General features: G+C 35.9%; 1 protein-coding gene and 1 pseudogene across 6 annotated transcripts; both read left to right on the top strand.

Annotated features, from left to right (window-relative positions):
- Positions 1-26372: 26372 nt before the first annotated feature.
- Positions 26373-33808, top strand: LOC113707885 (cell division control protein 2 homolog C-like). Of its 6 annotated transcripts, XM_072064197.1 has the most exons (7): positions 26373-26519; positions 28326-28385; positions 31021-31604; positions 31689-31782; positions 31927-31996; positions 32721-32859; positions 33319-33682. In XM_072064197.1, exons 3-7 carry the CDS (start codon positions 31062-31064, stop codon positions 33409-33411), a joined length of 939 nt encoding a protein of 312 aa, XP_071920298.1. In that variant the 5' UTR covers positions 26373-26519; positions 28326-28385; positions 31021-31061; the 3' UTR covers positions 33412-33682. The 6 variants fall into 6 exon arrangements, with proteins under 6 accessions (XP_071920298.1, XP_071920299.1, XP_027086072.1 ...); XM_072064198.1 differs by lacking the exons at positions 26373-26519; positions 28326-28385 and adding an exon at positions 29931-30193 and having other exon boundaries at positions 33322-33808; XM_027230271.2 differs by lacking the exons at positions 26373-26519; positions 28326-28385 and adding an exon at positions 29940-30193 and having other exon boundaries at positions 31061-31604; positions 33319-33808.
- Positions 33809-34621: 813 nt separating this feature from the next.
- Positions 34622-36113, top strand: LOC113708382 (ADP-glucose phosphorylase-like; annotated as a pseudogene).
- Positions 36114-72089: the final 35976 nt, after the last annotated feature.

Genomic DNA, 72089 nt, shown 5'->3' with positions numbered 1-72089 from the left:
TGTCCAAAACAAGTAAATGAAGAACAAGTGGACTCTTTAGCTTTTCTGCTACTTAAACCTCTCGATGCCTAGTTGAACAACTATATGAAGACAAAGACTAGAAAAAATTCTTTAATACCCAACTTCAGCCACTAGAATACCACTTAGGCCGGCTAATCGCATGAAAAACTAGTTAAAAATTTTTGAAAATTTGATTTATCTCGAAGCATTTCAAAATAATCTGGGAATAGAGCTTTTATAAAAATATCAGCCAATTGATCATTTGCACACACATATTCGATGCAAATGTGACATATATATATAGAACTTGTAATAAGATAGTTAAATTTGAGACACTTAATAGCATATATAAACAACTATCATTACAACCAATTTTTCTTTCACTAGTACTAGACATATGTGTAAATAGGTAAAGAAAGCACTTTCCAAATATTGAGATTATAGAATAGTCATCAAAGCAATATCTTATCGAAGATATAGTTCTTTATCTATTTGAGAAAATTGTTACCTCTATAGTCTGTCATTTTCACTTTTCATTCCTTTATCCTTTTTCGAACCTTCAAGTTCTTTGAACTTGACTCCAACTGATATTTTGAACCATCTTTCAAGTTTTGTTTGGATCAATTTTTTCTAAGATACCTATACAAGAGAAATCATTTTTGGCACCCATTTCTTTTTGGGTTCGTAGGGGTTAGTTGTATCCTTTAATAACTAAATGACTTTCGTTCCTAACATAACATTTCTTTTTACATAGCATTCACTTTTCATATGGTGATATTGATAACAATAATTATATATAACCTGTGAATTTTTTACATAGGAAGACTTAATAAAGCATAGCCCATCTTTCCTACACTGACAAAATTTTTCTTAACAATGGTGTTCCTAACCTTTTTCTTTCCCAAAACACATTGTTTCTGCTTTTGAAGAAAATTGCTAAGATCATCCATTCTTTTTCTCAACAAAATTTTTAATCTTTTCATAAAACTTTATTTTCTCATTCAACTTTTTCAAACCATCGTTTTTACCGGCAAAGTCAACTTTAATTTTCTTGAAATAATCATTTTCTTTTCTCAATCTCTTATTTTCTTGAAAATTTTTGGAGCTTTCTTTCAACAAAACATTTTTTTTAATTTTCAATTCCTTGTTCTTAATATAAGATTCTTTCAAAATTTCATGCAATTTCATCACAAATGCCTCAATATCCTCATTTTCATCATGAAATGGGTAGTTAGAAAATATCTCATTATCTCTAATGGTCATGAATGCTACTTGAGCCATCTCAACCTCTTCAATTTCACAATCTAAATTGCAATCATTCTAAGTAATTTGGAAGTTGTTGAATTTTTGTCTTCTATCCTTTTGTTTCTTTCTTCTTCTTCAATAGGCACTAATTCATACAATGCCTCAATCGATCACATTTATAGAATTTATCTCCTTGCTTCTTGTTGTTGCTTGATTTTCCTCTTCAAAATCTTCTCTTATTGATAATGTATCTTTTGACTCCTTTAATGATAAGGGTTAGGACATTTTCATCCATCTCTTCATCTTCAACATTAAAGGAGAATGGATCCTCTTTTTCTTGATAAACCTAAGTGTAACACTCTTTTTGGCTCTAACTTCTTCCTCTTCTTGTGCTTTTGACTTAAGTTTTAACTCATAAGAAGTTAATAAATTTACAAGAGTTTCAATAGGTATAGAATTCAAGTATTTTGCTTCTTCTATGGTTGTGGCCTTAGTTTCCCAATATTTAGATAAGGCATTGAAGATCTTTCTATCCTTTTCACCCAAAGAATAGTCTTTATTGAGCATTTCAAGATCTTTAATGATATCATTGAATCTACAATATATCTTATTAATATTTTCAAGACGTTTCATTTTGAAAGATTCATACTTGGTGACAAGTAAAGGTGTCTTTTTGGCCAATTTACACCTATTTAATTTTGTGGATTCATTTGTATCCAAAGCAGTGTATAAAACATTCATAACCTTGACATTTAAGGTGAGACTGGTTTTATCTTAAACACTTAATTTATTTCTAGTTTTAGGTCTAAGTCTACCAAAATCATTGAATCTACAATATATCTTATTAATATTTTCAAGACGTTTCATTTTGAAAGATTCATACTTTGTGACAAGTAAAGGTGTCTTTTAGGCCAATTTACACCTATTTAATTTTGTGGATTCATTTGTATCCAAAGCAGTGTATAAAACATTCATAACCTTGACATTTAAGGTGAGACTGGTTTTATCTTAAACACTTAATTTATTTCTAGTTTTAGGTCTAAGTCTACCAAAATCCCCATTTAAAATAGTATATATTGACCCTTAGTTACAATATACTATAATTCTATGTTAATAGATTGCAAAAATATTCCATAAGTTCTGTTCAAAGAACATAATTCACACCGTTAAACATAGGTGATCTAATAATTGATTGACCCTCTAAAAACAAAGCATTGATAATTACCATCTTTACTCTTAAGTTAGTTGAACTTAGGGTGTGTTTGATAAAACTAAAGTTTAAAATCTGAAATCTGAAGTCTGAATCCATTAAGTTATTAAATTGTTAAATATTAAATCTAATACATTTGAGTGCATATCACATTCAGTGATAAGTGAATAGCTTATTATTTAATTTTGGAAGCAAGTTTAATCTAGAGAATTCAATGCCACTTAATTAATTCAGATGTTCAATTTTTGGTGTATCAAACGGTCTAAATATGTTAAGATCTGATTTCATTAAGTTTAAGTACTGAATTGGGTTATCAAACATGGTCTTAATCTCTAGGAGACTAAACTCTAATACCAATTGTAAGGCCTAAAATAATCTAAGAGAGGTGAATTACGTTGACTAAAATTCAAAGCAAATAGTGGCAAATTTTCACCCAATTTTTGTTAGCAAAATTAACCTAAATGATCACACACTTAAGCAAATGAAAAACAATAAAGATAAAGCAAGTAATTCACATAATAGATAAAATAGAAGGGAAGGCAAAACTAATTTACAGTGGTTAGGTACCCTCTTTGGTAAATACGCCCATCCCAAAATTTCTCCTTGTTTGGAATACAATTCCCTAAGAGTTTCTTGCAATGTTGATGAAGCAAATCAACTTATACAAAGAAGGGTTCATCCTTTGCTCATATTAAATTTTCTTATTGTAATTGAGTCAAAGGATTTTACAACTTTCCTTATTTAACCCTCTCTAAACTATAATTGAATGTCCATCCAACCAATGAAGAACTCTTACACTTTTCAACCTCACAAAGAGTGCAAATACACTTACAAAAAGTATTTTCCCTCAAAATCACTCTTACAAAGCTTGTAGTCTATGTAGCTAATGGTCCTTAACCATTGCAGACTTTATGGCTTTTATAAGTACTGAAAAATTGGTCCAGAAAGCTCTCTAACGGCTTTGCATTAATTGAAGAAAAAACTAGCCATTAGATAATTTAGCTGGACTAAGTTTCTGGTGGGTGACTGAAGTGGCATTTTAACTTTGATTTCTTATGTTAACTAACATCACTTGGGACGGCTGAGGTTTTCATGCGGTGACCGAAGCTATGACCGAAGAGAATTCAGTAGCTTGTGCATTTTGTCACTCTTTGGATGGCTGAAGGTATATCCCAACAGGTGGCCAAATGTTCAAGGCTAATTTCTTGTGAGCCTAATCTTTTCCCGAAGGAGCCGAAGGTGCTCAAAGTGGTGCCAAAGATGTTCAGCCCATCGATGATTGTCCTTAGGCATCCAAACAAGTTAATTCATTTGCATTCTCCCAACTTTTGCGATAGCTTCATTTCACTGTTTTGTAAACCCACTTTGCATCTAGTTTAAGTCACCTTAACTCATTTCAAACACTTAGAACATTTGCATGGTACTTCATGAACAGCATTAGATTGCAATCATTGGTTTGTTATCATCAAAACCAAGGAACCAAGTTGTACGTAACAAATAGAAGTTAAATTCTCAAGTGTAAACTTATTTGAATTGGGTACCTACCACCACCAAAACACTCAACTATAAAAGCACTATAAATTAGCCATAAAGACACCTGAAGTACACTAGAATAAAACTATGCAACCCAAGTTTGGGTAATCATACGTAATGGATTTCTAATACATGTAGTTCGTGTAAAGTTTGAATGAGAGAACACTCTCAACTACTGCACACATAAAAGGATGTTCATAAAGTTTGAATGAAACTTTGGCATTTTCATGAGTGATTCAAATTGATGAAGGAAGGCCTTTGGAAATTCTTAAGAGAATTTAGCATTAGGTTTATGTATATGGATTCTATTCCAGTGTAAAGATAAATTTGTTTTCGCAAAATAACTTTTTATGTTAGAGGATCTTAAGATAGCAAACACTTAAATATCACATATTAGTTGTATTAGAAAAGATCTCTTCTTTGCAAAAGAGTTGATCAAATCAAAACTTAAGACCAATGCATACTTAAACTTTTGTAACATGATGCCTTAAAAGGACTTACAAACTTATGTAATAGGGACCAAGATAACTAACCAATATTTGTCTCATAAAGAAACTAGAAGGTACAAAATGCCACTTAATTCTCTAGACTAGTTTTGGCTCACAATATATTTAGTATCTAAGAAAGAATATTACTACTTAAGGTTATAGAACCATTATAAATTCTTCAAAACTTTCCTACTTATACTTTCCACACTCAATCATTCTCTAGTAAAGTATAAACAAGATTTTTATTGTAAAAAGAATAGAACAACAAGAGTGGCATAAATTATGGTTTTGTTCACAGTGCATAAGGATTGTTGTCACCTCAATTTTAAGTTAGACGTCTCAATATGTTTTTGTAACATGGTTACTCTATATGGAATTCAAAAACCAAGGAAAGGTTTGGTACAATTACAATACTGAATCCTTAAAGAACTTTAAGATAAAAATATTGATGAAGATCACAAATGTAACCAAGAAACTAAATAGTCACCTAGTTCTCTAGAACAGTTTGGATCAAATGATAATAAGCCTTGAAGAAAAGAGAGTCAAACATTTACGATCATAGAACCATAGCATATTTTTCAAGATTTTTTTAATATAACCATGTCACAGTCCTTCACGAATAACTTCGATCACAATATTTATTCTCTAAGAAAATAAAACATAAGGTGATAGAACCATAACATATTTTTCAGGATTTTTTGACTATGACCATAATATATTTCTTCAAGTTTCTTTAACATAGATACCTAATCTATAGAGAAAATCATTTTTAGGAAGGTGATCAGTGATATCATATTAACTATTGCAAAGATCAATTATATTATTCAAAGTGGCATGTTTAGATAATATTCCATAACAATTTGAACCCAATAATTTGTGGTTTTGAATCACAATACCTAAAATTTCAGCAAGGCAACTTTAGACTTCAAGTTGAAAAAATTCATGCTTAAATACAAATAAAGCTCAAAATACTATTTATTTAAGGTTGTGCAACCGTAACATATTCTTTCAAATTCTTCTAGATAAATACCTATCTTCAAAAAAAATTTTAGAAAAGTAATCAACATTCTAAAACAATTGGACCTAATAGTTTGTACCTCATACTACTTAAAATTTCTCTAGATTAATCTCGAACATTAAGTTAAAACTTTTCATGCTTGCAAACAAGGATGGCACAAAACTTTCTTAAACTCTTAGCTTAAAAAATTATATACATAACTATCATGTTCTTCAAGATTCTCCCGCTTAAATACCAATCTTTTGAGCAAATTATTACTAATAAAGTAAAAATAAAACAGTTAATTGTCGAAAAGACGCATAATATAGAATAGTCTAGAAGCTTAAGAATTGATAAAATACTTTGCAACAATTGAACCAAATAATCCATTGATGTGCATCAAAATGCTTAGGCACTGTATCCTCAACATTCAAGCTAAATGTATCAAGCCTAGGTATAAAAAAAGATTTCATTATTCTATTACACTGTATAACAATTGAACCCAATAATTTGTGACTCTGAATCATAATGCTTGAGGACTCTACAATCTGACCTTGAATATCAAGTTGAAGCAATTCATACTTCAATATAAATAAAGATTCAACAAAACTTACCTAAAGTCTTATCGAAGAAAGTTTTTATAGCTTTCTACTAGAAGAAACTGATCCAAAAGCACATCTGTAAAACTATAGAAAATACGGGACCTCATCATTGCTTAGTCATAAATGGCAACATATTTTGAAAACAAAGAGATTAAGTGTAACATCTCAAGCTTTTCCTCCGAGAAGTATTGAACTTGAAGTCAACTAAGCAAAATTGCATATGAAGCAAATCCAAAATGTAATAGCACAACAATGGTGGTTATATATAAACCACAATATAGCCTTGCTCTAAATATCAATTGGTGCCTTAAATAAATGTGCAAAGAAGAAAAAGAATTGCAACCTATATATTTTGCTATGTGCAACAACTGCCTAAAGGTGGCAAAAGTTTGCAATGTTCATACCCCAGACTTGGTATTAAGATAGAATGCAACTCCAGCTTTGGAATGGGCCAAATGTGATAGAAAAGAAGAGAAATGCGCCAAATGTGATAAAATAATGCCTTGGCTAAAATTGACAAAAGATTTAAAATAATATGGTTTTAAAAGTTTAGGGGAAAAAGACACTTAATAGTTTAATATTAAACTATAGAAACCTAAAAGTTTTAGGGCCATTTCAACCTTTTGCCTAGAAGCATCAATGTCATCCTCTAAATCTATAACTTTGTAGAGGAATCCAGTTGTAGTAAAACCAAAGCTAAAGAAGATAAAGGAATCCAAATTCAAAATAGAAAAGGCACCAAGAAGGGGAAGAAGAAAACAACCATCGAATGACCACCTAGATAGCCTCAGGGACTTACCAGCTGAATCTCTTATTCACATCCTATCTTTCTTTACCTTTGACTAAGTTACAGCAAGCAGTTCGATTTCAAGAAGATGGTAATACCTCTAGAAATCAGTGCCACCAAAAATTAAAGTACTATAATTCTAAATACCCGTAGGAAGAGAAAGAAAAATCTGCAGATTGGTTCACTTGTATGCTGCTTAAGGACTTAAAGCTTAAGTGCTTAAGTGCTAACAAGAATGTCAAAAGCCCTACAATAGCCTTAAAATTATGATGATCAGGAATTGAACCAATATGTTGATCACTGGCTGAAGTTTACCTTGGAAAACAATGTTGCAATTTTTTTATTTATATTTAAACATCAACAACCCATTCCTTGAAGTTATTTATATGTTGCCAAGCCATCTATTCATTGATTCAAGTTTGGAAAATTTGAGATTAGGATGAAAATGCCATGTGCTAATAGTGTGATTATTAGAAATTGTTCAAGAGTTTATCACTAAAATATGTATGATTGGACAGGATTGCAACTCAAAAGACATTATCTACTTGTACTGCATTGGAATACTTGGAGATTGATTGAATTCTTGGAGTCAAACTCAAAAGTTTGATTATAAACTCAACCAGCTTAATCAATTTAGTGATTGGATTCCGCAATAAGATCAATGTATGAAAATTATGGCTCTAGTCTCTAGTCATAGGATATTTGTGATTAGCATATATTTTACATATTTTTGGTGAAGTTTAATATTTGTTTTTGGTGTATTTTTAAGTTAAAACGGAAGAATTGAGTTTTTTATAGTTACTTTTCATGTAAGTAGGGTTTTATGACAAAATATGAAAAAAATATAGATTAATGTGCAAATTTGCAATGTTGTTGTAGGTTTTGACATTTCATGGATTAACAGAAGATCATTATAATTGATTTGTGATAATTTGAAGTGATTTAAAGTGAATATAAAGTGTAATAAGTTCAAAAGATGAAATACAATCAAGTTCAAAAGATAACCATTGAACTTTGGCTTAGTGGCCAACATACAGGAAATAAATCCCTCTTTAGACTGTAGGTCAAGAGCTTGAACCCTATCTATAGTGAAAAAAATTCAAAAGAGGTGACAGAGCACCCTTTTGATTTAGTCACGTTTGTATATTTGCTAACCCCTTACATAGTTTTTTTAGATTCCCCCTCCCTATAGAATATGATAGAATAGGTTATAGAAATGTTATCGTTGCCGAAAAAATCAAGTTCAAAAGAAAAAAGGTTGACAGTTTTGACATCTTCTGGTACTTTTTTTTTTGGTGTAAGCAGGAGGACTCAAACTCGAGACCTCTTGCTTACACTTCCTCCCCCCGTACCACCCAACCCATCCCTCCCCCGACATCTTTTGGTACTTCAGTTATTCCTCAAGGTACAAATATTAGATTGAGATGATTCTTAAACCATTTTTAAATTAGTACACAGGCTACATTTCTTATGAGACATTAAAATTCAGTTCATGAGTTTTCATGGTCAAAATGTTGATTTACAGTCGGGCATTTTTGCTATTGAAAGTTGAAATATGGGATTGATTAGTTAAGGGTATTTTATTTATTTTTCATTCTACAGACATCCAAATAAAAAAGATTATTGATCCATTGGAAAGATAACCCAAAGGTCTACAGCTTTCATGTTTTGTGCAAAAGCTAAATTGGGTTCCATCATCAAGAAATTTGTAGTTGAAATTGATGCGAAAACAAAGCAATGATGAAAATTGATCAAAAAGTGTAAAAACTACAAAAAGGCAGGAACTACAAATTGAACCACAAGGTGTAGGTCATGGATCTTCCTTGTAGAGCTCTGATTTTATATTGCAACTTGCTTTGCAACTTGTACTTTGTTCACACAACTTTTTTGACTAATTTCCTTGATCAAATTTCGGTGGAAACTGCCCCAAAAACCTGCAAAACATATTTGGCAACTCTAATAAAGCAAGTTTGTGGGTTCAAGAAAAATCTTTATCACGATTTACACTTTGTCTTTTGCCTCAAAATCCCTCTATAAATAGAGGAGCTCTTCACAAGACAAAGGAGAGGAGGAAAAACAAGAGCTTAACTTAGTATAGTCTTAGTAGTAGTTGTTAGTTTAGTTTAGTGAGAGAGCTTAAAAAAGAAAGAGAAAGTTAAGAGACATTCTTGTACTTTGCTTACTTGAGAGATCATGATGAGCAACTCTAGGGGAAGACCCTCCTAGAACCTCCCAACCTTATAATTATCAAAGTTGGATATTTTCTCCCAACAAAAATTGAATTCGATTGTTCTCATGAACTCAAGACCTCTGACACACAAACGTAATCAGCAACCTTAAGCAAATAAGTATGGATGAAGCGACACCACGATTAGGGAACAAACTAATCGATAAAGTCTTATTTGAATCCTAAGCTATAAACTCAAGAATTTAAGAGTAAGTTCGATTAAGAACTTGAAGGAAAATTCCTCACGATTTCTAGTTGTAATAATCTGTCCTTTCGCTCATACAATAGGTGCCTTTTATAGGCTAAAACTAGGGCAAATCCGGCCCACATAAACCTGGAATAGGAATTCGGTCCGCATAAAGAGCCAACTCTTTAAGGCTTCCCGATAAGGCCCAATAAGTAATAAAATAGCCAACTCTTTAAGACTTCCCGATAAGGCCTAATAAGTAATAAAATACTCAACGACTAACAACTATTACACTAGGCAGTTTTAGGACAACTACCAACTAAGCTAACAAGTATGAGATCATTCTTTCACTTCAAATATACAAGTGAATAAGGTAACTTCATGGTCCATCAAATCTTCAAACTTAGCTTGCTCCTTGCTTGTATGGTGAATGATCAAAACTCGTAAAGCTTTCTTCACCTTCTTGGATCTTGATCTTGTCATCGGACCACCAATGTTGACCAAAAGATCCTTGACCCAAGATTGAAGTTGTTGCACACCCGTATCCACATCATTCCCTCTCTCCTCGAAAGGATTCGTTCTCGAATCTTCAAAGTCTATATCAAAGTCAAAAGAGGATAGGTCAGCCACATTAAAAGATGCGCTTATGCCATACTCACTGGGAAGTTTCAATTTGTAAGCATTGTCGTTTATCCTCTCTAGTACATGAAAAGGTCCATCTCCTCTTGGATGTAACTTGGTCCGTCGAGATGCTGGAAACCTTTCCTTCCTCATGTGCACCCAAGCCCAATCACCGGGTTCGAATACAATATGTTTTCTACCCTTATTCGCATGTTGTGCATATTGTGCATTTTTCTTTTCAATTTGAGCTCGAACTCTCTCATGCAAGGTCCGAACAGCCTTTGCCTTTTTGACACCATCTGCGCTTAAACACTCATTAACAGGAATAAGTGATAAATCTAGAGGGGTTAGCGGCTGAAACATATAAACAATTTCAAAAGCAGAATGATTAGTAGTAGAATGAGTGGTTCGGTTATATGCAAACTCGGCAATAGGCAAACATTCTTCCCACTTCTTCAAGTTCTTTTGAACAATGGCTCGAAATAAAGCACCAAGGGTTCAATTGGTTACCTCAGTCTGACCATCCGTTTGGGGATGACTAGAAGTAGAAAACAGTAACTTGGCTCCCAACTTTCCCCAAAGTGATTTCCAGAAATAGCTTAAGAATTTCACATCCCTATTACTTACAATAGTACGCGGTACTCCATGCAATCTAACCACATCCTTGAAGAATAAATCAGCAACATGGCGCGCATCATTTGTTTTCCTACAAGGGATAAAATGGGCCATTTTAGAAAATCTATCCACTACAACAAAGATACTATCCATACCTCTAGAAGATCTTGGTAAACCAAGCACAAAATCTATGGATAAATCTATCCAAGGAGCATGAGGTACGGGTAGAGGAGTATACAATCCATGAGGGTTACTTCTTGACTTTGCCTGCTTACACTTTAAACACTTATCACAAATGTTAGCAATGTCACGCCTCATTTTAGACCAATAAAAGTGTTCATGCAAAATGTCAAGAGTTTTATTAATACCGAAATGTCCCATCAACCCTCCGCCATGGGCTTCTCTAACAAGTAATTCCCTAAGTGAACAGTTGGGAATACATAGCCGATTTTCTTTGAACAAGAAGCCTTCATGCATATAGAACTTTTGAAATGCAACATGTTCACAAGCTTGAAACATATTAGAAAAATCGTCATCATGTGCATACAAGTCTTTAATGTGCTCAAAACCAAGTAACTTTGTGCTCATGTTAGTGATCAAAATATACCTTCTAGACAATGCATCCGCAACGACATTATTTTTCCCCTTCTTATACTTAAAGATATATGGAAAGGAATCAATAAATGCAATCCATTTCGCATGTCTTTTATGCAACTTACCCTGCCCCTTAAGGAATTTAATTGATTCATGATCAGTATGTATCACAAATTCCTTACGCATAAGATAATGCTGCCACACTTCAAGAGCACGCACAATAGCATACAATTCTTTATCATAAGTAGGGTAATTAAGAGCTCCCCCACTCAACTTCTCACTGAAAAATGCCAACGATCTATTATTTTGATGTAAGACAGCCCCTATGTTAATCCCACTAGCATCACATTCAACTTCAAATGTCAGATCAAAATTAGGCAAAGTAAGAATAGGTGCTGAAATTAACAAATTCTTAAGCTTATTAAACGACTCTTCTTGCTCTTTTCCCCATTGAAACCCCACATTCTTTTTAATTATCTCATTCAAAGGTGCTGCAATAGTACTAAAGTCTTTAACAAATCTCCTATAGAAACTTGCAAGACCATGAAAAGACCTTACCTGAGATACATTGGTTAGAGTCGGCCACTCCATGATGGTCTTTACCTTGGCGGGATCAACACTTATGCCATTTGCACCAACAATATATCCAAGAAAGTTAACTTCAGGAGTGCAAAAGACACATTTTTTCATGTTAGCAAATAGCCTATTTTCACGCAAGACACTTAAAACAAGTCGCAAATGCTCAACATGCTCATCTAAAGACTTGCTAAAGATCAATATATCATCAAAATAAACAACAACAAACTTCCCAAGAAAATGTCTTAAAACATGGTTCATTAATCTCATGAAAGTACTTCGAACGTTTGTTAAGCCAAAGCATCACAAACCACTCATAAAGACCATACTTTATTTTAAAAGCAGTTTTCCATTCGTCTCCTTTCTTTATCCTTATTTGATGATAACCAGATCTTAAATCAATTTTAGTGAAAATGATTGTTCCATGCAATTCTTTTAACATATCATATAACCTAGGAGTAGGATGACGATACTTAATAGTAATTTTGTTAATTGCATGATAATCTATACACATTCTCCAAATCCCTTCTTTCTTAGGCACTAAGATAACTGGAATTGCACAAGGACTAAGAGATTCACGAACCTGTTCTTTTTCAAGGAGGGAGTCAACTTACCTTTGAATTTCCTTTGTTTCCTCCGGATTTGCTCTATAGGCTGGTCGATTTGGTAGAATTGCTCCAGGAACAAAGTCGATTTGATGTTCAATGCCTCGAATTGGAGGTAATCCTTTCGGTAGTTCCTCAGGAAACACATCCTTGAATTCCTGCAAAAGAGAGTAGATTGCACTAGGAAGAGAATCGGTTAGACCTAGTGTGTAAAAAGAAGAATAATCAGCTTCCCTGTACAGAAATACTATGAGAAGACTTTGTGCATTCAAAACCCTATCTACCTCACGCACACTTGCATAGAAACTCATTTTTTTCACTTTCAAGCTCTCGGCCTCACTGAATTTTTTTCCACTCGAATTTTCTTTTTCACTCAACTGGGTCTTTACTTTCTTTTTCCCCTCATTCTCTCTCTCATTCGACTTTTTCTTTACCTCTTTCGATTGCCTTTTCTCTCTCTCTTTTCTTAAATGTAATTGTTCTTCATACACTTGTGTAGGTGTCAAGGGTGAAAGAGTGATTTTGAGGTTGTCCATAATGAACTTATACTTATTGGTAATGTGACGACCCCACCTCCCCCTGAGGCGTACCAAAGGGTTTGGCGGACCGCCTGCCCAGCTCTCGCCAGGACTCACTCACTCGTATCACGTGCATTCATTCAGGGACCATAAATAACATTCACATTTCAAGCTTAGAATTTACATTGAAGAAAATCAAAGTACAAAACCTCAATATACCCAAACTGGTTCACAACGGATACAATCCAAATACAAAACATTCTATTCGAGGAATAGCGCGAGTACAAGTCAAAAGTCAAAACAACTAGTCTACGCTAGTCTTTACATATCTCACGCCTCGCTCGTACCCCCTGTAAGGAAAACAAATAGCGTGGTATGAGCTAAAAGCCCAGTGAGGTTCCAAATAGCAAATTGATCATTATTTATAGGTACAAGTTTTCGATATAGCAAAGTAACGAGCATGAAGAGTTCATAAAAGCGAACAATAACACTTCAAGTAGCAATCTCAAAATGAGCGAGTGTAAAAGTTTTTCAAACTCAACAATAATCCAATAAGCAATAATCAATCCAAAGCATAAGGATACGGATGGCTCTCATGAGCCAACTTCCATTCATCATCAGGAGCTTGATCACGTAGTAGTTGACACTCCGTCAACTTTCAAGTAAAGGAACCAATCCAGTAGAGCACCACTTACACGACTCTCCGTCCACCGTTCACACCCCCTACTGGGCCCAAAATCCTCAATAAACACGGGTGGTAATACTCGAGTATACCGATTAGCCGAGGAGGTATCACTCCACTCGACAAAACAAGAGACCCAGGGTTCGTTACCCAATCGACCAAGCCCTTGCCGGCTCGACTAGAGTAACTCGCCACAGGGTTTCTGGAATTCCAGGAAGTACGCACATCAAGTATATCAAGTCAATTGCAATCAATAAACAAGTATATCACGTAAGGGCAAGTGCGATAAAGTACACTCTTGCCCTATCAATTCACGTATATAACATGTACTCATATTGGTCACGTATCAAGTTCAAGCATCTAGTGCAATTCGGTATTTGAAAGCACTCACCACAAGATATAGTGCCTTTACTGGTCACTTTCAGGTTATACTCCGGGTTCGGAGTCCAAATCTGCGATAAAACTCAGTTTGAGAACTTTGAACATGACTAGAATTCGAAACTTAGGCGTTTCGTCAATAAAGATCAAGAAATTGAAATTCACTTGGAGAGTAGTCGTGAAACACTTGCTCGCTTTTTAAACGATAAAACTTTGTAACATTTATACTTGAAAATGTCATGTGAGTCCAAAGTACAAGGAAAACATATTTCGAGCAATCATTATTTCATTTCTCAAGGGTACCAGTTCGGCCAAGTACTAATGTATAACCCTCGATAAACAAAGTAGCAAAGGTCACCGCTAGTTCAAGTGATAATCACTTAACCTTTACTCAAGTCGCTAGTATAGTTTTCTAGTCCTCGAGTAAAAATTCGGACAGCATGCCCTTTGTGTTTACCTAATTTTCCAGCCATTTAGGCTTCATTGTTTCTCTCAAACACAACCCAACATCATTCATATCAGCAATTTATGTCAAGAGCCGTTCCATAGGCTCACAATATCATAATAACAAGAATCGCATTAAGTACAAGTGCAGAAATTCAATTCAATACAAGACAGATTTGACGTACAAATGCGGAAATAACATATCCGAGGCTACGCTTATCGGATTAAGAAAAAACCTGTGCCGATACGAAGCTAAGACACAGAGCTACAATGTTCATGAAGGTCACTTAGTCCATTTCCTAATGTATCTTAGTCAAATTCTCAAATTACTAAACCAGAAACCAATTCGTCGGCTGTTTAGACGCAGAACACTGTAATGGACATAACTCAGTGTACACAGATCCGAATCAGGTTTTCTTAGAGGCATTTTAAAGCTACTTCAGAACACTACAACTTTCATGTTTTGGCCCAGAGCTAAATCAGAATGGATCCTGGTCAAAAATCATGATAAACTGGACTGCTGGGAAATACTTAGAACAGTAGGGGTATTTTGGACTTTTCACATTCTGCGTTGCTCCGATTGAGCTGAAATTTGTAGGCACCTATAAAATGCCATTATCTACAACTTTTATTCTTTGACCTAAGGCCAAAACAGCCTCTAACATATAGATAAAAATTCGGACAGAATGTTAGGACCATTTTCCAGATTTTGGAAATTTTGAGTTTCTAGTGAATCTTTCCTTAATTTCTTGGTCCAATCACTACCAAAACACCATATAACACCTCAATTGCAACATATAAACATCATACAATCATTTGGGCAGAATTTCCATAAGCCCTAGTTCATCAAATAAATTGGAGAAAACTACTAAAACATGCTAATCATCCATAATCTCACCATAATATCAAGTTACTAGGCTTAATTTAACAAGATTAGAAGTGAAACTTGGAGAGATAAACTCTCTTACCTTGAATAAAAGTCACCAAGAGTAGCACAAGCTCTCCCCCTCAAGAATCACACCACAACTCACTAGCTAGTCACTCGATAACAAGTTTAATCGGTTTACTTTGCTCGATTCCTCACTTATTTGTTGGATTTGGAGATGAAATGAAAGATTTTCCCTTGGAGTTTCTCTCCTTGTTGTTCTCGGCCAGCACCAGCAGAAATGAGGAAGAAATTGCTAAGTGTTGGATTTAAATGGTTAATAATGGTCTTGGTTAAGAAGCCATGAGGTGGTGAGTTTCTCTCCTTGTTGTTCTCGGCCAGCACCCTTTCTTTTTCTCTTTCTTTCTTGCCTTTCTTGGCCACTAATTTCGGTCAAGGCTGCTACAATATAAGAAGATATTATGTACAAAAGTCAACAAACTTGTTGGGTAAGAAAAATGGTGGTCAAGTGGTGCGTTCAATCGGTAATGCGCGGGACCCGCCGGTTCGCGCCGTTTTTCTTAAAAACTCACGTACTAGGTTTTTCACTTCCCATTCACTAACCTTATACCATTGCCACTAGTCACATACTATTCCTCACTTAAAAGTCACTTTTAATCCCCAAATTAATTCTTACTCTGTACCGAAAATTCATCCGGCGAAAAATCGCGAAAACCCTAATTTGCTCCAATCTTGAAAACGAAAAGTGAAACCCTACTTTCTAGGTTTATTTACACTTATTGTGGAATGATTGAGTAGTAGGGCTTTAATAAATAATGAATTTCCAAATAAAAGGAACTTTTTAAGAAAAACGTGAGGAATTTTCCAATTCCAGTAATTAAAATTAGGGTTTCAATTAAAATATGAGAGATTTAGGAAAACTGGTTAGTCACAAGTAAACTAGGATTTTTAGCTACAATTTTAGGATTTCTAGTCTTTTTAAAACAAAATTAGGTTTTAATCAAACCCAAAGAAATACACTTTAATATTTTCTTCACAACAACCTCCTAATATTCGGGATGTTACAGGTAAGTCCAATATGATCAGCCTGTCTATCATACTCCCAAGGACGCCTCAACAAGACATGACTAGCATGCATAGGAATTACATCACATAAAACTTGGTCCTTGTATCGACCAATAGAAAAAGCAATTAAGGCCTATTTGGTCATCTTGACTTCCCCCCCATCATTTAACCAAGACAATCTATATGGTTTAAGGTGATAAGTCCATGGAATGTGGTTTTGCTCCATAAAATCAACGGCTACAAAATTAGTACAAGAGCCACTATCAATAATCATAAGACATACCTCATCTCCAATTTTGCATCTTGTATGAAAGATGTTGGTTCATTGGAGATCATCTTCTTGAGTTTGTACATTAAGCACTCTCATAGTCACCATAGTTCGTGCTACGGGGTCCTCCTCTATCTCAACCATGTCATCATCCTTCCCTTCTTCTTCAAACGGTGGCATGTTCGTATATTCCACCTCTCCTTCGCTTTGCCACACTCCCTCTTTATTCATGTACATAATGCTTCGGTTAGGGCATTGAGCCATGAGGTGGTCAATTCCTTTGCATTTGAAACATGCCTTTGGCTGGTTGGTAGATGTATTTGCCCCTAGAAGAGTTGGTCGCGGGGTTGGTTTAGAAGAAGTTGCACTCGGATGGGACGGTTGTTCCATCCGCTTGTTTTCTCTCTCTCTATTACCTTGCCTTGGCCAAGCATTGGATGTTGGCAATTGATTTCTTTTCCAAGGAGTGGAAGAGGATGTAGTGGTTCGACAACTAGGTGTCTTTAGAGGTAAAGCTTGTTCTTCCACTTTTTCTGCATAAAACACCATTTGTTAAACTTCAAAGTGGTCTTGAAGCTCAACCTTCTTCCTAATTTCAGGATTTAATCCATTAAGGAACCTCGCCATGGTTGCTTCTGGATCCTCTTGTACATTGGCCCTTATCATCGCTATCTCCATTTGTTTGTGGTACTCATCAACCGAATTAGAACCTTGAGTGAGTCGTTGGAGCCGATTGTACAAGTCTGTGGTATAATGGAAGGGTACAAATCGTTTCTTCATCACTTGTTTCATTTCAGTCCAAGTGTCAATCGATTGTTCCCTATTTCTCCTTCTTGTAGCACATACTTGCTCCCACCAAATAGATGCATAATCTTGAAATTCAATTGCTGCAAGTTTCACCTTTTTCTCTTCAGAGTAATTGTGGACTTCAAATACTTGCTCAACTCGCCTAACCCATCCAAGTAAGATTCGGGATTATTTTTCCCATGAAAGGTAGGCATCTTGGTCTTGATGGAACCAAGATTGTCATCAGTTCTCCTAGGTCGGTCTCGACCTTCCCTTGCTCCCCTTTGGCTTTTTCTTGATCGAAAGGAGGTGTTAGAATGATATCCCTCATCATCCGCATCATGATCAGCACTCTGAACACTCGAAACCCTATGATTTGTATCTCCGGTACCTCGCATCTCAATGGCAGCCAACCTATCGGATATTTGTGTCATCACAAATTCATGTTTCTCCGCTTGTTTTCGAAGAGTTTGGAGTACCAGTTTGAACGACACGTCGGTCTCAGATGGCTCAAGCATGTTCCCCTCTTGAGACATATTGTCCAACCTGCAAAACAAATGTATCATAATCTACCTTGCAAGCACTCGTGTATCATTCAAGGAAACACACTCACTCTCAATTTTCCTTCTCGAAGTTCTTAAAACAACTCAAATTCTAAAAAAATTTTAGAATTAATGACTTTATAAGCAAGTAACAAGACACAAAGTAGAATTTTACAAATCCTAGAAAAACTCTACTCGAAGCTGAAACTTTTTTTTTTGAGCTGTTATTTTGCTGAGTTTCTGGTCAGTACTTTGGAGGGTAAATGGTGCTTCTGGAGTGCTCAAATAATGTATGAATCAGTCCTCAAATTTCAGGGAAATCGGCTTGCAAAGACTAGCTCAACCGATTTTAGAAATCCAAGAATTTAAAGGCGGTTTGGCTAAGATATTTGTGGCGGTTTAGGTTTGGTTTTGAAAACTGATTTGGGGGTGTTTGGGGACTGGTTAGGTCGCTTGGGGTTGTTGGAATTCAATTAAGATTGAGAACTCAAGAATTGGAAACCAATCAAGATTTGGCGACTCAAGTTTTGGGAAACCAATCAAGATTTGGAGACTAATTAAGAATTGAAAACCAATCAAGAATTGGAAACTCAAGATGTGGGATCTTGATTTCCTTTGTGTGAGATCCGATTCCTTCTCTTCTTCATTTTTTTTTCGTTCTCTTTTTTTTTTCCTTCGGCTCTTCAAGGAACAAAAATTCAGGTTACACCAACAAGTCCAAGAAAACGGATGAAAGATTATGCAAATTCCAAGAAGACCTTAGTTCTTGATTTATTGTTCAAGAACGTTCAAAACAAGACTTCGTGGTCCAAGAACTTCAAGAATTTGTTCAAGAAGCTCAAGAACTTTTCCAAATTACATTGTGGTGTTTAGGGTTTGCAAGAACAACAACCAATACTCAAGAAATAGGCAAAAGAAAATTCCAGCAATACTCTAGCAACTTGGACACTAAAACAATATCAGGTACGTGACTCTTTTTTTTTTTTTTTTTTGTCTTTAAACCCTAACAACCCAAACACAAGTATAACAAACCTAAGAACTTGGACAGAAACACAAAAAGACAACACCCAAACAGATTTTTTTTTACTCGAGTGAACAGTAACGTGAACAGTACATTACAGTACGATGAACAGTATTTCAGTACAAGTAACGATGAACAGTAATCGCTATAGTAATTTTTTTTTTGACTAAAGACACAAACTAACAAGATATGAAGAACTTCAATTAAAAGAGAATTAACCTGATGCTTTGATTACCAACTGATGAGCAACCCTAGGGGAAGACCCTCCTAGAACCTCCCAACCTTGTAATTATCAGAGTTGGATATTTTCTCCCAACAGAAATTGAACTTGATTGTTCTCATGAACTCAAGACCTCTGACGCACAAACATAATCAGCAACCTTAAGCAAATAAGGATGGATGAAACGACACCACGATTAGGGAACAAACTAATCGATAAAGTCTGATTTGAATCCTAAGCTATAAACTCAAGAATTCAAGAGTAAGTTCGATTAAGAACTTGAAGGAAAATTTCTCACGATTTCTAGTTGTAATAATCTGTCCTTTCGCTCATACAATAGGTGCCTTTTATAGGCTAAAACTAGGGTAAATCCGACCCACATAAATCTGGAATAGGAATTCGGTCCGCATAAATAATCAGCTCTTTAAGGCTTCCCGATAAGGTCCAATAAGTAATAAAATACTCAACGACTAACAACTACTAAACTAGGCAGTCTTAAGACAACTACCAACTTAGCTAATAAGTATGAGATCATTCTTTCACTTCAAACGTACAAGTGAACAAGGTAACTTCATGGTCCATCAAATTTTCAAACTTAGCTTGCTCCTTGCTTGTATGATGAATGATCAAGGCTCGTAAAGCTTCCTTCACCTTCTTGGATCTTGATCTTGTCATCGGACCACCAATATTGACCAAAGGATCCTTGACCCAAGATTGAAGTTGTTGCACACCCGTATCCGCATCAGATCAATTTGTAAAAGAGTTCAAGGGTTCAACTTCAAGAAACTGAATAAGAATTCTTCTTCCTATACTTTTTTTCTCTTTGTATTTATTTTCAATGTTTAGTTACAAGTGTTATTCACACTTGGATCTACTTAACATAATATTTAGCTAAACTTTTCATATCCTAGGGTAAAGATGAACTTGTTGTTGTTTTGATATGAAATAGTTAGGAATGATTATACTATTTCATGATTTGGCTAGTCTAAGAACTTGTACTTGCTATTTATGGTAGTTTGGCTACCAACTACATGATTGTATGAACAAGGAAAGTTGTCTACATATAGTTCTTGGTTCTTAGACAGTAGTTTTATTCTCATGAAAATAGGGAATAAAGTTGGGTGAATTTTCATGCAATAACTGTATTAAATTTATTAAACTTGTGTCTAAACTTTTCTCTATGAGAGTAGGTTAAGGAAGGGTATAAATAGTTGAGAAATTGGCAAAAGCAATTTACAACAACATTATGTTCATTGGCAAAAGTAAGGGCATACATTAGGAAGTTATTTCCTTAGCAAATTATGAAAGCCATAGCTTAGTCATCCTAACTAGTTCCTATGTTTGGTACAACAAGGGATTCTTAACCCTAGGAAGTCTCTTTACTTTTACTTTAAGCAATCTTATTTTTATTGATCTTACTTAATTTGTGGTTTACTTTTTAATTTATTTAGTTGTTTGTCTAGATAACAAGGTGAGTGAACAAAACTCTAGTGCTTTCCTTAGTTCCTGTAGGATCGATCCTAATACCATATACTTATTGAACTGTATACTTGTAAAGGGTAGTTAGGTAAAGTTTTGAATTCTATCTAACGACCAAGTTTTTGGTGCTACTATTGGGAATTAGGAACAACATTAAGGTTAAAACGAGCTTCATTAATCCTCGGTTATTTAATTTTTATTTGCTATTTTTATATATATATTATCTTTTGTTTTTACTAATTTGTTGTTACTTTGGCCATTTGTTAGGACACTAATTTTTTCACCAAAGTGATATTTGTCCTAAAAAACAAACACGGCTAGAAGGGGAAGAAGACATTCCCAACAAGAGCAAATTGAGGTGAAGAGTGTTGAAAATACTCCCATTGAGCAACAAGAAGTAAACCAAATGGCAGATCAAAGGTAAAGGTGTATGAGAGACTATGCTTAGCTAGATGAATCTAGACCACAAACAAGGATAGCAAGGCCGGTCATAAATGCAAACAACTTTAAAATCAAGCCCACTCTCGTTCGGGTCCAATAAATCCAATTTTGAGGAAATGCAACGAAAGATCCAAACACTCATCTAGCCAATTTCATGGATCTTTATGGTACAATTAAAATAAATGGAGTAAATGATGATGTAATTAAACTTAGGTTATTCCATTTTCACTTGTGACAAGGCAAAGGTATAGCTAAATTCATATCCTTCAAATACTTTTACTACATGAAATGAATTATTTGAAGCATTCTTAAAGTCAATTTAATGTTGCATGGATAGAACGATGTTGATGAAAGTTTGGCAAACTTTCATAGGTGATTCAAATTGACTACAGAAGGCCTATGGAGACTTCAGAGTATGGGTGATTAACGTAAATAATTCTGATTTAATTGAAACTGGTAGATTTTTTCCTAATGACTATATTGAAACTAGAGATTCTCTCAATGAGTGTGACGATCCCACCTCCCTCTAGGGCGTATCTTAGGGTTTAGTGGACCACTTGCCCAGTTCTTGCTAGGACTCACTCATGCACTTAAAGAAAACAACTTACAACCATAGAAAGGAAATAAAACAACAATTTCCATGCTTAAAATATACATTAATATTTAAATCCAGCTCCAACGCTCATACATGCCCAAATATGTCAAAATTTTTCAAAATTCAAATACATCCAACCTTAGTCAAGCACTAGCGCAAGTACAATCGCAAAACTTCAAAAACTATACTTTGTTAGCCTGTATCAGTCCCCACGCCCTTGCTCGTATCCTTTGTAAGGAAAACAAATCTCATAGAATGAGCTAAAACTCAGTGAGGCTCCAAAACTTCATGCAGACCCAAATAGCAAGTTGACCATGATTTAAAATCACATGTATCAAAATAGCGAGCACATGAAGTCAAGAAAATGAGTAATAAAGTTTTGTAAAGCCAAGCACTGGTTATTTAACATGTCAAGTGAAAGGATACCGCCGCTATTTCAAAATAGCTCCTCCATAGCTTGATCAAGTAGTAGTTGACTCTTTGTCAACTTTCAAATAGAGTAACCCATCCAGTAGAGCCTTGCTTGATGCCAACCCGTCCACCATTCAACCCCCTTACCGGACTCGAACACCACGAGAAACACACGTGGTAATACTCGAGTATACCGATTAGTCGAGGAGGTATCACTCCACTCGATAAAACAAGAGACCTAGGGTTCGTTACCTAATCGACCAGACCCTTGCCGGCTCGACTCGATTAACTAGCCTCAGGGTTTCTAGAATTTCAGAGAGTGCTCACGCATAAACAAGTACATTAGACAAGAATATTAAGTCAAGTGCTAGTAAGGCATAGCAACAAGTCACATTTAGGACAAGTGCGACAAAGTACACCCTTGTCTGTCCAAACAAATCAAATATTATCCAAGCACATTAATAAAAACATGTAAAAACAAGTATCAAATACAAACATACACTTGGAAGCACTCAACAAAGGTCTAGTGCTTTTCAAGGTCATGCTCAGGTGTAACCCCTCGGATGGAGTCCAAATCTGCGATAAAATATTATTCAAGAGTTTAAAATCAACTAGGGTTCAAAACATAGGAGTTTCGCTTCAAGAAGATCAAGTAAATGAAACTAGTTTAAATAGTATTCAAGTTACTTATCAAACTCTAGAAAATTCATCCTCGCTCGTTTAGTTTTGACAAGAAAGTGGTTTATACTTTTGAAATCTCACTTGGTATAAAAGATCGAGAAAAATCGTATTTTTAAAGGGTCACCACTTTCACTTTTTTAAGGGTACGAGTTTCGATAACATTTCAGCTTATATACCTCTACTAAAGAAAACTCGAATACCATAGATGATCCAAGTCCGATTCTACCTCAAATCGTTGCTCAAGTTGCGAGTACATATGTCTAACTCTCGAGTGAAAATTTGAGCAGCATGCCCTTTGTATTTAGCTATTTTCCAGCCACCTAGGGCTTTATTTCTTCCTTCAAATCAGCCCAAATTCAAACACATAAGAAAGCTTAACAATATAACTCCTCAACTAGGCTAATTAACATCCAAAGACAACTCAATTATAGCAATGAAACCATCAAAATCAAAGCTAGAAACCAGTTTAAAGAAGAAACTATAAGTGGCAGGTTTGTCATCCTTTGGTTTTTTGGTCATAACTGTAGGTAGGTATATCGGATTGAGGTGAATTTTATGGTGTTTCAAAACTAAGACATAGACCTACATTTCCTATGAAGGCATCAACACCCAGTTCTTGCCATTTCAGGGTCAAAAAATTGAAATTTCAGAGAAAATAGAAAGCTCTCGGTTAAACAGGGCACTTGGTCATTCAGGGGTATTTTAGTCATTTTATAAGTTACAGTGCTCCAATTGAGCTAAACTTTTCTGGGTAAAAAGCTAACTCAACTCCCTACAACTTTCATGTTTTGAGCAAGAACTGATTTGGCCTTTATCATAGACGAATATGCAGTTCCAGTTGGATCTAAAAACAGGGCAGAATCACTACCAAATGCTGGAATTCAACTTTTACTCTAACATGTCACAACCAAGCCATTAATCACTTCACCAAATCCATATCCTAGCTCAATAATATCATTTACTAGGTAAACAACAATGATCAAGACTGAAAAATGCAAACCCTAGCTAAACATTCCACTACATCATCAAATACTAGAGAATCATCCATCATATGCCAAGATTACAAGCTTCTATAGCATGTTTAGCAAGATTAAGGTGGAAACAAGAAGCGGAGGAACTTATACCTTACCAAACCTTCTTGAAAGTGAGAAACCAAGTTATTTCTTCCTAAGCTTTCACCACACCAAGCTTCCTAAGCACCAAAGTGAAGGTTTAATCGGTTTAGTTTCGTGGTTTCAAATCAAACAAGGAAGAATCAAGTTTGAAATTGGAGGTTTCTCTCCTCTCTTCTCCTCTCCTATTTTTGGCCAACACAAGCAAGAAATGAAGAAAAATGAGCCAAGAAGAAAGATAAGAAGAAAGGAAATTTGCTTGGTCAAAGTTGGTTGGGTTTCCGCCAAGTGTCGCTTCATGGTTTAATCTCAAAATTTTTCTTTTCTCTCTTTTCTTTTGGTCAAGAATTTTGGCCACTTTAAGGATATTTTAGGGTTGATTTTTCTGAAATAAAAGCAAGGAGATTAAGGTAATAAAGTAGTGTTCAAGTGGTGTACTCAATCGGTAGCAAACGGTGCACATCGGTTCAAGCCGATTTTCCTTAACTCTCGAGTACTTGTGTTTTAACTTATGATTCACCAACTTATTAATAGCACCTCTAATCACACACTTCCTCTTATATAAAACTCACTCTTAACCACCAAATTTAGTACACACACCTCCACAATTAATCACACTACTAGAATACGCGAAAACCCTAATTTACCCTAACTATAAAACTAAAGGCAAAACTCTTAATTATATCATTCATTACAACTATTGAGGGAGTAAATGAACAGTAAAGATATTATAAAGTAATTTAATCAAAATAAGAGGAAATTTTAAGAAAATATGAGCGAATTTTCGAGTCATCACAATGAGGTACTTAAATTGTTGTACCAACCAAAAAAAGGAGAGACAGAGACAGAGACAGAGAGATCAAACAACATAATTATCTTCTCATGTTCTGTATAAAAAAAAAATAACAACAGGCAATTAGAGATGGAAAAGCCTTTGACAGTTAATGCTTTCATCTTACTCATTACTAGTGAATTACGTTAGTCTAAAAACACAATACTAAAGGTTCATGTCTTGACATTAGATGGACATTAAAAGATATACATCCATGTTCTCTAACATACATAATCATTGCCTATAGGCTAAGAATAGTCCTCAAGGTACTAGATTTCAAAATAATAATATTTGGATAGAATGTACTAATAAGGAGAATAAGTCCTAACACTACATAGATTCAACAATAGAACAACTCCAGAGAAATTGTTATTACTCTAATCACATCCAACTAATACTTTGGATATAAATGCACCGCATCCAAGAAATCAAGTAAAGAAATATTGCATTTTGCTCTTAATTAACCCTCTATTCACAGAGGGAATATCATAGCAACATACATTTGTTCACTATATTGATCTCTTTGCTCCCTTCCTGTTTCCTTCTTGGACAAAGATATACATGGAAAGATATCTAATCAAAGTAAACCTCAATGTGGAGTCAGTAATTCCACATTTTTGGTAATAGTGTTGTAGTCTCATATAGCAATTTCAATTGCCAAAAATCAATCAATTAGACAAAAAAAAAAAAAAGACAACACCATTGTGACGAGTGGAAAATTTGCTCATATTTTCTTAAAATTTCCTCTTATTTAGATTAAGTTATTTTATAATATCTTTACTACTCATTCACCTCCCAAATAGTTACAATTAATCATAGAACCAAGGGTTTCCCCTTTACTTTCATCGTTAAGATAAACTAGGGTTTTTACGTTCTTCGGTACGGAGTGTGTACTAAATTTGGTGGTTAAAAGTGAGTTTTAGATAAGAAAAAGTGTGTGATTAGAAGTAATAATAATAACTTAGTGAATTATAAGTGAAAAATCCTAGTACGTGCAAATTAAGGAAAAACAGTGAGAACCCGACATTTTTCTTATTTTCTAACCCTTATTTTAATTTTGTGCATACATTTTCTATACTTTCCTTTATTATATTAATTTTTTAACTATTTTTATAAGGGAATTAAGTTTTCAAGATATTTTTCTGTTATAAGTTAGTTCATGTGACATGATTAGCGTATATTGGACGTGGGACCCGCTAGTACGGTAAGTGCGATAAATTTTGACGATTATGTGAAATTTTGCATAACTGGATATTACTTATAAGGTGTTAGAGATTGATAAGACAATTTAGTGATTGGAAGATAACAAGACGAGGATTAATATTGGCTAAACATTTGTCACCAAACTCTTGGACTTTTGACCTTGATCAAAGACTTTCTTACCTTTGAATGAAAACAAATTTTGATCAAAATTCTTCCATTTCCTCCAAGCTTTGGCCGGCCATATGGAGAGGAAATATCAGCCATCATCTTCTTATCCTTGGCCAAAATGTTTGACTAAGCAAGAGACAAGAAGGAAAAAAAAAACAAAAGCAAGGAAGAAAGGTTGGAATAGGCTACCATTGACCACGATTAGTTTAGTCTTTATCTTAGAAGCAAATTTGACCACAACATTTCATTCTTTTCTTATCTCCTGGGCAAACCATATGGAGCACAAAACCTCTTCATTCTTTTCTTGAAGCTGGCCGAACCTCAAGAGGAGCAAAACCAAGCAAGCTAAGTCCATGTTTTCCTTTGATTTCCTTCACCAAATCTTGAGAGACTCTTTCAATTATCAAAATTTACTTCGATTAAATTTGCATCTAAGGTGATAGCAAGCTAAGGGTGGAGTGTTTTGAGAAGGAAAGGGGTTTACTTTGCTTGTTTTCAAGGTGTTGGAAGATATAATCATTAAAAGCTCCTTTTGTTCTTTAATCTTGTGATTAAGTTGTTGGATAACTTTATTTTGATTGATTTTATAGAGATTCTTGCAATTTTAGGGTTGGGATGATAAATTTCAGTTTTATTGATAATTTTCCTGCTTTTATATAAGTCATTTCATCTTTGATTTGGCATGTATATGATTTGTAGAAGCTAGTTTAGTGTTAAGGTGGAATTTCCAGTTTTAAAGATTGAACTGCCCTGCTTCTAACCAGCTTCATTTGTCCATGTTAGAGGCTGAATTAGGCTTAGATCAAAACATAAAAGTTGTAGGAAATGATTTTATATAACTGCCTGTAAATTTTTAGCTCAATCGGAGTATTGTAGTATGTGAAATGACCGAAATACCCCTGACTGCCAAATGCCTCATTTCGCGGACAGTTTTGAGATTTCACATTTTTGGTTTCATTTTTCACCTTGATCCGTATCAAATCAGCCTTTGGCTAAAACACAAAACTTTTAGCCCTATGTTTCAACTAGGACTGCAAACGAATCGAGTCGCTCGCGAGCGGCTCGAGTCGAGCTCGAGCCGGCTCGAGTCAAACTCAAGCTCGAGCTCGAGCTTAGAATATTAAACTCGTTAACTCGCGAGCCGGCTCGCGAGCTTGGGTATATATATATATTTTTTATTTTTATTTTATTTAATAATAAAATTATGTATATTATATATATATTTTTTTATTTTTTATTTTCATAGTAAAATTACGTATATATCCTTAATATTTTATTATTTATTAAGAAAAAAATATTATTTTTTTTTTATTTTTTTTAAAATAAAATAATTATTTTTTATTTTTTTTCGAGATCGAGCTCAAGCTCGAGCTCGGCTCGACTTGATTCGAGTCGAGCTCGAGCTCGGTAAAATTTAGTTGAGGCTCGGTTCGATTAGCTCAAAACTCGACTCGACTCGACTCGTTTGCAGCCCTAGTTTCAGCTTTCCAATGCATCTGAAAATGCCTCAATCGGAATTTTGTAGTTTGAGTTATTGTCATTTAAATCCAGTGCTGATAACCGGACTGACAATGAAATTCTGGTTCGGTAACCTGCAAATTCGACCTGGATCAACTATGAACTGAGTTGAGTTATCTTCATGAAAGTTGTAACCCTTTGGCTTAGTTTCGAAACAGTATAAAGTTCATCCCAATCCAATAAATGTAGCTCCGGTTGTGACCAAAATGCTATAAGATGTCAAATCTATTGTTTAGCCTTTTGACTTCAAAACTGCTTTTTGATTGTTTTATTATACTTGTATTGTAACTGGATGATTTTGGAACCTAATTGAAGGGCTATGTTGATAACATTGCTTGTGTGTGATTGTGGGGCAGAATTAAGAAAAATAATGAAGCCATAAATGGCTGAAAAATAGGTAAACACAAAGGGTGTGCTGCCTAAATTTTCACTCGAAGGTTAGGTAAAGGTACCCGCGACTTGAGTAAGGATTCGGGAACGAATCTCACTTGAATCGTCTAGGGTATTCAAGTCTTCTTTCATAGAGGTATATAAGCTAAAATTCGGTCGAAACTTGTATCCTTGGAAAAATGAAAGTAACGACTAATAGAAATAAATTTTTCTCGTCACTTCGACTCAAACAGAGATTTCAAAGGTTAATCACTTTAAAATTTCAATGTTTTAAGAGCGAGCATGAGTTTACAAATATTCTCCAAACAAGTTTCAATTATGTGATTCTCGTTAAATGAAACGTTTAAGTTTCGAACCTTGGTCGATTTTCAAAACTCTTAAACGATGTTTTATCGCAGATTTGGACTCCAAACCAGGAGTACTACCTGAGCGTGATCTGTAAAAGCACTACATCTTTGGTGAGTACTTCCAAATACCTGATTGAACTTGACACTTATTTTCAATACTTGACAATGTGATCGAATGATATGTGATTGGTTTGGTCGAGTAAGGGTGTACTTTATCGCACTTGCCCTAATGTGATATGTACTCGTTTATTGTTGCAATTGACTTGATATACTTGTACTTGACTTGTAAGTGCTGAGCGGCAGTATGTACCACACTCTATCCGAGTGGGAGGTGTCTCTCATTCCCGTCTCCGTACTTTTATCTTGATTCAGTCGATTGGAGATGTTATCTCATCGATTTCTTGGGGACCCAAACCCCACTGGCTAGTTAATCGAGTCGAGCCAGTAAGGGTTTGGTCGATTAGATAACGAATCATGGGTAGTTAGTGTTGTTGAATAGTGTTATCTCCTCGACTAAATCGGTATACTCGAGTATTACTACCAGTGTTTATCTTAGAGTTAGGGCCCGGTAAGGGGTTTGGTTAGTAGATGAAGATTGGAGTAAAGTGATGTACTACTGGACTAGTTACCTAACTTGAAAGTTGATGGAGTGTCAACTATTAATTGATCAAGCGATGGTGGACTTGGTTTACAAAAGGGATTGTATCCTTTTACGTGAAATACTGAATATGAAATGTTGGCTGTACAAGTTTATTGCTCATTTTCTTGACTTGTTATACTCGCTATTTTACTACAATGATATATTCACTATTAATTAATGGTCAATTTGCTATTTGGAACATCACTGAGCTTTAGCTCACTCCGTTAGTTTTGTTTTTCTTACAGGGGGTACGAGCGAGACGCGAGACTTGTAAAGACTAGCGTAGTCAAGTTGTTTTGACTTTTGATATTGTACTCGCGCTAGCACCCGATTAGAGTTGATTGTCCTTGATTTGTAAACACTTTAAAGTATTTGGTGTGTAGAAGCCTTGTATCTGGGTTTAAGCATCAGTGTATATATCAAGTTTGAATTTGTTATGTTAATTAGTTGCTATGGATGTAAGTTATTTTCTCGAGTTACGAGTGAGTGAGTCCTGACGAGAGTTGGGTTGACGATTCGCTAAATCCTAGGGTATGCCCTAGGGAAGGTGGGGTTGTTACAACCATGGGCCATAAGTAAAATGAATAGATACCTAAAGGGATGAGAAAAACCGATAGAAGCCTAAATAGTCTAGAATAAAAAATTTCTAGAAGTCCTTGCCATTCCATGCCTATCTCAATTTTCTAAATCAAGGTCTGGCTTACCATAAAAAGTAAGACAAGAAAAGGGCAAATTTAGAATGAAATTATATTTAATCTCCTAAAATGAATAATTTAATATTATATTTTAAAATGGATTATAAATGATAGTACAAAATACCTAAAGTAAATGAGGCTAGTGAAATTTTTAAAATTCGAAAAGTGTTAAGTGAATCTGTCAGAAATCTCGTATCTAAAATTATTCCTAACAATATATGTAACAAGTCTTGCTTTGGTTCTCAAATTTTACTCTCTTCTTCTTCTTTTCTTGTGAGTTCCGGACTCTTTTCTTGTGGTTACTTCCTCGGGCTATTAACCAACGAAAGGGGATCTCGCACGTGAGAGTATTTGAGGTAAACACTCACGTCTGGGAATGACACGTAAAGGCTATAATCAAAATTCAAAATTGTGAGGAGGGAAATACGTGCAAATGGAGAGCCGTTGGAGCCTACGAGTGGCAAATTAGGGATTTTGGGAGACATTTATCGTCTCCGTCTTTCTTCTTCTTCCTTTCATTCAACTTAGAATTCATTCTTGCAAAAATAGAAACCTCTTCTTCGTAGTCTCCAATCCTCGAACTGGTAAGGATCTCTGGACTCTCACAAAGAAGTTTTCCGTTATGTTTTTGATCTTTCGATCTTGGGTTTTGCTTGCGTAGAGAAAGGGGTCATTCTAGTTCGCACAAGATATTATATTACGTTGATTGTAATGATCCTGTTATCTCTGAAACTGTTCATTCTTGTGTGTCTTTCATAATTTCTTTTATGGATTTTCTCATGCTAAGTTAACCACATTTCGTTTGTGTTTTCTTGTTCTCTTTGTCGTCTTTTCTTTTGCCGTCGGCGTTGTTGTTTTCCCCCTTTCTGTGGATGATATGGGATGCCTTCAATGTGTTTGTTTAAGTGCTCAGTCCTTACTTTGAATGCCTTCTTTGCAAAATGTTCAATCTCGATTCTAGCTGGCCTATGTGTTGAAGAAGGTAATTTGCCATTCTGGGTTGGATTTTCTTTCCATGATATATTGGGATTTCGCAATTACGAGTTCAAGAAATACTAGCATGTAGGACACATCAGTGTGATGTTTGCTCGTAGTGGAGACGTTGTAGGAGCAAGAGAAAGGAAGCATGATCTATTCTGTAGTAGTAGAAGAATTAATGATTAGTTTTAAAGACTCCACAAATTTGGTTGAAAATATTTAATAACTGACTAGAATTTGTGTACTAAGCACAATCTTTATGAATTAAACATAGCTTCGGATGACATCGGATCGTGGATCCAACAATTTAAGTTTCTGAATAATTTGTCATTTTCTTGGAATTCCCTGTATGATGCAAAATGAATGTTCTGCTGAAGTGTTGCTTTTATGACTCCCATTCCGTTTGTCATTAGAATCATTGTTGAATTATCAGTAAAAAAGAATTGAAAGGCATCACTTTCTGGAAGATTTAGTATGGAAAAGTACGAGAAGCTTGAGAAGGTAGGGGAAGGGACTTATGGGAAGGTGTACAAAGCCAAGGACAAGACGACTGGACAGTTGGTAGCCCTCAAGAAAACACGCTTGGAAATGGATGAGGAAGGTGTTCCCCCTACTGCTCTCCGTGAGGTGTCCCTCCTCCAGATGCTCTCCCAGTCCCTCTATGTGGTCCGCCTGCTGTGTGTTGAGCATATTGTTGATGGCAACAAAAAGAATGGTGGCAGTGGCAATGGCAAGCCCCTCCTTTACCTTGTCTTTGAGTACCTTGACACTGACCTCAAGAAGTTCATTGACTCCCATCGCAAGGGCCCCAACCCCAGGCCACTCCCACCTTCCCTCATTCAGAGCTTCCTCTTTCAGCTCTGCAAGGGCATTGCCCATTGCCACAGCCATGGTGTACTCCACCGGGATCTCAAGCCCCAGAACCTCCTTGTTGATAAGGACAAGGGCATTCTAAAGATCGCTGATCTTGGACTTGGCAGGGCTTTCACTGTCCCTCTCAAAAGCTACACTCACGAGGTTGATTTCTTCTGTTCATTATGTAATGGTTCTGTTATCCAAATATACAATTTGAATTTGATTTTCCATTTTTTCTGGCTATAGATCGTCACCCTCTGGTATAGAGCTCCAGAAGTTCTCTTGGGATCCACACATTACTCCACTGCTGTTGATATGTGGTCCGTTGGTTGCATTTTTGGTAGGATTCCCTGTACTCCTTGTTGTGTGTTGCTACCAGTAATTTCTTAGTATTCCATTGTTTCTGGGAACAACTTAATTCTGTGCCCCAAGTAAGTTTGCGTCGTTGTTTACAGTCTCATTATTTCTTTGGCTCTTTTCTCAGCTGAGATGGTAAGAAGACAAGCCTTATTTCCTGGGGATTCCGAGTTTCAACAACTTCTCCATATATTCAGGTTGATAGCTATAAATACAAATTATTCAATTTTTTAACCGCAATTGACATCTATGATTCATGAAGTCAGCATTTGCCTAAATCAAAAGGTGTTTCATCTGGTCTTCCACTACTAGAACTTGCATAAATTATCCAAGCAGCCTAAATTTTCCTGGCTTCATCAGTTTCTTTTCTTTATCGACCTAATTTTGGGCGCAGGTTGGGGGAGCAATTGTTCCAGCTTTTGGTGCCACTGCTGAGTAAATATTTAGATAATGGGAGGTTATGAGTGTCTTATTGGCTTTTATCTAAAGCACTAGAAAGATTTCTTTGATATGCAATAGAATCTTGGGAGTATTCTCTCAAGATGTTTCCCTTAAGTAAATAAAAGCAGAGTCTTCTGTCCGGTCATAAATTGCAATGTGTTACCTATGCTTTATGAAACATTAATTAAGGGATCCTCTGGGGAAACTAGAAATTTGTGGGATACCAAACAGTCAGCACAGCACATTGTTGTTTTCTCTATTGCTGGAGCTAGTTCACATGTAATATGCAAGATATCTGCTTTTGTTTCCCAAGTCCTACAGAGTAGAATGTTCAGCTCTTTGGTTTGGCATGCAATGTATGTGGTTGGATTTCAGTGAAGAATAGAGCTCATCTTTTACCAAATGAAACGAATATCAATGGTGGTTTGTTCTGGCTCAACATTTTATTTGATTTTTCTTATGTTTCATTGTCATTAAAAGGCTGCTAGGGACACCTACGGAGAAGCACTGGCCTGGAGTTTGTTCACTACGTGATTGGCATGTGTACCCCCAGTGGGAGCCCCAGAACTTGTCACGAGCTGTTCCATCATTGGAACCTGATGGTGTTGATCTTCTCTCTGTAAGTTCCATGGCCTAAATAATCTGATTTCGATCAGTACTAGAAGTTCTTCTGGACTTAAAAGATACTTGAGCCAATACCCTTTATTGGATGATCAAGTTTTAGTGAGTTGACGTATTTCTAGAACCATTTAATTGGTCAATAAAATGGAGTTGAGATACATTTTCTCTTAAGATGGAGATAGGCAATATGTCCACTTAATTGGTCATTAAAATGGAGTTGAGATGCATTTTCTCTTAAGATGGAGATAGACAATATGTCAACTCATCCCCCACCTCTCTCTCTCTCTCTCTCTCACACACACACACACACACATTCATTTCCAAGCTCGTGATGCTACTCCTAGCTAGCCCAGCCTTGTCCAAAGTTTGAGTTTCAACTACAAATTGACCAGGTAGCTTGTTCAATATTAATCTGAAGTCTGCAGAACTTTCATTCTATTTCCTTTTGTTGATGCAGAAGATGCTTAAATATGATCCAGCTGAGAGAATATCAGCCAAAGCTGCTCTAGACCACCCATTTTTTGACAGCCTGGATAAGTCTCAATTCTGAAGCTGTATATTGCTTCTAAGAGCTTGATTTTATGACAATCAAGTCAGATGTACTTTTAGATTGAAGAGATTGTCATCATCTTGGTGATTGAAAAACTTGTCATATCAGATAGGCATGTGGTGTTCTATCTTTTGTGGTTGACCAGTGAAGAACCATAGTTCCTAGTCTGTTTTTGTTATTTCAAATTGTCTTTGCAATTGGTTGGAATCAGTATACCCAGTTGTTAGAATATGATCAAAGCTTATTGTATTTAAACCGGGATTTCCTTTTCCGAGCTCTTCCATGATCCCAGAAGCGCAAGGTTCTGGTACATTAGGCAAAGCCGAGGTTGCTTCTGATAGGATTTTTCATCCATGACTTGACCAATGCACTAGTATGGCTCCTGCTCTTTTATTTACCCCTGATTGTGGTTTCAAAATTTTATCGCAAGAAAAAACTTCCCGAGTAGTCTATTTGTTTGTGTCCAAAAGATATGAAGTTGGTGATATTGATGCAGCTTTTGGCTGTAAGCTCATTGTACTGATTTTGGTCATACAACAATTTGTCTCACAGCCTACTATAGCCATAAAGTGTTCAATCATCTAGAAAAAATCCGTCAGTTGTACTAAATTTACTTTAAATTGGAAACATTAGTGGTTAGTGCCTATCGGAATGAATCAATCGAATTCATTACCCTCCACTATCAGTTTCTGATTACCAACTCGTTTGAGGTGGCGTTTGGTTCGTATCTTGGAATCAGATTTGGATTTGGGATCATTTATTCTGAGTTTGAAATGGATTCAATCATTCTAGTACATTTGTTTGGTTCAGTACCAAGAATGTATATCATCACTATAATTGATATTTGGTTCGTTGGCTCTTCTGAAATGGGATATAATAAATTTTCACTAATTAAATGTATTAGTAAATTTAGTATAATTAATTAATAATTTCTATTAGTAAGCATATATAATTATTGATATAATTGATAATATTAATTATATTATATATACTAATATACATTATATAATGCATATAACTAATAATATCATTATTATAAGCTTGTAACTAATTAAATTAACTATAATATATATAAAACAAATTATCGAATTTGTATCGTCTGCTCATCCCTACCCATGCCAAATCATCAGACGTCCACCACGGACGGAATTAGTACCCGATAGCATGTAGGTAATAAATAGCTGCCGGGGGCTTCCACTCTTCCAACCAAATGGCAGGAGGAGGAGGAGGAGGAGTAGGAGTGGAAGAAAGAAGCAGCAACCCCACAGGAGCCGGAGCCGGAGGAGGAGAAAGCAGAGTCCCAGAAATCCGGAAAGACAGCGTACAGAATCGGTGGGTTATATTCTCCCCCGCAAGATCACGTCGCCCATCTGACTTCAAGCCCAAGTCTAGTACTAGCAGTGGCAATCCACCCGACCACATTCCCAAAATTGCCCATTTTGCCTGGGCAATGAGCACCTCTGCGCACCCGACATCTTCCGGGTCCATCCCTCCCATTCCGCCCATTGGAAACTCCGGGTCATCCAGAATCTCTACCCTGCTCTCTCCAGGGACAACTTGCCTGTGCAACCAGAGCAGGTTGATGATGAATCAAGCTTCAAAACCTCCTCCTCGTCCTCCACCTCTAAGATTGGGCATAACAAAGTTGCTGGGTTCGGGTTTCACGACGTGGTAATCGAGGCCCCCTTTCACTCTCTTCAATTGCTTGATCTTTCTCCCGCTGAGATCGGGGATGTTTTGCTTGCTTATAAGAAGAGGATCCTCCAGCTTCGCTCTTACCATTCTATTCAATACGTTCAGGTGTTCAAAAATCATGGTGCCTCAGCTGGTGCCTCATTGAGTCACTCTCATAGTCAGATTATTGCTCTTCCAGTTGTCCCCACAGCAGTTTCTGCTCGTATTGACTGTATGAAGCAATATTTTGAGCAGACAGGGAAGTGTAACCTCTGTGAGGTTTAAGTGGACGACTTGCTAATTGATGAATCAGCCCATTTCATATCAATTGTTCCTTTTGCTGCTACTTTTCCTTTTGAGATATGGATCATTCCTCGAGACCACTCTTCTCATTTTCATGAAGTGGACAATGAGAAGGCAGTTGATCTCGGAGGGTTATTGAATGTCTTGCTAAGGAAGATCTCCTCGCAGCTGAATGATCCACCTTACAATATGATGATTCACACTACTCCATTCCACATAAATCCCTCATGTTTAACCTACACGCACTGGTTTCTTCAAATTGTACCCCAGTTAACAATAGTAGGAGCGTTTGAAGTAGGAACAGGATGCCACATAAATCCAATTTTCCCTGAGGATGCAGCAAAAGTGGTAAGGGAAGTACAACTTTGAAGTTAATCATCGGAAGTTTCAAGTAGTATATTGGGGATGCGGATGCAGCACTTTCACTGAGAAACAAGCATGTATAGAGCGTTAACAAAACAAGCATGTATAGAGCGTTAACAAAATAATCTTACTACTCTTCTTGAGTGCCATTTGGTGCTCAGAGTTGGTATGTTAGAAATTGGTCTGAACTGCCTGCCTAACTCCTGATATAAAAGATCGCTGAGATGGATTTGATTTTTCTTTGCTCTCCTGTTACTCGTTCCCTTTCAGAAAGGAAATAATTTAGGGTAGGAAAAACAACTCAATGCCTGATAATGCATGTAGCATGGTTTTTGCTGCTTTGGATTTTTTCAAAAAAAAAACTATTATATATATAATTAAATATAATTATTCAAATATTATAATAAATATATAATTATAATTATATAATATATAAATATTAATTATACTAATATATTATCTAATTATAATGTATATTATATATTAAATATAATAATTATTATATTTATAATAATAAATATAATTATAATTATATAATATATTATATATACGTGTATATAATAAATATAAATATAAATATATTTATTATTATAAATATATTATATAATTATACTAATATTATAATAAAATATATAATTATAATTATATAACTAATAAATTATATAAAAATAAAAAAATTTGAAAAAATGCTTCCACTCTCTACTCTCAACTCCCCTACCCTCTTCCCCGATCTCCTTCTCCCTCGCCTCCTCTCTTTCCCCAATCTTTATTTCTCTGTCCCTTCCTCTCTGTCATCCCATCTCTCCTCCCCCCCACCTCACCTACTCCATGCCACTCCTGTTACTTTTATGGCCATAAATGTGAAGAGTCCATTGGCTACAAATGTGAAGAATCCTTATAACCATAATTTATCATAGATTAAAGATAATAAGATAGATTGAGGATCAAGGATAAAAATGAAAGGCCAGAAAACGATCCAAGTTAAAGCAAAAGGTCTTACAAAGGCGTAGGAAAGCATATGCCAAGAAAAATGCTCAAGAAAAAGTGGTATCCGTGCACATTCAGTTTGAACTTGGTCATATCCTTTATAAAAACACGACTTTAGAAACTGAAAATTTAAATGTTCAGTCAGAATTGTCGATGGTCAGTGGTGAAACATCTTTTCCGCAATCTTCTTCCCTAATTGTTTTCTAATAGTAGATAAGAATGAAGAGTGACGTAAGAAATATCCAGAGATGCCATAGAACATAAAGGCCAAGCTTCTAAAGAGAAGAAGAGATGCCTATCCTAGCAAAAGAGCTCAGCAAAATAAAAGTTTGCAGATTATCAGTCCCCAGTTAGGAAAGCTATAGAAACTCATAGGAGGAAAAGCAGAAACTACCTTCTTGGAAAGAAGAAACAACTGGAGACTAAAAGCGTTCTACCTGAGCATGAAGTAGTTGAATGTGAAGGAACGCCTAATGTTTTTTCTCCTTATCTGCGTATTGTTCTCTATACTAAACTGTATTAATGTCATAAAAAAGTTAAGATTCTGAATTAGATTGGTATTAAAACTCAATAAGGATTTTGGTTATTTCATTGGTTTCTTGATTGCAATGATGATAGGGATGTGCTGAGAAGTGAGTTTCGGTTATAGATGCAAATGGTGGTTGTTTAATCCTTATGAGATCTACTTTTGTTAGAAAATTGGTTTAATTTCTTTTAGGCAAGTTTCTTGTCTTGTATGGAAGTAACTAATTTTTTAATTGGTTTTAGTTATTTGAAGTAGTAGTCAAGGAATTTCCTGTTTTGTTTAGGATTAAAGGTTATTTCCTATTCTGTATAAGTTTAGAAATTAGAATTAATTTCTTGTTGTTATTTGGATTTTTGACCAAATAATGGTCCCTATAAATAAATGGGTTGGTATACTACACTAGAGACACAGAAGAGCACACAAGGGCAACATGTAGCCTTATACATGGGTGATGAGAGAGGGTTCTTAGGAGATGAGAGATGGTATACAAAGGTTGTGTTTGGATTCAAGTTGTATTTTTGTATAGGATTTTCATCTAATAATAAAGAACGAGTTTCTCTTCGTGGGCATAGGCTTAATAGTAGAGTCGAACCATGTTAAATATTATGTGTTGTTTATCTTTCATACTTGTGGCTTGTTTCTCATTAAATTATTGTGTATTTAATATCTCAATAGTTGTTTGTTCCGCGCTTGAATCCTAACAGCTTTGGTTGTATGTTTTCTTCACTTAAGTTAAAATGAAAAGTTGTTCTGTTTATTGATTTTATTACATGGACTCTTGTCTCACCAATGAAAATTTATGTGGGTAGGATTTTATTTTTTCAAAGGACATCAGTAGTCTTCCCAATATATCACTTATGTTTGATCAGGGTTTATTTTGTATATTCTATGATCCATCCTTGTTTATTTCTTCTTCTACCTAGAATTTTTTTTTTGTTTCTCACCATTTTGTCATTTTTCACAGAATATAATTTCATATCAGTCAGATACACCAAAATAATAAGTGTATTTCACAAAAGTTTCTGATGGAATATTAGCTTTGGAAGTTGTCCAAAAGGACAGTGTCAGGTGGATAGATTAGTGTTGAGCATCATATCAATGCCATTAAATCCCGATGATTGAGTTGCCTGCCAATGTTTTTCTTTTTATAGTTTTTCGGACACATCTGATCTTTTATATGAGCTGTTGAAGAAATCCAAAATTTCTCCATGTAATTTGGAATGTGATCTTTAGTGGTTTGGATGACCACAAAGAAGCAGTTGTTATTTTAATTATATTTTTACTAAATTTACCTATTTGCTTTAAATTCCTTTTTAGGTTAATTGAGATGGTCGGAGATGAAGATTAAAGAATAGTTGAAGTAATTCTACTAGAGGCTTTAAAAATGATTCAATTACATGACTCAGATGGGTCAAATTTGTGACGACCCCACCTCTCCCACTGGTTATAAATTGAGCCGTATTCACTTATTGGGCAAGTTGTTAGCTTCTGCCAGCTTAGTGAGTCTGGTTCTTAACTCTTAAATCACCTTCTTGTTGAACTTGCAATGTGATGTCTGCACCGCATTCCTCATTTGCATGTTGGGGAACATTTGGTGGCCTTGACCTTCTTTGGAGTGATTTGCTCATGGCCTCTTTTTTAATTAAAGAGAGATATTTTTAATTGTGCCAATTGCAAAGACAAAATCTTGTACCTACTTACTTATTTTTTATGATGTTGCGCTTGACTGGACCAAGGAACCTGTAATGAGGTAAGGATATCTCCCTTGGTATGGATTTGGATGCTTAAATGGTACGGAGAAGAAAAATGAGAGAGAAAGAGAGAGAGAGAATTAAAATCATCATTTTCTTGAGGAAGAGTTACCTCCTTATTCATAATAGCTTCCATTCTTTATAACTATTTTTGGCGATCAGCTCGTGATTAGTATTTGAGATCTTAAGGTTGAGGTCTCACAATCAAACGGTAAGTGGCATTTGCCTAACTTGCTTGATATTATACTGATGACTCACCAGCCATTTGTAAGTTTGTCCTTTGCCTTAATGTATGATGACACTTGTCAAAGTGGGTGGCATCTTTAAGTGATGTTTACTTGTTCATTAATTTTCCTCCTTTCATCACATGTTTTAATAACTTTATTGATGTAAAGATTGCACCTTTTGATTCCCTTTTCATGGGATGATCAAATTATTCTTAAAAAAAATCCTTGAATTTAAGATTTTTTTGTTGGTGCATAGTGAAATGTGATTTATCAGTTCCTTTTTTTTTGGTTATTGGGCAAGTGTTGATGAAGCATGGATTTTGAGAAATCCCATTTTCCTAAACATTTTACAGCTATGGAAAATTGGCCAGTATGGTTTGTTGATCGGTTGTGCACTCTTCCATAGAGATGATTATTCCAAAATAGGTGGGAAAGTTAATGAAAAGGGCATTCTACTAGAAAAATGTTTTTACAGGTTTCTATAGACGTAGGCAAAAAATGTAAATTTTCGTAAACAAATCAGTACAATTGTCTTTGACAATAAACAACTCAATTTTGGATCCTTTTTATGAATTAAGCCATATGTCTTCTAAAAATTTCTAAGTTGTATCAACAATTCAAACCTTGCTTGTACATGGTACTTTAATGTTTTGGCTTATAGGACTGAGACTAATCTTAAATCGACTTGGGACATTGAGGAGAAAGTTGCAGTCTTCTGTACAATTTGGTGATATTATTAGGGTTTATATCTTAGGTATGTCTCCTTGGGTTTCATATTTGCACCCAAGAGAGCAAGGTTATAATATATAGAAGTCTGAGGTTTTATCTTGATAATGTGGTTGCAGTGGGAACAAATGTATTATTTACTAGTTAAGTGACAATATATTCCAAGACAACAAATTAGCTATGCCTTAATTCAATACAATTGCACTGCTTTCTTTGTATTATAAGGTTATTGTAGAAAAGGATTGATCTATGGTGAAAAGTATAACTTTTTCGATTAGTTTAGCAAGATGAAAATGTATGTTTGAGCATGGAGCCTATGGAAAATAATTGATAAAATTGTTTTCATCAAACAATTGAAAGAAAATCAAACACGAGAATAGAGAAACCATAGACTAGTTTGCCATAGATTTTCTAAATGCGTGTCAATTTTGATAGTATCTTCTTTGAGAATCAATGTGGAAGTCTAGCATTGCTGTTAAGGATAGGGCAAGCTCAGTTAATTGTTAGTCTAGTAAAAATATAATACACCCTGTTACGCCTCATGGAATCTAACTCAAGTTGGGGATTAAACTGAAAAATTTGGATAGATTCTTCAATTGTGTAACGTATTGTAAGAATCGCGCCATTGCGTGCTCCTAGCATCATTTTTTCCTCAAACTTGATATCATTGCACTTTTCATGGATAGAATTCTACAGAACGAATCCTAGAGCCAGATTGCTAAGTTGCTTGTGATTGCTTGTATAATTGTATCTCTCTATCTAGTTGGAAGGAATTCAAAGGCTTACTGGAGCTATTGAATAGTTGAATAAACAATTGTGGTTTGTACATGTGAGGAAGACAATCTAAGGGGTTCATCTTTGATTTAATAAAGAAAAAATGTTAAACAGTTTAGAGCTGAAAAGTAAATCAATACAAGATGTGAAATATTCGTAAGGCAAGCAAAGATTGCAAACTAACTGGTTCATGTGCTTTACAATAAAATATATAGCTGGCGTATATTAGGAATGACGTTAAAAAGCTTTGGCTCTCAATCAGCAAGGAATATAGCTTTCTTAAGGCAAGTCATCTGATGCATAGTGTGCTAAAAAGTGGAAATTGACCCTCACAAGAATGATAGGGATGTCACATGTAAAAGTGGATTACATTTTGATAATAATGATGAATCTAATTGGAATTCAAATGAAAACATGTTTACTTCATTTTATAATGTCATTGGAATGAATTTTGAACCTCAAGGGAAGATCATGAATGATTCATACTCAACCCTTCTTGAGGAATATTTTGAAAGTGTAGATTTTAAAAATATTATCACCTAAGAAAGTTTTGTTGACATTCCTTTGGTGAGTTCTCAAGTGGAGCTACTATAAGGTAATATTGTCATTCAATTTGTTTCTAAATACACATTTAGTTCCGATTATCGGGTGATTTAAAGGTTTTTCAACTAAAGTCCAAACATTGTTCCTTTCAAATTGGTTCAATTCTTCTTGCATAACTATGATCTAACTATCATATTTTAAAACCTAATTTACATTTTTAGACTCAAATTGTGAGAGTAGAGCAAAATTATCTATAAAAGGATAAGTAGAAGAGCGCGTTTTTACCCTCTTCAATAGATCACCTATGATTAATTTTTTTGGATGATGTTGTGCAAACTTTTAATCTTTAGGAAGATCTTTTGGAGTTTCATCATGCTTTTTGTCTTCTTCTTTCACACCATGAGGATTGCTTTCCTTTGGAGCATTTTCTATGTCCTGGATGGACAATTTTTCAAGTTCTTCTTACAAACCTACATCATCATCTTCACAAGTACTTTTGGCAGCAGTATCATTAGTTTCATCAAAAGTTACATAAATAAGTTCTTTAATAACAAGAGTTCTTCTATTATACACTCTATAAGCCCTTTTATCACTAGAATAGTTCAAAAAAATATTCATCCATTTTCTTATCAAATTATCCAAGGTGTTCTTTTATATTCAAAATAAAATGCTTAGAACAAAAAATTTTGAAATAAGCTGATGCGAAAATAGGATCCAATGATTTAAGTTCAAGTCATGTAAGTGGCGGATCTATTGAATTTCTTCAAATTTGTCCTTCCTTGGTTTAGTTTTTCTTAATTTTTAGTCATTTATGTTAGTCTAGTTGTTAGTGTCGCTTGGGACATTAATTCCAGCAATAGTGCACGGTTTCAAGGTCAAGAAGTTAAGGGTTCATGGTCAAGAATCGATGGCCAGATTCGCTATGGACCCAATTCAATCCATGACTGGATTGAATTACATCTTGTGTTGGAGTTAATATTGAATCGTTAGTTTCATACAATAAAGGCTAAGGTTATATTGACCATCCTATAGCCAAACTAGAGTTAGGTTTAGTTTTCTATTCTAGTCAAATTAGAGCTTTAGGAAAGTAAATTAATTGTTTTCAAGTTTGTTTAGAGGTTTTAGAGTCTTATAAGGCTATAAATAAACCTAACTTGTAATGTTTTCAGAGGTTAGACAATTATAAGATAAATAAAAACTGAGAATTTTCTCTTTCTTGTTCCTTTGAGAGCGTCCCTTGATACAAAGTGAGTCGTGTCTCTTTTGTTCAAGTTTTGCCTTATCAATTCAAGACCACATTGAATTGTGGCTCCGTTCTACCAATAAATCTTAGTTTGCTATTTTGTTAAGTCATGGGTTGCGATTAAATTCAAAGTTCATACCATTGCAGGTTAAAAGGGTTGAGATTTTTCCATCAACTTTGTTTCATAACCTGATCAAAATAGATTCTTCCGCTGGTTATACAATCCATTTTTTCAAGAGCGGAAATTTGGAGACTTGACTTCGCATCAGTAGGTATCAGAGTTTCGACTTTTGATCCAAGTTAATATCCTTTTCTTTTCTTGTTTTCCTATTTGTTCTTCTACCAAATTCCACCCAATTTAAAAAAAAAAGTTTCACCTCTAGGGTTTGAATCTCCATAATTTTATTGTGTTGTTGTTTCTAGTTGATTTCTTATTTTCTTGTTGACGTCTTGTTTCGTTGCTTTTGTTTAATTGAGTAAAAAAAATTTTTTAACTGTTCATCGAATACTGTAGCATCGTACTATTCATCGAGTACTATATATCGGGTACTGTAACGTCATTATTGTAGCGATTACTATTCATCATACTGTAGCAGTTACTGTTCATCTGAAACAAAATTTTTTTCAAATTTTAGAATTCTTGAAACCCTAGTTCATCTTCTTGGGTATTTGCAGCTAATTTTTGTTTCTTGGAGTGGTAAGTTGAATTGAAAAAAAATAGAAAGAAAGAAAAGAGATTGATTCGTGGAAAAAAAAGGAGAAAAGAAATGAAAAAAAGTAAAGACAAGAAAAGGAAACGGATCCAAGCCAAACAAGAAAATAGTATTGAATTTGGAAACCTAATTTGACTTGAATTGTTGCCAAATTTGGTCACATCAATCCTCATCCAATTTCGTTTGTTAAACTGCACTTAGGAAAGCTCTTAAACTAATATCTTACTTTCCAAAAGTGAACCCAAGTTTCCCAAACAAATTTTCAAATCTAGTTGCCAAACAAGTTTTCAAATTTCAGCCACTTCTTGGTCGAGTAGAAGTTTTCTAGGTTCCTGAATTTCTGCTATTCGTGTCATGTTTTATTTAAGTGTTGTCCAACCACAAAGTAAATTATTTTGAGTCTTATTTTCAACTTATAGTTGAGTCTTTACAGTCCTAATAAGTCCAAATGAATCTTGGACTAAACGAGTCATTAGTTTTCTAATTGAGTCTTCCTTGTCCAAGTTAGTTATTTTCCTATTTTTATGCCTTCTTTATTCGAACTAAACCACAAAATTTTCCAACAAGTTTCTGCAACATTGAGTCATTAAAATTAACCCAAATTCGTATTCATCTCAACTCAAAGTGAACCAATTTCATATACATCACTTGTGTAAGGATTGAAGACAACGTATGAGAGGAGGTGAATTAGGTAGTTTTAAAAACTGGCCAAGCGATGAGACACCCTTTTTGAGTACTTGCTCTCTTTTTCTAAAAGACTACACAATGGAGCAATTGATGAGAAAGCACAAGTGCTTGTGAGTAGAAGAGATGAGCAATTAATAAATCAAGACAGTAAGTAAAAGAGATAGAGTATCAAACCAAATATCAAACTCCTCTAGAGTTTGAATATCAGTTTATAGAGCAAGTTTCTTCAAGTTGATCAACTTACAACCAATCTTTTGTGTACAATGAAAGGATCACTTTCTCCTTACCCCAAGCCACACTTGGTCAGGCAGGGAAGTTTTACTATTAGTCGGATAACCCTCACAAAGCTACACTATTGAAGTAATTGATTCACACTAGAAAAGTTTATCGAAAATTACACAACTAAGAGTACAAATCCTGTTTGAAGAGTATTTTACCACTAAAATCACTCTTAATCTAATGTAGTCTCAATGTGCAAAGTTCTGTTGAAGTGGTTGACTTTGTCCTATTTATATGGGACTAAAACGTTTGTCAATTAATGCTTCCAATGGATAGAAGGCAGTTAAAGAGTCAACTAGCCGTTGGTAGTGTCGGACGTCTGGTAGACCACTTTCTTGCGTCCGATCGTAGACAGTGAGCTCAAGAATTTTTCTTGATTTATTTCGGACGTTCGGTACCTTCAATGTATGCATCCGAGGGTAGGGGGTGAAACTGAGAATTCTTCTTCAATTCTATTCAGATGTCTGGTGCTTCAAAAGTTTTGTGTCTGAAGTGTCGCAACGTTTGTCGAACATCCGGTGCTCTGATAATGTGCGTCTGATTGAGGTCAATGAGTTTAGAAGGAATGACTCAATATCTTCGGACATTCAAGGGTGAAGTTCTTTATGCGTCCGAAGTTGCGCAAAGGTTGTCGGACGTCAGATCCATTCTTCTTGTGCGTCAGACAATAGCTTCAGCATCCTTTGTGCTTAATTTTTGACCCTGTTTTGCTCCATTTCTGAAAAAATCTATTTAGGAAACATTAGTAACATCCATTTGTTTTGTAATTATTAAAAGTTACGGACTAAGATAAACAATCTCCCCCTTTTTGATGATAACAAAACAATAGATGGAGGAAAATAATTTAGGCACAACTCCTTCTTACTTAATCCATCGAGGAGTGAATACTCCCCCTCAGAATGATATCCTCTTATGTGTGAATACTCCCCCTTAGAGTGACTTCCCTTTATTACACTTGACCTTATTAGAGACCAGTATTCATTTCTTCCCCTTTTTTTCATCATTAGATCAACCAGAGGCCAGTAATCAATTAGCAATACAATTAACAATTATCAACCATTATCAGCAAAAACTAGAAACCAAAATACAGCAGTCCATATTAGAGGCAGCAACCAGCAATTGTCAACAGCAGTCAATATCAGAAATTAGAGGCCAAACAGAGTTAGGCAGAAGGGATAATCCATGACAAAGGGATAATCTATAAAAGCAACATTAATTCAAACCACAAAAAATAACCAAATAGTTTTTACAGACTAGCAGAGGAAGGGAAATAAAATCCTTAGTACAGAACACACGAAATGTTAAAAATGCAGAAAATGCCAAAAACCTATTATGAACTACCATCCTAATCATGAAATGCATTTGCCTAGAAATGCCTAAATGGTGATTTTGGAGGATCCAGGTCTTCTTCTTGCTAAGCAAAACTGAGCAGGATCTTCTCCCTGTTCAGTGTCCTCATCATCATCATCATCATCATCAGTTTCTTCTTCAGTTGCTGTAGCCTTTCCCTTGTCCTGTGGCTGAGAACTGGAGGCACGGTATTCTGGAGTAGTTTTAGTAGTTGGCTCAGTTCTCGGCACCTTTCGGTGTGCATTTTCATTTTCTTGAGGAATGGGAAGCATAAGCAGATTCTTTTTGTCAATGAAGGTGGCTTGTTGTTCGGATGACATGGTCATCATCAGACCATCTTTAAGGAGTAGGATGTATTGTTTGAGGTCCTCAAGCAAGGAAATGACCTCAGAGTTAGTGGCTGACTTTCTAGGATGGATAATGAAGGGTGATACATACATGGACTGATCTCGAGGAGTCCTAGGGGTGATAGGAGTTTCATGAAGATTCTTTCTCCTAAACTCCAAAATAGTTTCTTTGTAACACCAATAACCCTAAAAAAATTTCAGATTTTTCCTTTTAAAATAAGTTTTGGAAAAAACAGTTGATGCACTTTCTTTTGGTAATTTTTCAGTGAAGGGAATTTCAAAGTGAGCGAAGATAGGAGTCAGAAATTTTTCATAGGAAAGTTTCCTACGACTATTAGTGCTGATTTTGAGCAAAAATTTGCACATGACAAAGCCAAAATCAATTCTGATTTTTTCAAGAAAGCAGTAGAACAGATAAAGTTCCATTTTGTTGGCATCAGTCCTATGGCCATCAGTAGGCATCAACAGATTCGAAATTATGGAAAAAAAAAATCAAGTTTTGAGGATTGAGATCATCCAATCTTGCCTCAGTAGGAATATTAAAATGAGTTTGAAAATAGGTCATTAATTTTGCAACATGAAAGTAATGGTATGCAGAGGAAAATTCTTCGTATGAAAAGAAGTTTCCAATTTTTCCTTTAAAACCATCTTCAATTTTGGTTTCTAAAACAGTGTTGACAATGTCAGAATTCAACTCTATATTAACTGAATTGACATGTGATATTAGATCAGTATGTGATCTACCCTTCCTAAAGTTGGCAAAGAATTGATGAAGCATGTCAGGATAGAATGTGTTTGGAATAGTCAGAAGATGAGTCCATTTTTTGAATTCAAAAAGGTTGAGAACAGATTCAAGGTCAAGCTTACGGAATTCGTAAGGGATGATGGTCCTCTGAGTGATGAAACTTTTCTGCGAGATCCATTCAAACCTCTCCCTGGCATCATCATCAATGACCTTTGGCAAGGGGGTAGGTTGCTCTGCAGTTTGAGTCTCAGGTTGATCATTTGCAGGACGCTTTTTCTCTCCACTGCATTGAGCAGTTGGCATAGTATCTAGGACACCAGATCTTGTCCTTGGTGACTTTCTGGTATATGGTTCAGCAGTTTGCTATACTCCAACATTTTTCTGTGCAGATCAGCAGTTTGCCTTTCCTTAGGTTGGACCATCCTCTTCCTTTTGGCGGTTCTTTTTCCTTTCCTGGGTGATTTCATGGCGAATGTATCTGCATTGGTGGGCTGTTCCAGTTCCTCTTCACTGCCACTGACTGGATGCTCTTCAGTTTGATGCTCCTCCATCTGTTCAACAGATGGCTCTCTAGTTCGAGCAATCTGCTTCCTTTTTGCAGACTGCTTCATTTTTCCACCATGAGTTTGCAGACTGCTTCGTTTTTCCACCACGAGTTTCGGATCCCTTCTTGGGTGATTTGGCAGGAGGTTCCACAACCTGAACGTCTCTATCCTCTTCATCTCTAAGCCTGAAAGTGCATCCGGCACTCACAGATCTTCCTCTATTCTTATCATGATTGCAATGTAGTGTGTTTTTTGTTGTGAAATGTAATGAAAATAAGTAACAAGGGATGTAAAGTGCAGTATGAACTACAATGGATGCTTAAACCGTCCATAGAGAGTAAATTTGAGTGGCTAGAGTTTCGGGTGAGAATTGAGATTTATAGTGCAGTTGGCAGTTGGGAGAAGTTATGATGAGTAATAAACGCGCAATAGGAATGTAATGGTGTTGGTCAGAGTAATTTCTCAGAACTTGATCCGAAAAGAGATGAATTTGAATTTTGAAAAAGAGAAAATATGAAGAGTTGCGTCCGAGACAAAAGGTAAAAATGAACTGAATGAAGCAGAGGACTTCCTTATAAGACACGATTTTTGGATATCGGACGGTCGAATGAAATAAAGCGTCCGACACAACCTTTCGAACCAGAACTTTTTGGGAAAATGATCATGAACACTGTCGGACGTCCGTTCTAACATATCGGACGTCCGATAAAGAGTGATCAGAGAATTCTTAGAATATTTTTTCTGAAACGCCTAATTTTGTTTTCAAAGATACAAATTGATCCAGTGGTAGGGTTTTTGTGAGAATATCAGTAATTTGATCTTTTGAGCAGACATATTGAACATAAATTTCACTCTTATGGACAAAATCACGAATAAAATGATACTTTATGTCTATGTGCTTTGTCCCAGAATGCTGAATGAGATTTTTGATCAGGTTTATGGCACTAGTGTTATCACAATATATGGGCACACAATCATATATTAATCCAAAATCATTCAATGCATTTTTCATTCACAATAATTGAGCATAACAAGTTCTGACGGCAACATATTTCGCTTCGGTTGTAAACAAGAAAAAGCATTTTGCTTCTTACTAAACCAAGATACTAAGTAATTTCCAAGAAAGTTACATATACCCGTAGTACTTTTTCTATCTATCCTACAACCACCAAAATCAGCATCAGAGAATTCACATAAAGGAAATTCATGACGCTTAGGATACTATAGGCCAAAGTTCAAGGTTCCTTTTAAGTATTTAAGAATTTTTCTTACCGCATTCAAGTGAGATTTCTTTGGACAAGACTGAAAACGAGCACACAAGCACACAGCAAATATGATATCTGGTCTACTAGTAGTTAAGTAAAGCAAACTATCAATCATACCTCTATACTTTTTTTCATCAACTTTTATACCTTTTTCATCCTTGTCAAGATTGGTAGATGTGCACATAGGTGTTTCAACTTGCTTTGAATCTTCTATTCCAAACCTTTTGAGTAGCTCTTTGGTATATTTTACTTGATTAATGAATGTTCCTTCTCGGGTTTGAACCACTTGGAGCCCAAGGAAGAAATTTAACTCTCCCATCATACTCATTTCAAACTCTTTTTGCATAATTGTGAAAAAATTCTTGCACAATCTCTCATTAGTAGCACCAAATATAATGTCATCTACATATATTTGCACAATTAAAAAGTCATGTGAATTTTGTTTAGTGAAAAGAGTAGTATCTACAATACCTCTTTTAAAACCATTTTCAATCAAAAAATCACTTAAAAGTTCATACCATGCCCTTGGAACTTGTTTTAATCCGTACAAGCCTTTTGAGAGTTTAAACGCATGATTAGGATAAATTTCATTTTCAAAACCAGGAGGTTGATCAACATATACTTCTTGATCAATAAAACACTTTTAACATCCATTTGAAATAATTTAAAATTTATAAAACGTGCAAAGGCCAAGAACATCCTAATTGATTCTAATCTAACTACGGGTGCAAATATTTCATCAAAATCTATTCCTTCTTCTTGAGTATATCCCTTTGCTACAAGTCTGGCCTTATTCCTTATTACCTCACCTTTGTCATTTATTTTGTTTCTAAAAACCCATTTTATGCCAATGATAGGATGATCTTGAGGTCTTTCAACTAATATCCAAAGTTTGTTCCTTTCAAATTGATTTAACTCCTCTTCCATAACTAAAATTTCAAGGTATCAACAACATTTTTGGGTTCAAAAAGTGAGACTAATGCAAAATTATCCATCAATGGTTTAGAGGAGGAACGAGTTCTAACCTTCTCTGATGGATCACCAATGATGAACTCCTTAGGATGGTTTTGAACAAATTTTCAAGCTCTTGTAAGATCGTTAGGTGTACTAACATTTCTGTCATTGTCTTCCAGTGCTGGACTATCTTGAGTATCATCTTCCTTTAAATTATTTTCTAGTGAAGTAGTGTCTTGTTCAATGATTGTGAGCTTCTTTAGACCTTCTTGAATAATTGTATCATCATTCTCACCACAACTTTTGAAAATATCACTATTAGATTCATCAAAAGTAATATGTGTAGCTTCCTCTATAACCAGAGTTGTTCGATTGTAAACTCTAAAACCTCTCTTATTCTCACAATACCCCAAGAAAATTTCTCCATCAGATTTTTTATCAAACTTACCAAGATGTTCCTTGATATTTAAAATAAAACATTTGCAACCAAAGACTTTGAAATATCCAACAACAGGTTTTTTTATCAAACATCAACTCATAAGAGGTTTTGATCAAGATTGGTCTTAAAAGAATTCTATTCATAGTATAGCAAGCTGTATTTATGGTTTTAGTCCAAAAATATTTTAACAAATTACACTCACTTAACATGGTTCTAGTAGCCTTTTGAAGTGTTCTATTCTTTCTTTTAACAACTCCATTTTGTTGTGGAACTCTTGCAATTGAAAATTCATGTGTAATTTCATTGTTATCACAAAATTCTGGAAAGCCACAAAAATAAAATTCCGTGCCATTGTCAATTCTGATCTTCATGATTTTCAAACCAATCAGATTTTGAACCTTTGCAAATAGTAAAACAAAGTTTTTGAAGGCATCTTTTTTGTGTGCAAGAAATATCACCTAAGTATATCTAGAGTAATTATCAATAACAATAAAGCAATATCTTTTACCACCTAAACTAGTCGTTTGTGTAGGACCAAATAAATCAAGATGTAAAAGTTCTAGAGGTTGTGGTAAAAACACATTTCTTGGGTTTAAAAGAAACTTTGACTTGTTTTTCAAATTGACAAGCATTACAGATTCTGTCTTTTTCAAATTTAATTTTTGACAAATCTCTAACAAGTTCCTTTTTGGAAATCTCTTTTAACAAATCTATGTTGAAATGGCAAAGCCTTCTATACCACAGCCAAGGGTCTTCATTAGTAACTTTAAGACATTTAAGACTAGACGAATCCGCATTTTCCAAAATAACTACATAGATGTCATTAACTCTTTTTTTCTTGAAAATAGTGTTTAACTTTGAGTCAAGAATAGGACATTCATGTTTCTTGAATAATACAAGTAGATTTCCATCATACAATTGACTAATACTTAATAAGTTATAGTTCAGATTGTCAACTAAAAAAATATTATGTACAAAGGTCTGACCATTCTTACCAACATCATCAATTCCAACAGTTTTGGCTTTGTTATCATCTCCAAAGGTTATCTTTCCGCTTGCTTTTGGCTTGAGTTTGATGAATTGTGATGGATCACCAGTCATATGTCTTGAGTATCCACTATCTACGAACCATTTTGATTCCTTGATAATATTTACCAAGTTTACCTACACAAAAGTTCACAAGATAATATTTGGTACCTTTTACATTTTGGATTCTTGAGAGTTAGCATTATACCTAACTATCCATGCATTTCATACCATTTCTCATATTCTTTCTCACATAACAATTACTTTTCATGTGACCAATTTGACAATAGAAGCTGCACATAATCAGTGAGTTGCTCGTATGGACATGTTTAATAAATCTAATTTGTCTTCTCTTATAAATAGTTAATTCATTTGCACTAAAATTCAACCTCTGCTCATGAATGTCAAAATGAGGTTTTGTATCATTCCTTTGAATGCAGTTTTGTTTCTTATGTTGAAGTTACTAATTAAAATCATCCATTCTTCTTTTTAAACTCTCTTGTTCATTTTTGATCACAGAGATTGATTTTTCTATTGAGTTCAGCATGTAAATTATTTTCAATCCTTCTTAGGTTCTCATTTTCATTTTTCAGATTTTTGTTTTGTTGAAAAAGATTTGCATTGTCTTGAATCAGAAAATTGATCTTTTGTTTCAATTCTTTATTTCTAATATAGGATTCTTTCAATCTATTATGCATTCTTTCCATAAACGAATTAACATCATCATCAGATTCATTACCACTATCAGTTTGAGAGTTACAAGTAGTTACCTCTTCATCATCAATGGCCATGAAAGTCATTTGGACAGATTTCTCTTCTTTTTCAACTTCACCTTCTAAGTTACAGTCATTCTATGTGATCTGGAAGTTGTTGAACTTTGGTTTTCATTCATTTTTTCTTCATTGGACACTCGCTAGCATAGTGTCCAGGTTGGCCGCACTCGAAGCATTTGTTAGTTTGTTTCTTATTGAACTCTTGCTTCCCTTTGTTCCTTGAGTTGTTGAACTGATCTGGAAATGGATTGCTAGGTCCTCCTTTTCTGAATTTTCTTTTGTAAAGAATTCTTTTGAAACTTCTTGTGATGAGCGCAATGTCACTGTCATCACCTTCCATATCGTCTCCCTCTGCGGGAGCTGAATCATCTTCATCTTGCGAGGTCTTTAGAGCAATGCTCTTTCTCACCTTTGTATCTTCTTCCTCCTGCACATTGGACTTGAGTTTTAGTTCATAAGATGTTAGAGAATTAATGAGAGATTCAATAGGCATGAAATTTAGATCTCTATCTTCTTCAATGGCAGTCACCTTACTCTCCCAATCCTTGGATAAGGGATTTAGAATTTTTCTATTTTTCTCACCTAGAAAGTATTCCTTTTCCAACACTTCTAAGTCCTTAATGAGATCATTGAATCTACAATATATTTTATCAAAGTTTTCATGAGATTTCATCTTAAAAAATTCATATTTAGTAACCAGAATCGACTTCTTTTGTTCTCTCACATTCTCACTCCCTTCATGAATTTCTTTAAGTTTATCCCAAATTTCTTTTGCAGATTTACAGCCTTTGACTCTAATAGAATCATTTGAATCTAGAGCACTGTATAACACATTCATAGCCTTGGCATTCAAAGTGAGGTGGGTTTTATCATCACCAGTCAATTCATTTCTAGTTTTTGGTCTTGGTCTATGAGTGATTTCATCAACTATCGAGACATCATATGGATCTTCATTCACACTAAACCACATCTCGATATCAATAGATTATAAAAAAATAATCATCCTTTCCTTTCAACTCACATAATTTGATCCATTGAACATTGAGGATCTAGTGACAGATTGCCCTTCAAAGAACATGGCATTGTTAGTTGTCATTTTTATTTCAAAATCGATTGAGCGTAATCTCTAGGAGACCAAGTTCTGATACCAATTGTAAGGATTGAAGACAACCTAAGAGAAGGGTGAATTAGCTAGTTTTAAAAACTAGCCAAGTTATGAGACACCCTTTTTGAGTACTTGCTCTCTTTTTTCTAAAAGACCACACAATGAAGCAATTGATGAGAAAGCACAAGTGCTTGTGAGTAGAAGAGATGAGTAATTAATAAATCAAGACAGTAAGTAAAAGAGATAGAGTATCAAACCAAATATCAAAATCCTCTAGAGTTTGAATATCACTTTATAGAGTAAGTTTCTTCAAGTTAATCAACTTATAACCAATCTCTTGTGTACAATGGAAGGATCACTTCCTCTTTGCCCCAAGCTGCACTTGGTCAAGCAGAAAAGTTTTACTATCAGTCGGATAACTCTCACAAATCTACACTATTGAAGTAATTGAATCACACTAGAAAAGCTTATCAAAAATTACACAACTAAGAGTACAAATCCTCTTTGAAGAGTATTTTACCACTAAAATTACTCTTAATTTAATGTAGTCTCAATGTGCAAAGTTCTGTTGAAGTGGTTGATTTTGTCCTATTTCTATGGGACCAAAAAAGTTCCTCAATTAATGCTTCAAACAGATAGAAGGCAATTGAAGAGTCAACTAGCCGTTGGTAGTGTCGGACGTCCGGTAGACCACTTTCTTGCTTTCGATCGTCAGGCAGTGAGCTCTAAAATTTTTCTTGAATTATTTCGGACGTTCAATACCTTCAGTGTATGCGTCCAAGGGTAGGAGGTGAAACTGAGAATTCTTCTTTAATTCTCTTCGGACGTCCGGTGCTTCAAAAGTTTTGCGTCCGAAGTGTAGCAATATTTGTCGGATTTCCGGTGCTCTGATAATGTGCGTCCGATCGAGGTCAGTGAGTTTAGAAGGAATGACTCAATATTTTTGAACGTCCAAAGGTGAAGTTCTTTATGCGTCCGAAATTGGGCAAAGGTTGTCGAACGTCCGATCCAGTCTTTTTGTGCGTCCGACAGTAGTTTCAGCATCCTTTGTGCTTAATCTTTGACCCTGTTTTGCTCCATTTCTGAAAAGGCCTATTTAGGGAATATTAGTAACATCCATTTGTTTTGTAATCATTAAAAGTTATGGACTGAGATAAACAACTTACTTGAGAATTGTTAAATCTCCTTGATCAATAGTAAACGAATTTAATTTGTCTCAAGGATTGTGATCAAGAATTTGAAAGAGTTGGTGAGATCAATAGAGTGTTACATATCTTTGAGTGATATAATAATTGTGAGTGTAAACATGTGAATTTGTGTGGTGATGAAATATTTCTTCCTTCACTAACTTTTTTGCAAGGTCCCTCATACATCATGGAGGATATGAGACGTATGAAAACTAACTTACATTGTGGCAACCCCACCTGTGGCACTCCACATCTCCCTAAGGCGGACCAAAGGGTATCCGCGGACGCCTGCCCAACTCTCGCCAGGACTCAAGCAATTTCATTCAATTTAAATCTGAACTAAACACATCGAAGAGAACAACATGAACACAAATCACGCGGAAGCGTTCGAGCATAAAATCATCCATTACTCCACCCATAGATAGGGCGTTCAAGATACAACTTAAACCCAAAATATACATCAGGCCCAAAAGTTACACTTTAATTCCAAAAGTACAATCCCAACAAAGGACATAGCCACTAACAATAGAAAACCTTAAAACAAAAGTACAACGAAGGTTTTCTCCAAACTTCCCCAAGATTCGGTCCTGTTAAGGAAAACAAAACTATAGGATGAGCAAAACGCTCGTGAGGCCAAGAACACACATGCAAGCACTTTGTCAAATAACAATTCCAAAAATTTAATAAATAAACCATGTTATTTCAATAATCGACCATTCAAGCAGGAAAAGTAATCAGAAACAATTCAAGGATATAGTAGCTCTCAGGAGCTAAGTTCCACTTGCTCTGTCGATGTCATGCGTATACCTTCCCGCGTTGACACTCCTGTCAACCGGGTCGGTATTTCCATTTCCGTAGATCACCACTTACTTCCCTCCGTCCACCATACACCTCAAGGGCCCACAAGTCTATTATAAGGCGATACTCCACGAGTATGCCAAGCAGGACCTCTCATTAGGTCGAGCTTATATATATATCTCATGGCTCGCTCCAGTCCCCGACCAAGCCATTGCCGGCTCGAGTCCAAGGTCGGCCTATGAGTTTGGGCGTCCCCCATTCATTTAAAAGTCGAGGAGGTTCACTCCATCGACGTATGTATTCATAACATACCATTGCATTTCAGTCATTCATTCAATATATTACAATCATCCAATACATTTCAATAATTCATTTGAAATTAGAACAAGTGCGATAAAGTACGCACCCGCCCTTATTTTCTTAAAATTCCAACAATTACCACAAATAAACATGTATCAAAATTCACACACTTGACACTCACCGAGCAATTCAATAAGAATTATTTTCTGGGAGTTCAAGCGTCCACTGTGAGATCTTCTTGAAAGTCTCCTTGTGCGCCTGGCAATTAATAGTGGATAATCACACAATTAACCCACTTATCAAGAAGATTGTACACTAGTACAATCTAAGGATTATTTCGCAAAAGGAACCTCAATTATACGTAAATCGAGGTTCAACTTGCCTTTTATTATGTACAATATTATTTGAGTTTTTATCATGAAAATCGGGGGCAAAACGTTTAAGAATATCAAAAGGATAAAGAGTTCTTGAAAAACTCTATTTCTTTGAAATTGGAAAATTTTCAGTTTTATTATGAATTTTTGAAAAATCGTAATTCGCTCGGCATAAGTCGAGAATTGGAAAACTTTATACCGTTGGAAACCTCTTAGAAAGTACTATAAGTTCCTAGAAGACATTTTTTCATGAATCGAAGTGAAAAGTGTTCAAAAATGAGCTTGAAGATGCAGGGTTGGTTTACAAGGCAGAATTAAGTTGGATTTTGGCCAACTTTGAAAATTCGGCACGATTCACACGTTGCAAACCAGCCCCTGAAATTTGTCATTCAAGTAGTGTTGCAAGTGAGGTGTATAACCAAACAAGCGGATCAAGAATCGGAGTTTCGAGTACCGAGATACGGTAGCCCGAAGTTAGGAAAATTCAAGACTGGAGAAGAATTTCCAGATTTGAACCTCCAACACGAGGAATTTAATTGGGTATCGAAACGAACTTGGATTGGTACCAAAATTGGCAGTATTTCACTCCCATATGAAAGGTACCGGTCTATCAAATTTTAGGAAAAAATACCTTCGGAAAGATAGTTAATTAGTCAACCAAAGTTCGGGAAAAATTGTAAGGCAATCTGCCTTTAAACTTTCATTACCCATTTCAAAACGTTTAATCAAGCAAACTATCCAATCATGGTTCATTTGTGAAATAAAGGCCTAAGAAACATCCATAATGCCTTTGGTAAGTGTTTAGTATCAAGAACATCAATTAACAAGTTCACTCCAAGATCTTGTTCCAAACCAGTCCAAACATTAGGGTTTTTCCAAAACAGGGCAGTCCTTTTGTTTTGGTCACAATTCAGTCAATTTAACTCGGAATCGAGCATGGCTTATGCCGTTGGAAAATACATTGATAGGGCTAAAATATCACAGAGGAAATCGTGTCCAAATTCGGCACCCATCTGGTTCAAAATCAGGCATCAAGTTGCTGCCTGAACACTTCATTCCAGATGAACAGAGCAACAGGACAGCGAACTTAAAACATTTGGTTCGGCTTGCTCACAAAGAATCAGAATGTATATTATATACCAAATTAAAGCCAGGAATGTCTAGTTTCAAACGCCACCAACGGCACATGATTTCAACATCCGAGGACAGAGTTATAGCCGAATTACTACCACTGGTTAGAGTCATACGCGAACAGTTTTCCAGATTTGCTAGTTTCTTAAAAAACAATTCATTAGCTCAATCAAACTTCAATATTTTCCAATGAAATTTTTCACACATCTAATACATCCTATAAACATCCAATTCAAGCCCTTAGACCATTAAAAATTGGCCTCAAAATGGCCGAACATGGCAGGGGCAAAATCGGAAGTTTTTGTTTCTTACACCCAATGAAGTTTCTACTAATTACCCACCACTAATGCATCATTTTAACCACTAAACCAACAATATAACCACCATCAATCATCAAATCAGCAACAACAACCCAAGTGTGGGAATTCAAAGAGCCCCCAATCACATTTTTACACCATACACAAGCTAACCAAATGCATGCATGAACTTAACAAGGTAAGATAGCTTCCAAACTTCAAGTTTCCAAGAGTGGATCATCACTTACTTTGGTTGGGTGTTCAAGCAGAATTTTCGGCCCTCTATTGCTCCAGAAAAACCGTGATTTCCAGCCCTTGTTTGCAGCTCAAAAGGCTCCTCAAGTATCAAGCTAAGTGTGGTGCAAGTTTGGTTGAATTTGAAGATGATTTGGGGTGGTTTTGAGTGAGATTTGTGAGCTGAAAATTTGAAGTAATGGAGTTAGAGAGAGGAGGGTGTTGGCCGGCTGTCTTGAGAGGAAGAGAGAGAGTGATCAGACTTTTCTTAAGCTTCCAAGGGAAGACACTAACTTGTGGCCACAAATCACCCATTAGTCAATTCTCATTAGGGCTCGTTTGGTACGTTTTGGGCTCGATTTTCTCGCGCGTTTGGTTCACTAGTGCACTAAACCTCTAATGCATATATATTCATGTAAATATTCTTCACTCTTAATTGTCCCGAAATAAGGGTCTAAAGTCCCTCAAATGAAGTCGCGCGTGTGAAAACGCGTACCGTCAAATTTAACGTTATAACGCGAAACTTCCGAGAAATTCTTATAACGATTGCACTATTAACTATCACTTGAGTTTTTATTCATAAGATTACCTATTTTAGGACCTTAGTACAATTCTCCAATATTCCAGACTTATTGTGCTATTACGCGGATAAAATCTCCAAGTACTATTCACTATTTTTACTAAACGCGCTCCGGAAAATTAATTTTCGAAACGAATCATTTTAAAAATATAACGAAATTATATTACCATGTATTTAGGTCTAATAAGACTAGAAAATATTCCTTGAAAATAAAATCCAATTAAATAATTTATTAAGCCATAAATTAAGCATAAAATAATAGTTTTTACGAGTTCTCACATCCTCTCCCCCTTAAGAAAATTTCGTTCTCGAAATTTACCTTGGTTGATGAACAAGTCTGGGTACTTCTCTCTGATTGTCTCTTCAACTTCCCATGTTGCCTCCTCTACTCCATGGTTCTTCCATAGAACTTTCACTAGTGGTATCTGCTTGTTTCTCAATTCCTTCACTTTTCGATCCAGAAGTTTTACCGGTCTCTTCTCATAGGTCAGGGTTTCATCGATCTCAATATTCTCCGGTTGTAAAACATGAGAGGGGTCTGGATGATATTTCTTAAACATGGACACATGAAACACGTTATGAATACGAGATAAGCTCGGTGGTAATTCCAGTTTATAGGCTACATTCCCAACTCGTTGAATAATCTTATATGGCCCTACAAACCTTGGTTGTAGTTTCTTCCCTTTTCCGGACATCAAGCTTGCTTTTAAAGGCGTAATCTTGAGAAATACCATATCTCCAACAGTGAACTCCAAATCCTTTCTTCGATTGTCGGCATAACTTTTTTGTCTATTCTGAGCTGTTTGAATTCTTTGCCGTATCAATCTTACTTTTTCATTAGCCTCCTCAATCCAAGATACGGTTGTCGGGTCTAAAATTTTCCGTTCACCTACTTCATCCCAACAAATTGGAGATCTACACTTCCGACCATAAAGTGCTTCGTATGGAGCCATTTGAATAGAAGAGTGAAAACTATTATTGTAGGCAAATTCCACTAAAGTCAAAAGCTTACTCCAATTCTCTCCAAAATCCAGTACACAAGTCCTCAACATGTCCTCAAGAGTCTGAATTGTTCTTTCAGATTGTCCATCAGTCTGGGGATGATAGGTGGTACTAAAGTTTAACTTAGTCCCCAACACTTCTTGCATCTTTTGCCAAAACCTCGAAACAAATCTTGGATCCCTATCTGACACAATACTCACAGGTATACCATGTAGTCTAATGATCTCATCCAAGTACAACCTGGCCAACTTCTCCAATGGATACTTCATGTTAATCGGGTAGAAAATGAGCTGATTTAGTCAATCTATCCACTATCACCCAAATGGCATCATGGCCTCTCTGTGTCCTTGGTAAGCCTGATACAAAATCCATGGTGATATTTTCCCATTTCCACTCAGGTATTTCTAGAGGTTACAAAAGTCCTGAGAGTTTTTGATATTCGGCTTTAACCTGTTGACAAACCAAGCATGTCTGAACAAATTAGGCAATTTCCTTCTTCATATTTTTCCACCAATATAGACTTTTCAAGTCTTGGTACATTTTATTCCCTCCTGAATGTACTGTAAACTTTGATCGGTGTGCCTCTTCTAGAATTTCCTTTCTAAGCCCTTCATCCTTTGGCATAACCACCCGATTTCGAAATCTCAATATTCCATCTGATCCCAAAGTGAAATCGGTCTGGTCTCCCATCTTAACTTTCTCCACCAACTTTTGCACTTCAGGGTCCTTTTCCTGAGATTCCTTAATACGTTCCAATAAAGTGGAGGTTATCACAATGTTCCCCAAAATTACTTTCCTTGGTTCTAATCGAGAATTCCAATAGCTAACTTCCTCCAACAGCTGAAATTCCTTAACCATCAATCCAGCCATTTGTACCTGACGGCTCAAAGCATCGGCCACTACATTGGCCTTTCCAGGGTGGTACTTAATTGTACAATCATAATTTTCCACAAATTCTATCCATCTACGTTACCTCAAATTCAGCTCCTTCTGCGAAAATAAGTACTTAAGGCTTTTGTGATCTGTAAAAACCTCAAATGTCACTCCGTACAAATAGTGTCTCCATTTCTTCAAAGCAAAGACCACAGCCGCTAACTCCAAATCATGGGTTGGATAATTTCCTTCATGCGGTTTCAATTTTCTAGAGGCATAAGCTATCACTTTATCATTTTACATCAAAACACATCCCAAACCTTCCTTAGAAGCATCGGTGTAAACTACAAAACTATCCCGTCCATTAGGTAGAACTAGAACAGGCGCTCTAGTTAACCGTCTTTTCAACTCCTGAAAACTTCCTTCACACTTAGGACTCCAAATAAATTTTTCATTTTTCTTGGTCAACTCAGTCATAGGTCCAGCAATTTTCGAAAAATCCTGGATGAATCTCCGGTAATACCCTGCCAATCCTATAAAACTCCGAACTTCCGTTGGGTTTTCCGGTCGTTTCCATTTTGAAACAGCTTCCACCTTAGCTGGATCCACTTTAATCCCATCCTTAGAAATTATATGCCCTAGAAAAGTCACTTCTTTTAGCCAGAATTCACACTTGCTAAACTTAGCATATAACTGATGTTCCCTCAAGATTTGTAAAATAATTCTCAAATGCTTCTCATGATCCTTCGTATTCTTAGAATACACCAAAATATCATCAATGAAGATCACCACAAATTGATCCAAGTAAGGCTTAAAAATCCTATGCATTAAATCCATGAAAGCGGCCGGTGCATTGGTTAACCCAAAAGGCATCACTGCAAACTCAAAGTGCCCATACCTCGAGTTAAAAGCAGTTTTAGGTATGTCCTTCTTCAAAATCCTCAATTGATAGTAACCTTGCCTTAGATCCAACTTTGAAAACACTACCGCCCCTTGCAGTTGGTCAAACAGTTCATCAATATGGGGTAGTGGGTATTTATTCTTAACCGTAATATCATTTAAATCTCGATAATCTATACATAACCTCAATCTCCCATCTTTCTTCTTTACAAACAAAACTGGGGCTCCCCACGGGGAATCACTCTCCCGTATAAAACCCCGTTCCAACAAATCCTGTAATTGTAACTTCAACTCCTTTAATTCAGTTGGAGCCATCCTATACGGTGTCCTTGATATAGGTGCGGTTCCCGGAGTTACATCAATTTTAAAAGTTATTTCCCGTTCCGGGGATAGAGACTCCAATTCTTCAGGAAAAACATCAGAAAATTCTTTCACTACCGGTGTGTCCTCCAGATTCACCTTATCGCTAGGGGTATTAATAAGAAAAGCCAAATATCCTTGAGTTCCCTTATTTAACAATTTTCTAACCCGAATTCCCGAAATAAGTGCAGACGAGGCTAACTTACCCCTCACATCCAATTTCAGGGTTGCTTCCCCTGGAATACACAATTCTACAATTTTCGTCCTATAATTCAGTTGGGCATTATAACGGGTTAACCAATCCATCCCTAGAATCACATCATATCCTTTAATCGCTAGGCCTATCAAATCGGCCAGCAATTTTCTTTCCTTCACGCAGATTTCACTATTCTTATACACCAGATTAGCAATTAGACTTTTGTCCCCAGTGGGTGTTTTAACCTCCAAGTCATATGGTAACTTAATTGGTTTTAAGTCTATTCCACTCATGAAATCAGGGTTTACAAAAGAGTGTGTTGCACCCGGATCAATTAAAACCCTACCTAGGCGGTGAAAGATTGGAATTGTACCTTCAACCACCTCGGTCGCCTCTGGAACTTGTGGATAGTCCAATGCGTAGACCCTAGCCGGTACTTTCGGTCGACTTCCTCCGGCACTGGTCTGCTTAGAGGTTGATTTTTCAGGCCTCTGCAGGCTTCCCCCTGTCTTCGATGATTTCAGACAATTTACGATTTGATGCTCAGTGCTCCCACACAGTAAGCATTTTCCCAACTTCCTCCAGCAATCATTCTCAGAGTGGTTGGATTTACCACAATACCCACATGTAACTTGAGGGGTCACAGTCGATCCAACAGATGGTGCCCCCCTAACTTGAGTCGTCCCGCTACGACTTCCCCTAGACAGAGCTCCCCTAGAAGCTCCAGCAGTTCTCGTTCCTCCTTCCCCTCTTCCCTTTTTAGAAGGGTGTACAAACTTACTGGTCTGCCCAGTAGTGCGACTAGGGAAATTCCTTTTTCTGTTGTGGAAATCCCTCACTTGAGATCTTGCATTCTCAACCCTTTGCGCTTTCTCTAAAGCCTCAGTAAAAGTAGAGATTTGGGCTGCAGCCAGGCCCTCCTGAAGTTCCACATTAAGCCCCTGTACAAACCTTCTAATCCTCCTCCGTTCATTGGCTACTAACTCAGGAGCGTATTTGAAAAGTTTAGTGAACTTCCCTTCATACTCTGCTACAGTAAGGGTTCCTTATTTCAACTTAATAAATTCGTCCTCCCTTTTTTCTTGGATTAAGGGCGGAAGAAATTTCTCATTAAACTCCCTTGTGAAATTCTCCCAAGTCCAAGGGGTTCGAGCCCTTTCCCATTTTCCTTTTATCAAATCCCACCAAGCACGGGCTATTCCCTCAAATTGGAAAGCAGCAAAGTTCACTCGCCTATCCTCAGTGTAGTCTAGAGCGGCGAATATATTGGTCATCCTTTCTAATCAATTTTCTGCTATTTCGGGGTCAGGTTCACCCATAAACTTGGGTGGGTTAAACTTTAAGAATCTTTCCAGGGCTCTATCCTCCCCTCTATCCTGGCCCCCAGGTTGGTTAAATGGTCCAGGACCCTGTCTCTCCGCTAGACGATCTAGGATATCAGCCATCCTATTGATGGCAGTAGCCACTTGGTTACCCTCAACATTTCCCTGTCCCTGGGTCGGTCCAGTTGTCGATCCCTGGTCATCCCCCTGAGGTTGGGCCTGTCTAGACGCTCGCCCACGGCCTCGACCACTTCTTAGTCCCTCCATTAGCCTAAATGTGCCTAGTGCAAGAAATAGATTAACTTAAGCAGAAAAGAAGAAATATATCAAAATTAGAACCAACCAAGAAAGCATTGGAATTAACAATAATTTACATTCATAAACATGTCAAGTTCGTACAATTAGCAAGTTAGGGACAATTCACAAAATATAGCACACAGGTGCTCAAAAGTATACTTTTAGTCACAGAAGACTAAAGTAAGCACAAGTGCCCAAAAGTAGGCCACACAAGCATGCAAAATACAATGGCCTCAGCACTCGCGTCACCCTAACTAGTCCTAACTGTACTGGTCAAAAGTCAAAAGGGGTCAACAACTAAGATCCTAGTCCGCAGCGGGGCTATCAGGAGGAACCTCCTCCTCGGGATCCTCCTCCTCATCGTCAGGAATCACCTCAGTAGCGTCCTCAACCAAACTAGTAGCATCAACCAGGATCTCGAAAGTCCGAGTACGGACATCCCGTCCTAATCTAATGAGTCGAGCCCTAGTATCCCGAAGCTCCTCATTAACCACTGCAGATGTGGCTACCTCACCCTCCAGTACCTCCTCAAGCTCGGCAATCTGCTCGCCCTGAGCGCCAACCATCTGCCTAAACTCGTCTACCTCAGCCTGTAAATAACGGTTGGCATCCACCAACTGACGACGCTCGTCGTCCAGAGCAAACACTATATGATTCGGGTAGGCGAAAGTCAACCTACACGAACATCGAGGGTATTTATCATAAGGTGAGTAGCGTGCTCGAGCTCCTCCCGCTAGAGCTCGGTAGAAGATAGTTCTAAGAGACTCGTAATGACCATTCGCATGGCCATTCGCATTAGCTGCCGGGGCTCCGTTTCCATCAGCCATCCCTGCAAAATAATAATAATAATACTTTTCAGGTTAGAAACTTAAATCACTACTCAGTTCCAATATCCTGCAATGCATGCCTAACTTAATCGTTGGTTCATCCCATTCGTCACTTGAGGTAGGACTAACTTAGTTGCTAGCTCGCCTCAAGTATCGCTTAGGGTAGCATTAAGTCATCCCATATCGAGTCTTAAAGGTAGAGTATCTAATATGTCTCCCATATAGACCTCTAATCTAGTGCTCTGATACCAACTGTGGCGCCCCACATCTCCCTAAGGCGGACCAAAGGGTATCCGCGGACGCCTGCCCAGCTCTCGCCAGGATTCAAGCAATTTCATTCAATTTAAATCCGAACTAAACACATCGAAGAGAACAACATGAACACAAATCACGCGGAAGCGTTCGAGCATAAAATCATCCATTACTCCACCCATAGATAGGGCGTTCAAGATACAACTTAAACCCAAAATATACGTCAGGCCCAAAAGTTACACTTTAATTCCAAAAGTACAATCCCAACAAAGGACATAGCCACTAACAATAGAAAACCTTAAAACAAAAGTACAGCGAAGGTTTTCTCCAAACTTCCCCAAGATTCGGTCCTGTTAAGAAAAACAAAACTATAGGGTGAGCAAAACGCTCGTGAGGCCAAGAACACACATGCAAGCACTTTGTCAAATAACAATTCCAAAAATTTAATAAATAAACCATGTTATTTCAATAATCGACCATTCAAGCAGGAAAAGTAATCAGAAACAATTCAAGGATATAGTAGCTCTCAGGAGCTAAGTTCCACTTGCTCTGCCGATGTCATGCGTATACCTTCCCGCGTTGACCCTCCTGTCAACCGGGTCGGTATTTCCATTTCCGTAGATCAGCACTTACTTCCCTCCGTTCACCGTACACCTCAAGGGCCCACAAGTCTATTATAAGGCGATACTCCACGAGTATGCCAAGCAGGACCTCTCATTAGGTCGAGCTTATATATATCTCATGGCTCGCCCCAGTCCCTGACCAAGCCCATTGCCGGCTCGAGTCCAAGGTCAGCCTATGAGTTTGGGCATCCCCCATTCATTTAAAAGTCGAGGAGGTTCACTCCATTGACGTATGTATTCATAACATACCATTGCATTTCAGTCATTCATTCAATACATTACAATCATCCAATACATTTCAATAATTCATTTGAAATTAGAACAAGTGCGATAAAGTACGCACCCGCCCTTATTTTCTTAAAATTCCAACAATTACCACAAATAAACATGTATCAAAATTCACACACTTGACACTCACCGAGCAATTCAATAAGAATTATTTTCTGGGAGTTCAAGCGTCCACTGTGAGATCTTCTTGAAGGTCTCCTTGTGCGCCTGGCAATTAATAGTGGATAATCACACAATTAACCCACTTATCAAGAAGATTGTACACTAGTACAATCTAAGGATTATTTCGCAAAAGGAACCCCAATTACACGTAAATCGAGGTTCAACTTGCCTTTTATTATGTACAATATTATTTGAGTTTTTATCATGAAAATCGAGGGTAAAACGTTTAAGAATATCAAAAGGATAAAGAGTTCTTGAAAAACTCTATTTCTTTGAAATTGGAAAATTTTCAGTTTTATTATGAATTTTTGAAAAATCGTAACTCGCTCGGTATAAGTCGAGAATTGGAAAACTTTATACCGTTGGAAACCTCTTAGAAATTACTATAAGTTCCTAGAAGACATTTTTCCATGAATCGAAGTGAAAAGTGTTCAAAAATGAGCTTGAAGATGCAGGGTTGGTTTACAAGGCAGAATTAAGTTGGATTTTGGCCAACTTTGAAAATTCGGCACGATTCACACGTTGCAAACCAGCCCCTGAAATTTGTCACTCAAGTAGTGTTGCAAGTGAGGTGTATAACCAAACAAGCGGAACAAGAATCGGAGTTTCGAGTACCGAGATACGGTAGCCCGAAGTTAGGAAAATTCAAGACTGGAGAAGAATTTCCAGATTTGAACCTCCAACACGAGGAATTTAATTGGGTATCGAAACGAACTTAGATTGGTACCAAAATTGGCAGTATTTCACTCCCATATTAAAGGTACCGTTCTATCAAATTTCAGGGAAAAATACCTTCGGAAAGATAGTTAATTAGTCAACCAAAGTTCGGGAAAAATTGTAAGGCAATCTGCCTTTAAACTTTCATTACCCATTTCAAAACGTTTAATCAAGCAAACTATCCAATCATGGTTCATTTGTGAAATAAAGGCCTAAGAAACATCCATAATGCCTTTGGTAAGTGTTTAGTATCAAGAACATCAATTAACAAGTTCACTCCAAGATCTTGTTCCAAACCAGTCCAAACATTAGGGTTTTTCGAAAACAGGGCAGTCCTTTTGTTTTGGTCACAATTCAGTCAATTTAACTCGGAATCGAGCATGGCTTATGCCGTTGGAAAATACATTGATAGGGCTAAAATATCACAGAGGAAATCGTTTCCAAATTCGGCACCCATCTGGTTCAAAATCGGGCATCAAGTTGCTGCCTGAACACTTCATTCCAGATGAACAGAGCAACAGGACAGCGAACTTAAAACATTTGGTTCGGCTTGTTCACAAAGAATCAGAACGTGCATTATATACCAAATTAAATCCAGGAATGTCTAGTTTCAAACGCCACCCACAGCACATGATTTCGACATCCGAGGACAGAGTTATAGCCGAATTACTACCACTGGTCAGAGTCATACGCGAACAGTTTTCCAGATTTGCTAGTTTCTTAAAAAAATTCATTAGCTCAATCAAACCTCAATATTTTCCAATGAAAGTTTTCACACATCTAATACATCCTATAAACATCCAATTCAAGCCCTTAGACCATTAAAAATTGGCCTCAAAATGGCCGAACATGGCAGGGGCAAAATCGGAAGTTTTTGTTTCTTACACCCAATGAAGTTTCTACTAATTACCCACCACTAATGCATCATTTTAACCACTAAACCAACAATATAACCACCATCAATCATCAAATCAGCAACAACAACCCAAGTGTGGGAATTCAAAGAGCCCCCAATCACATTTTTACACCATACACAAGCTAACCAAATGCATGCATGAACTTAACAAGGTAAGATAGCTTCCAAACTTCAAGTTTCCAAGAGTGGATCATCACTTACTTTGGTTGGGTGTTCAAGCAGAATTTTCGGCCCTCTATTGCTCCAGAAAAACCGTGATTTCCAGCCCTTGTTTGCAGCTCAAAAGGCTCCTCAAGTATCAAGCTAAGTGTGGTGCAAGTTTGGTTGAATTTGAAGATGATTTGGGGTGGTTTTGAGTGAGATTTGTGAGCTGAAAATTTGAAGTAATGGAGTTAGAGAGAGGAGGGTGTTGGCCGGCTGTCTTGAGAGGAAGAGAGAGAGTGATCAGACTTTTCTTAAGCTTCCAAGGGAAGACACTAACTTGTGGCCACAAATCACCCATTAGTCAATTCTCATTAGGGCTCGTTTGGTACGTTTTGGGCTCGATTTTCTCGCGCGTTTGGTTCACTAGTGCACTAAACCTCTAATGCATATATATTCATGTAAATATTCTTCACTCTTAATTGTCCCGAAATAAGGGTCTAAAGTCCCTCAAATGAAGTCGCGCGTGTGAAAACGCGTACCGTCAAATTTAACGTTATAACGCGAAACTTCCGAGAAATTCTTATAACGATTGCACTATTAACTATCACTTGAGTTTTTATTCATAAGATTACCTATTTTAGGATCTTAGTACAAGTCTCCAATATTCCAGAATTATTGTGCTACTACGCGGATAAAATCTCCAAGTACTATTCACTATTTTTACTAAACGCGCTCCGGGAAATTAATTTTTGAAACGAATCATTTTAAAAATATAACGAAGTTATATTACCATGTATTTAGGTCTAATAAGACTAGAAAATATTCCTTGGAAATAAAATCCAATTAAATAATTTATTAAGCCATAAATTAAGCATAAAATAATAGTTTTTACGAGTCCTCACACCACCGCCCCCTAAGGCGCCCCGTCACATACATCGTCTTTTTTATCCTAAAAGAGTTGAAGATATGACACTACGCAGTGTAGATGAATAATTGATCATCATCAAGTCAAAGCTGCATGGTTGGTTTTATATTCGTTGTAGTGTCAAAGGTAAAATTTGTAGCGTGGCCATTGATAAGAGTTGTGAAGTCAATCTTGCAAGTGCTCTCATGGTTGAGAAATTGAATCTTCCAACCATTGATCATCTTCGACCTTACTAGTTGCAAAGTGCTAGTGGTGATATTTGGCTTTCTAAGTACACATTTGTACCTATTCAAATTAGCAAGTATGTGGATGAGGTGTTGTGTGATGTAGTGCCAATTCAAGTGACGTATGTGTTGTTGGGTGAAATGTGGATGCTAAGACGAGAAGTTAAATGTGATGGACATACTAATAAGTATTTCTTTATATTTAATGGTTGTCATTTTACACTTGTATCATTTGTTTATGAGAAATCTTGTATTGATCTAGCATATATGAAAAGTGAGTATGAGCGATATAGTATGAAAAAAGAGCTAGCAGAGGGAATCGTGGTTGATGAGATAAAATCCGAGAAAGTTGAAAAAGAGAAAGAGGCTGAGAGTGAAGAGTCAGCTGTTGAATCGGCTATTGAGATTGAGAAAGAGAGTAAGAGTAAAAATTCTAAGAGTGAACTAACTGTGAGAAAGGATGTGAGATCATATGTTTCTTCTAACGAATTTAACTTTGCTTTGTTTAGTATTAACGGTCTTTTGCAGGTTGAACAAGATGAAGTAAAGATGGTTTTCACATACACCATTTCTAAATCTTTTGATGGATTGATGGTCTTTTAAGGAGTTGTCAATTTCTACCATCAATCTATGGTAAAGTGCACTGTCGTAGTAGACCAATCTCTTACTTCGAAAGGAAATTATCTTTTGAATGGTTTTATAGCTGATATCACTTCTGTCAAATCTGATTTTTGTGTTTGTTCTATTGGTTTGCATTGTGTTCATGGTCCTAGTGTAGAGTTGAGTCCTTATGATTCATTTATTGTTCTTAAGTTGTGTAATTATTGTGTTAGTAGTTGTGAAGCATGTTTGATTAGTAATTCTAGTGTGTCTTTAGGTCATGTTAAGAGTTTTCGAATGTTGCATGGTGTTCAAGTTTTTCCTACTTGTTATCAAGTTAGTGAGTTTAATATTTGTGAGTTCTTCATCATTATTCATTCCTCTTTTTTTGTGTTTGACCCAAGTATCAATTCGAGGTTGAATCTTTTCTATGGGGGAAGGAATGATAAAGGATCAAATAAATTTGGTGAAGAGTGTTCGTGCTTTTTGGTTCGTGAGTCGAAACGTGCGAGTTGGTTCGTAATTAATTTGAGTAGAAGGCATGTTTCTTGACTCACATTCATCAAGACATTTCCCCAATTGCTCCTTTTTAAGCAAGCACTCGATTTGAGGACAAATTATCTTCAAGAGGGAGGGAATGAGGCGAAATTGGGATCCAATGATTCAAGTTCAAGTCATGCAAGTGGAGGATCCATTGAATTTCTTCAAATTCACCTTTCCATGGTTTAGTTTTCCTTAATTTTTAGTCATTTATGTTACTTTAGTTGTTAGTGTCGCTTGGGACATTAATTCTAGCAATAGTGCACGGTTTCAAATTCAAGAAGTCAAGGGTTGATGGTCAAGAATCCATGACCGGATTTCAATCCATGGCGAAATTCACTATGGACCCGATTCAATCCATGACCGGATTGAATTGCATCTTGTGTTGGTGTTAATATTGAATCATTAGTTTCATACAATAAAGGGTATGGTCATGTTGATCATTGTCTAGCTGAACTAGAGTTAGGTTTAGTTTCCTATTCTAGTCAAATTAGAGTTTTAGGAAAATAAGTTAATTGTTTGCAAATTTGTTTAGAGGAGTCTTGTAAGACTATAAATAGGCCTAACTCGTATTGTTTTCAGAGGTTAGACAATTATGAGATGAATAAAAATTGAGAATTTTCTCTTTCTTGTTCCTTTGGGAGCGTCCCTTGATACAAAGTGACTCATCTCCCTTTTGTTCAAGTTTTGATTTATCAATTCAAGACCACATTGAATTGTGGCACCGTTCTACCAACAAATCTTGGTTCGGTATCTTGTTAAATTATGGATCATGATTAAATTCAAGATTCATACCTTCGCAGGTTAGAAAGGTCAAGGTTTTTCCATCAACTTTGTTTCATAGCCTGATCAAGATAGATTCTTTCGTTGCCTGTGCAATTTGTTTCTTCAAGAACGGGAGTTTGGAGATTCGGATTCGTATCATAAGCAACAATAGACTTTTTGCCAAATAAGTGTCCATATGAAGTTTTGTTTAAAATAAATTTCAAAAGTACTCTATTCATAACATACAAGCCATATTAACCATCTCGATTCAAAAATATTTTGGTAAATCACATTCATTAATCGTTGTTCTTATAGTTTCTTGAAGAGTTCTATTTTTTCTTTTAACAAATTTATTTTGTTGGGGGATCTTAATGGTTAAAAACTCATGCAAAATACCATTGTGATCACAAAATTTCGGAAAGCCATAATATTTAAATTCAGTACCATTGTCATTTTTAATTTTGGCAATAGTTAAAGTCAATAAAATTTTGAATTTTGATAGATAAAGAAACAAAATTTTTGAAAGTTTCATCTTTGTGATCAAGAAATAGCACCCAAGTATATCTAGAATAGTCATTAACAATTATAAAAGCAAATATTTTACAGGCTAAACTAATAACTTGAGTTGATCCAAATAAATCCAAATGTAAGAGTTCCAAGGGTTTTGAAGTAGAAACACAAGTTTTTGGTTTAAGAGAAACTTTTATTTGTTTTTTAAATTGATATGTACTACATATTTTGTAATTTTCAAATTTGATTTTTGATAAACCTAAGAAGTTCATTTTTTGAAAATTTCATTTTATTTGTTTCTTGTTCCCTTCTTGCTTGGCCTTTCCTCTCAAGGCATTCAGTTGATTCGTATTGTTACTTGGTCCACCTCTCCTAAACCTTCTTTTGTTGGAGAGGAACTTTTTGAAAACTTTTTGTGAGAAGTGCTAGGTCATTATCTTTAATGTCCATATCTTCACCATCAATTGACAACGTATCCTCTTCTTCTTAAGAGGCCTTGAGGGCAATGCTCCTTTTTATCCTTGCATCTTACTCCTCTTGCACTTTAAACTTGAGTTTCAACTCATAGGAGGTTAGTGAATTGACAGGATTCAATAGATAAAGTATTTAAATCTCTAGCCTCTTTAATGGCCATGACCTTGCTTTCCCAATCTATAATGCATTCAAGATTTTTCTACTTTTCTCATCCAAGGTATACTCTTTGTCAAGAACTTCAAGGTCTTTAATAATGTCGTTGAATCTACAATACATTTTATCAATGTTCTCATATAGTTCCATTTTAAACAATTCATATTTGGTGACAAGTAAGGATTTCTTTTGTTCTCTAACATTACCACTACCCTCACAAATTTCCTTTAACTTATTCCATATTTCTTTAAATGTTTTATACCTCTTTATTCCAATAGATTCATTCACATCCAAAGCATTATACAAGACATTCATAACTTCTATATTCAAGGTAAGATTTACTTTATCATTAGCATTTAACTCACTTTTAATTTTAGATCTAATCCTACCGGTTTCTGTATCTTCTATAGTGGCTTCATAGGGACCTTCATTTACTATGTACCATAATTCTATATCAATATATTATAAAAATATTTCCATTCTTTCCTTCCAACTAACATAATTAACCCCATTAAATATAGGTAGTCTATTGATGGATTGGCCTCCAAGAACAATGCATTGTTGGTTGCCATGATCTACTTCAAACCGATTGAACTTAATCTTTAGGAGACCAAATTTTGATACCGATTGTAAAATCCAAGTGCAACCTAAGAGAGGAGTGAATTAAGTTGATTGTAGTCCTATTAAGGTCATTTTACACAAATTTGAATTTACTAGATTGTCTAGATGATCAACCAAGTTAATGAGCACAAAAACAAGTAGAATAAGAGAATAAAGCAAGAAAAGTATTTGATCAAATATATAAAATGGGAAGGGGAGAAGAAATTGCAAACTAGGAGGACTTTCAAGTTCCTCTCAACTTGAAGTCCAATTTCACTAGCAAATTTCTTCAATTTGGTGGAGCAAAACTAAAGTAGTATAAGAGAAGATGCATCTCTTGCTCACCCTAAACTTTCCTTGGTCAAGCCAAAAGATTTTACAACTAATCTAGTTAACCTTCACAAAGCTACACTTTGATTTGTTCACTCATAATTGAAAAGCTATACAAAATGCTTGTTACACAACTAATACAATAAAGATTAGGAGAATATTTTGTTGGCTAAAATCATTCTTAGCAGATTGTATTCAATGTGTATTCAAGTCCCCAACAACCCCAAACTTAATGGTATTTAGAGTTGTCCAAAGATTACCACTTTTTCTTCTCCAAAGGTCATGCATTAAATACTGAAGAAACTAGCCGTTAGCAGTATTAGACGTCTAGTCCTCTTCTCTACATCTAATGTATGCATCTGGTAATATGTTCTCAATTCTTATCTGACGGCCGATGGAGTTTATGTGCATGACATGTCTTGCGTCTGATAGA

Source organism: Coffea arabica, chromosome 9c (assembly GCF_036785885.1).
Source record: "Coffea arabica cultivar ET-39 chromosome 9c, Coffea Arabica ET-39 HiFi, whole genome shotgun sequence".
Lineage (NCBI taxonomy): Eukaryota > Viridiplantae > Streptophyta > Magnoliopsida > Gentianales > Rubiaceae > Coffea > Coffea arabica.
The sequence above is the reverse complement of the archived record's forward strand: the minus strand, read 5'-3'. Positions and strand labels throughout refer to the sequence as shown.

Excerpts from the sequence above, each read along its gene's own strand:
- LOC113707885 (XM_027230271.2), top strand. The coding sequence starts at position 31,062 with ATGGAAAAGTACGAGAAGCTTGAGAAGGTAGGGGAAGGGACTTATGGG. Across the intron at positions 31,605-31,688 it reads TCAAAAGCTACACTCACGAG|ATCGTCACCCTCTGGTATAG; the intron begins GTTGATTTCTTC and ends TTCTGGCTATAG. Across the intron at positions 31,783-31,926 it reads GTCCGTTGGTTGCATTTTTG|CTGAGATGGTAAGAAGACAA; the intron begins GTAGGATTCCCT and ends CTCTTTTCTCAG.